General features: G+C 41.8%; 3 protein-coding genes and 1 pseudogene across 4 annotated transcripts; 1 reads left to right on the top strand and 3 right to left on the bottom strand.

Annotated features, from left to right (window-relative positions):
• Positions 1-3,847: 3,847 nt before the first annotated feature.
• On the top strand, positions 3,848-5,157 carry LOC145803111 (uncharacterized). The gene is made up of 2 exons (XM_082896467.1): positions 3,848-4,050; positions 4,126-5,157. The coding sequence occupies exons 1-2, from the start codon at positions 4,042-4,044 to the stop codon at positions 4,747-4,749; spliced, it is 633 nt and encodes a 210-aa protein (XP_082752593.1). The 5' UTR covers positions 3,848-4,041; the 3' UTR covers positions 4,750-5,157.
• A 23,796-nt stretch (positions 5,158-28,953) lies between these two features.
• Positions 28,954-34,002, bottom strand: LOC114292072 (G-type lectin S-receptor-like serine/threonine-protein kinase At1g34300; annotated as a pseudogene). Its single transcript, XR_014343816.1, has one exon. The product of XR_014343816.1 is annotated as a G-type lectin S-receptor-like serine/threonine-protein kinase At1g34300 (transcript).
• Positions 34,003-48,131: 14,129 nt separating this feature from the next.
• Positions 48,132-48,947, bottom strand: LOC145802295 (putative receptor protein kinase ZmPK1). Its single transcript, XM_082894985.1, has one exon. The coding sequence runs from the start codon at positions 48,945-48,947 to the stop codon at positions 48,132-48,134; it is 816 nt and encodes a 271-aa protein (XP_082751111.1).
• Positions 48,948-50,270: 1,323 nt separating this feature from the next.
• Positions 50,271-52,904, bottom strand: LOC114292067 (G-type lectin S-receptor-like serine/threonine-protein kinase At5g24080). The gene has a single exon (XM_028235975.2). It carries the CDS (start codon positions 52,879-52,881, stop codon positions 50,440-50,442), a length of 2,442 nt encoding a protein of 813 aa, XP_028091776.2. The 5' UTR covers positions 52,882-52,904; the 3' UTR covers positions 50,271-50,439.
• Between the last annotated feature and the right edge of the window lie 19,185 nt (positions 52,905-72,089).

The raw sequence follows: 72,089 nt of genomic DNA, 5'->3' as shown, positions 1-72,089 counted from the left end.
AGAAAACCTCTTTGTTGAATTATAGAACATTCTAAGAAATTTCAAAAACACTCTACAATTATCCCAATTCTCGGCTGTAGGCATCTCTCCTCTCATCCCCTTCATTATCCAAAAAGCAGTGTTTATAATTGTAATCTTCCTCACCCATTCTTTGAAAAGCACTCTCAAAATTTTCAACCACCTTCAACATAAGATATGTAGAATTCCACCGTGTTGGCACATCTAAGCACTAGAGACTCTTACTCTCAATTTTCAAACTTTCCACATACTTTTTAAAAGTTTCAAGGCAGTTTGGAGAAGACCTTACATACCTCACTACATGCCTCACATTTGCAATACAAGACTCAAGATCCTTCAATTCATCAATTACTATCATCTCGGTAAGATACCTCCTAACAACTTCTATAGAAAATGACGTAGATATAACATCAACAACACCCTCCCCACTAACTTCTCTAGGTTGAAATCCCAATGTTTGTTACCCATGAGTATCCCTATATGGATACTTTGTATAATTTTTCAAATGACTTAACAAATTACTTGTTCCATGACTTTTAGAGCCTGTCATATACTCTTTCTTACAATTCTTGCACATAGCCTATCTTTGCCATCAATACCTTATTTTCAAAATGATCCCAAGCCTTTAATGTTGTTCTCCTACTACTTCTACTTTTGGCCAAGGGTGGTCTACGAGGGGGAGCATTAGGTTGGATAGAGGGGTCAACAAACGATGATTCAGGCTCAACATTAGGAGACACAAAAAATGTTTCTTCGCTTGAATGATTCATGACCAAAAGATTATCAAATAAACTACTTTTCTCTATAATTTCAAACAAGATAACAGATTTAATAGAATTTAGGGCTAACATAAACAGATTTCAAATCAAATGTGAACATCACAAAATTAGGGCTAATAGAATGTAAACATCCAATTTTCAATAGTTCAAACTCAATTCAAATCAAATGTGAACATCACAAAATTAGGACTAATAGAATGTAAACATCCTGTACGGGGAGCAAATATTCCGGCAAGCCCGTATTCCTTTCTTCCGAGCTCCGTCGATGTCCGATCACCTGCGAGCAAATAATGGTGAGCTACCCGGCGGTGTGTGGCCGGAAAAACCCTCCGACGGTCAAGTTAGCACACACCTTAGGATGGATAGAGAGAAGGGAGAGAGTGTTTGAGTGTAAGAAATCCTTACAGATGTGTTCGTCTCCTCCGTATGGGGGGCGCAGACATGCTTATATACCTTCTGAGCCCCATATCCACTCCCTGTCATCTCCTGACACGTGGCTCTGCTATCCCATCTGTCAGCATAAACCATGCCATTCATCACCTGCTCTCAACTGCCTGTCAGCACAGCCGGAGCTCGGCAGCCGAGCTGCCCTACCTTGGTCGTACCATGCTTCATACCTTAAGCGCCTAACCGGATAAAGAAATGAAGGACCGGGCTAGGCGGCATCTCGGCAAAGCCTAGCCCGAGCTCCTCCTTTGGTCGGCCTTCTCGCCGGTCAATCAACTACCTCGGCTGACCGCGCCTTTCCGAGCGCCGGTCTCTCAGTCTGTCTGGTTTCGACCATCCTCGGACCGAGCATCCTGGTCTGACCGGTCACTTCCTGGCCGAGCAGCTTCTGCACGGTCCGGGGCAGCACACACTCAGTCCAAACTCTGCCCGGCCCAAGTTCTGGTAGCCCATCTCCGGGTGAACAGTCGATCATCTCGGCCCAATGCTCTGCTGGGCCCTCAACTTGCTCGGTCTATACCTCGGCCCAACACCGGATCATAAATCACCCTCTCAATTGCCCCTTAATCCCGTCCGCAAAAGCGTGACTGGGATTATTCACTTCGACCGAGATAACATTTCTCCGGTCGTCAAGTTGCCAAGCCTTGGCCGAGCTAGTTGACGTCATTGTCTGCAGATTTGACCGGTTATATTCCTCGGCCGACCTGTTCTTGTCGAAAGTAGCTCGGTTGGCTCTTCGTCTTTTCAACCCGTCGCTTCAGCCCCGACGTAGCTCGGTTGGCTCTTCGTCTTTTCAACCCGTCGCTTCAGCCCCGACGTAGCCATAAATGGGGACACCTGGCGGCCTGCCATTGGGCATCGGGCAGCCAACCCGCCGTTTTTGTCAGAATTTGAATTTGGGCGGACTCCCCCTTGCTTATACATACGAGACCTCCCCCAAACTCCAATCCCTACTGCCATTTCGATATTCAACCTCAGAGCCCCAGCACCCTCGTATTCAAATCTTCTGCCATTCTGCCATCCTTCGCGTTTTGGAAGAACACCCTCAGCCATTCACAGGTAAGGTACTCGATCCCTCTTACGTTGCTATTTTCTTTTATTTTACACACATTAGGGCACAAAAACGTAGCTTTTAGGGCATTGATCGTCACAAACCTCCCACTGTTCTTGGCGTTCTTCGTCTCCCTGAAGAACGCTGAAGAACTGGGGTGAACCGGGCTCTGGGCCTACTTTTGATCCAAAAAACCAACCAAACAACATGTTTGTAATAACCACGGCACAAACCGGGATAACCCAATTACTCGATCGCTTAACCGGGCTAAAATTAGGTCTGCTTGGGCGACCGAGCTCCTTAATTAGTCAACCGAGGTGGTTTGGCACCCTTACCGACCGAGCTGAAGTCTAGCTCCTAATGCGAAACCGCGCTCACTTACACTTGCCATCCTTTTCCTGCAGAGTCCAAGGGGACCACTGCCATTCCTGAACCTCTCAGGACCGAGCTGCAGCCAATTACCACCGTGCCCAACCCATCAACCGGGCTATAGTAAGTCGGCCTCGAATGGGGAAATTCCGCTTCCTAGTGGACACTCCGGCCGCGCTAGCCGCTTTCAGAGAGGATTACGGTGTCCCGGCCGACGTCCATCTCGAGCTGGCCGAAGAAGAAACCACGCCTTGGGGTAGGGAGGAATGCCCCTTCACCGTGCTGTCCATTGTCGAAGGGGGCCTTCGTTTCCCTCTTAACCCGCTGATCACCGAGTTCTTACGCCGAACCGGGCTAGCGCCAACCCAAGTGTCCACCAACACATACAGGATAATAAATGGCGTGCATGAGTTAAATAACCGGTTAGGCATAAGCCTAGGTTTAGCCGAGATCCTACGCCAATACACACTTGGCCACACCGGCGACGGTCTCGCCTATTACTTGAAGATTCGACCGGGCCGAGAAAAAATCGTAACCGGCACACCAGACAAGGATCTTCATGACGATGATTTCTTCTGGGTGTCTGGTAACTATGAAACAGCCGAGACACCGGGCTGGATGATTAGCAAAAGTTTTGGGAGCACATGTAAGCTGCGCAAATAATCTCGGTTTACATACTTATGTTTTTCGCAGTTTAATCATTCTCTTGTTTCTTTTGCAGCCATCCAAGCCTTGCAAGCCAACTACAACTTCCCCAACGTAGAGGCGATCAGGACCGCGCTTCGCTACCGGGATCGTGACTGTAACCAACTACTCGGCTACAGTCCTACATATAGATATTCCGCTCCCCGCCGGAGTAAAGTAACCGACTTCCTCAGAGCTCCTTCGCCACCGCCAGATCCAACCCTTCCCGACGTCCCGTTAATCCGGTTAACAGACGAGCAAGAAATGGCCAAGAGAAGTCGAATCAAGAACCTGCTCACCGCCACATCTGCCGAGGTGCCGAGTGTGGTAACCCGGTCGCCAACCGCCGGTCAATCCAGTGGCGCCGTGGTCGCCCTAGCCACTCCATCCGCCGGGCAATCCAGCCGAGAACCTTCCGCGCGGCGGGCCGGGAAAAGAGCTCGGGCAGATCCGTCCGCCGAGCTAGTCATCGAGCTCGCCACCGAGCATCCCACGGACGCCCCCGCCCCAGTGCCAGCCTGGCGCCCACATCTGAAGCACCGGGGTCAGGACATCCCGGCGACGGCTTCGATCAAGGCTGACAAAGAGCATCTGCTCGCCTTTGATCTGTCCAAAGCATTCCTACTACCGAGCGACGTGGTTGGCAGCGACCACGTCCCTGACACTCGGTTAGTCAAGTCATCAGTAAAGTCCATGGCCAGGGTAAGCCAATGCAGCTCTGAAAATTTTCCTAAGTGTTTGCCCGGTTCCGTTTCTCATCAACTTTGTTTTTTGCAGGCCATTCAAAAACAGCATCTGGTTTTGGAGCGCATCCACCGGCTTAGGCAAAAGGCAAATGACACAGCCAGCCAGGTTGAGAGCCTTCAAGCCGAGCTGGGCCGGGCTAAGGCTTCCCTCCAGATAGCCAATGCTGACAACAACAGACTGCTCGGTCAGCTGGAGGCGGCCGAGAAAAAACAAAGTGAGCTCCAGATTGAGGTGGACGCTTTTAAGAAGACAAAGAGGAGAGCTTGCCGGGCTGCCAACAATGCCGGGTTTAACGAAGCTGAGAAGAACTACAAGAAGCAAGTCTTTGCAACACAAGACATCTTTTTCAAGGCTGGCTGGAAGTCCGCCTGCGAGCACCTCGGCCAGGGCTCCGACACCGATGTATTTACTAATCCTCCTCCCGCCAAGCTACCGGTCTACCTCGTGCCTTACGCAAATGATGTATTCAGTGCGCTTCAAGCGGAGGCCGAGGAGGGGCTTGAAGAAGGAAGTGATGAGACAGATTCGGAGGCTGAGGACGCCGAAGTGGAAGTGCAGCCCGGTCAAGTTGAGCCCGGTGCCCAAGAAGCGAGCCCAACCGTCAACCTTGAGGCTGCCGAGGATGAATTCACCAATCTATCCCCCTTGGTTTAGTTTTCTTTTCTTTGCATTTTTGCTTTCAATACTTTTGATGTAACCGGGCTCTGTCCCCACCTCTTGTAATGAATTTCTTTATCAATGAAAAATTTTGAATTTTCGCCAAGTGTTTGTCCGGTAGTAATCCATTCCATCTTCAGCAAACTATCTCGGTATAACTTATCATTGGAACACTTTGTCGACCGGAGTCCATAACACGGTCGAAGCAATTTGAGCATAACAAAACAAATTCATGCACCGAAATACCCACCTCGGTTGTAGCTAAGTTTGGACAAGATACCATGTTGGACAAGACGCCAACTCTTCCAACCGGAGTACTTCATCACGGTTGGGAATCCCAAGTTGGACAGAACACCAACTCTTCCAACCGGAGTACTTCATCTCGGTTGGGAATCCAAAGTTGGACAAAACACCAACTCTTCCAACCGGAGTACACCATCTCGGTTGGGAATCCTAAGTTGGACAAAACACCAACTCTTCCAACCGGAGTACACCATCTCGGTTGGGAATCCTAAGTTGGACAAAACACCAACTCTTCCAACCGGAGTACACCATCTCGGTTGGGAATCCTAAGTTGGACAAAACACCAACTCTTCCAACCGGAGTACACCATCTCGGTTGGGAATCCTAAGTTGGACAAAATACCAACTCTTCCAACCGGAGTACACCATCTCGGTTGGGAATCCTAAGTTGGACAAAACACCAACTCTTCCAACCGGAGTACACCATCTCGGTTGGGAATCCTAAGTTGGACAAAACACCAACTCTTCCAACCGGAGTACACCATCTCGGTTCTAAACATTAAAACAAGAATCCATGTGCTAAAGCAAAATTACTTCTATAATTTTGACAAAAAGAATTACACTCTGCTTTGCAAGCCAAAAAATTTCCTTACAAAAAGAGGAAAGTAAAGCTTAAAAATAATACAATTTCAAGTTGGCCGCATTCCATGGCCGGGGTATAGCTCTTCCCTCTAGATCCTCCAAATGGTAAGCCCCCTTGCCAGCCAGACCAGTGATCTTGTAGGGTCCTTCCCAATTTGCCCCTAGTTTGCCTTCTCCTGGCACCAGGGTGTTGCCCATAATCTTCCTCAAAACCCAATCCCCAACTTTGAACGGTCTGGGGTGCACTGTCTTGTTATACTTCTTGGAGAGCTCTTGTTGGTAGGCGGCCACATGGATGAGGGCTTTCTCCCGGCGCTCTTCCGCTAGGTCCAACTCCAAGGCAATAGCCTCGGCATTTAGTTCGGGCTCAAAACTCTCAGTTCTGAGGGTGGGCATTTCAACTTCCAAAGGTATGACCGCCTCCATGCCATAAGCCAAAGCAAATGGAGTTTCCCCGGTCGAACGTCGCGGGGTTGTTCGGTATGCCCAAAGGACGCTCGGTAATTCTTCAGCCCACTTGCCCTTAGCCTTCTCCAACCGTTTCTTCAACCCATCCAGTATAGTCTTGTTTGATGCTTCGGCTTGACCATTGGACTGCGGGTAGGCCGGGGTGGAGTTGTAGAATTCTATCTTCAGATCTTCACAAAATCCTCTGAATAGGCGACCGTCAAACTGGGTGCCGTTGTCAGAGATCAAAATCTTGGGGACACCAAACCGTGTGACAACATTCTGCCAGACAAATCGCTTCACGTCTTTCTCTTTGATGGTTGCCAAGGGCTCAGCTTCAACCCACTTTGTGAAGTAATCTGTGGCCGCGATGAAGAATTTCCGGTTGCCCGGTGCTGTTGGCAATGGTCCCACTATATCTAGCCCCCACATGGCGAAAGGCCAAGGACTGGTGAGGGGAAGAAGTTCCCTGGCAGGCTGATGGATCTGATGGGCGAATTTCTGGCATTTCTCGCACCTGCGGACATATTTTTGTGCGTCGGCCTGCATGCACGGCCACCAGTACCCCTGCGAAATAGCTCGGTAGGCCAAGGACCTGCCCCCGATGTGGCTGCCACAAATGTCTTCATGAATTTCGAACAAGAAGGCCTCCACACTGTTCGGGTGCACGCACTTGAGATACGGACCGGTGAAGGACTTCTTATACAACGCGCCTGATGGAGAGAGCCAAAACCGCTCTGACTTCACCCGGATTTTGTGTGCTTCTTTCTTGTCCGCTGGAAGAGTCCGGTCTCTGAGGAACGAGATCAAGGGGTCCATCCATGAAGGACCTAGCTCGGCGCAGAGTACATCCGTCTGCCCGGCGTTTTCAATGCTTGGCCGCGGAAGAAAGTCAATCAACAGGGGGTTTGGAGATGTGCTATCTACCATGGAAGCGAGGCCGGCGAGTTCATCAGCCCGGCTGTTTTCTTCCCGGCCAATCTGCTGGACTCTGATTGCCTCAAACTGCTTGATATGGTCCCTGACCAGAGCTTGGTACTTCGCCATTCTGTCGTCCTTCGCTTCATAAATCCCTGAAACTTGGTTAACCACAAGCTGGGAATCACTATATACCAGAAGCTCGGCAGCCTTCATTTGGATTGCGCTCTTGAGCCCAGCAAGAAGCGCCTCGTACTCAGCCTCGTTGTTAGACGCCGGGAAGCCGAGTGTGATAGAATGCTCAATGGTTAGGCCGTCCGGGGATATAAGAACGATACCAAGGCCGGCACCATGACGGTTGGACGCTCCATCAACAAAAAGCTTCCACATGTCCCCCACGAAAAGCTTCCAGCAGTCAGATGGGTCCTGAGAGTTGCGAAGGGCAATGGGATCACAACTGCTCGGCTGTGCGGTGTCAAGTTTGGTGTTGACCGGTTCAAAGTCAGTGCCCCTTGGTGATTCGACACCGGACTCAGCAAGTTGGTCCGTAATGCCCAAGTCTGTAGGCGAAACACCAGGTTGCGGTGTGAAGCCGGCCGCAGGTTCTGAGCTGCCTGGAACCATTCCTTCCCCCCTTGAGGATTCGGCACCGGACTCAGCAAGTTGGTTCAGAATGCCCAAGTCCGTAGGCGAATCATCAAGTTCTGAGCTGGGTGGAACCATTCCTTCCCCCCTTGGTGATGCGGTACCGGACAGAGTGGATGGGTTGGTGATACACAACTCCGTCATCGCAGCACCGGGAGGTATTACCGTGCAAACTGAGGGAATTTCGATGGTGCGCGCTAACTCCGCGGCGCGACCTTCTGCAGCTGGTAGTTCCTCGGTTGGCATTGTGGGCGTCTCATCATCTGCCCCGGCAATGTCGACCGGGCATACCGGATGAGTGCCAGGTGAGAACTCGGCAACAAAATCGGCCAAGGTTTGGGCTTTGATTGCGGTGCGCGGCTGGAACTTCACATCGAACTGTCCCAACTCGACCGCCCATTTTAATATTCGGCCTGAAAAGTCTGCGCGCTCAAACAAGGCCTTGAGGGGAAACTCGGTCAGTACGACGATGGGATGGGCGTGAAAATAATGTGCCAATTTCCTCGAAGCCATCATTAGTGCCAACGCAAGCCTTTCTAGCGGCAAATACCTCGTCTCAGCCGGCAGCAAGGTCTTACTTACGTAAAAAATTGGGAGGTGCTTGATTCCTTCAGCCCGGACTAACACCGCACTTACTGCGTGCTGGGAGACGGCGAGGTAAAGGTAGAGTCCCTCACCGGGCTCTGGTGTAACCAACAGCGGCGGAGAAGACAAATAATTCTTGAGCTCGGCCAAAGCTCGGTCACACTCGTCATCCCATGAGAACTTTGACTTCAATGCTTGAAAGAAAGGGCGGCAGCGATCTGATGACCGGCTTATAAATCGATTAAGCGCGGCGGCCATCCCGGCCAGATGCTGCACGTCCTTAGCCGAGCTAGGCTGCTTCAACTCTTGCACGGCTCTAATCTGAGTAGGGTCTGCTTCGATGCCTCGGTTCGTGACTAAGAATCCCAAAAATTTCCCGGACCCCACGCCAAAGGCACACTTCGAGGCGTTCAAGCGCAGCTTGTGCTTCTTTAGAATGGCGAACATCTCGGTTAGGTCGGTCAAATGGTTTGCCTCATGCCGGCTCTTTACCACCATATCATCGATGTAAGCCTCCATCGTCTGGCCGAGCAAAGGAGCAAACATTTTGGTCACCATCCTCTGAAAGGTTGCCCCGGCGTTTTTCAAACCAAAGGGCATAACTCGATAGCAGAAGAGTCCCCTTGGAGTCGTGAAAGAGGTGATCTCTTGGTCAGGCCCATGCATGGCAATCTGGTGATAGCCGCGGTACGCATCCAAGAAACTGAGCCGATTGTGTCCAGCCGTCAAATCCACTAGCTGGTCAATGCGCGGCAAAGGGAAGCTGTCTTTCGGACAAGCTCGGTTGACTGTCTTGTAGTCAACACAAACTCGCCACTTTCCATTCTTCTTAGGCACCACTACCGTGTTGGAAATCCACCGAGGGTAGTGCACTTCCTGTATTGCTCGTGCTTCAAGCAAGTTTTTTACCTCCTCTGCTACTACCTCGGCGTGATGCAGCGCCGACCTCCTTGCTCGCTGGATGACTGGCTTTGCGCCAGGGAAGACATTGAGGTGATGGCAGATAAAACTTGGGTCAAGGCCGGGCATGTCGTAGGGCGACCATGCAAAGACTTCGATATTTGCCATCAAAAACTCAATCATCTCGGTTCTCTCCATGGCCGAGAGACTTGAACCGAGCAAGAATAATCTGTCCGGCTGCTCGGCATCAATCCGCACCTCAACCAATTCTTCAACTGCCTTGTCTTCTGCTTTGGTGCCAACATCATCCAAGACACTCTGGTCCTCCGGTCCCTCGATCATTTGAACGAATCCTTTGGCAGCCCGGCTCCCGTTGACCGCCACGAAGCACTGCTTGGACATGACCTGATCACCCCAAATCTCCTCGATTGCCCCCATAGCCGAGGGGAATCTCATCACCTGGTGGTAGGTCGATGCTACGGCTTGCATGGCGTGAAGCCATCCGCTTCCAAGGATAAGGTTGTATGTTGAAGGTACTTGTAGCACCCAAAACTCCACTTGCTTGACCACGGATCCCGCTTTGACCGACAGGATAATCTTTCCCAATGGCCACTCCGGCTGCGAGTTAAATCCAACCAGTGGCGAAGTGGCCGGTGCCAAGTCTGTCTCACGGAGTTTGAGCTGTTTGAACGCATCATAATACATGATCTCGACCGAGCTTCCCTGATCGATCAAGATCCGTCTAACATCAAATTCTTTGACGCGTAGTGTTACGACAAGAGCATCGTTGTGCGGCGTCTGGATACGCTCTAAATCCCTTGAGGTGAAACTGATCTCGTCTTTCTCTTCTGTCTTCCCCCTTTTGATGGCTGGCTGTACTGACAAAACTTCCCTCATATGCTCTGCCTTCTTGATCATGCCCCGGAGTTCGCAAACACGCTCCGGTTCCACGATTCCGTGGATGACATTAATTACTCCCTGTGGTGGTGCATCTCGGTCGTCCTGTCCCCTGGGGTCGACCGGAGCCTGATTCGGTTTCACTCTGCCATCAATGTAAAGGTCCAGATGCCCGGCCGCAACCAGTTCTTCTAAGTGTTGTCGCAGAGGCAAACAATCCTCAGTCCGGTGGCCCCTCTCCCGGTGAAACGTACAACGATACCGCGGATTGTAGCCCTTTTGTCCATCGCCCAATTTAGCAGGAAACCGGACATACTCCTCGTCTCGGATTTCACTAAGTATGCGATAGATTGGAATCTTGAAGACCGTGGTTATGCCAGTCCTTGCCTTCATTCTTCTGTTTGCGTCCTCAACGTCATCTCGGGGATAATCATCCCGGTCAGTCCGACGTCCTCTACCCCGGTTTTTTCGATTTGAACCTCGGTCTGATTCCTCTGCTCGGTCATTTGAGCGGTTGGACTCTTGCCCAACTGCGTGCACCTTGCCTGCTGTCTTCTTGTCTGTTCCGACCGGAGTGGCCTTCACGGTGGAAGCCGACGCATCATCCTCTACTCGGATGTGCTCATTGATGCGCTGCATGAGCTGGCCCATGGAGGTCAGTTGGTGCATGGTAAGCGAGTCCCGCAGTCTATGTCCGACCGGGAGACCGCGCTTATATTGCATGATAGCAAGGTTGACCGGGCAGTCTAAGATCTCGTTGAAGGTTTCCCAATACCTTAAATTGTACGCCTTCAGTGTGTCGCACGGTTCCATCTTGACACTTAGCAAGTGATCGACTTCCTTTGGTGTTTTTGTGTTGGTTTTGAAGCGCGTAACAAACGCCTCGGCCAACTGATGCCACCTTTGTATGCTCCCTTCCGGCAACCTCTCGAACCACTTTAGGCCCAGCTCGCCTAAACTTGACGGGAAGATTAGGCACATAAGTCCGTCATTGCGCCGATGTCCGGCCATAACCTGTCGGAAGTGGCTCACATGCATGTACGGATCGGTTTTTCCGTCGTAAAGTGTGAACTTAGGCTGGTGGAAGCCTGCCGGAAGCGGCGTTGTTTCTATTTCCAGGGAAAAAGGAGTGGCACTCAGCCTTGCCAAGTCTGTATCTTTGAATATTGGCATTGCTGGGCGGGGTGGAGGCATTCCGACCTCCTCGCTGCCGTGAACCCTGTAGGAGAGCCGCTGGAAAGCAGGTATTCTCTGAGCTTCGCGCCGGCGAGCCCGCTCCCTTAACACTGCCCGTAGATCCTCTGACTGAGCAGAATAAGAGTACCTCGACGTCGTCGCCGGACGTGAGGGTTTGTAAGTGCTGTCTTGCGCGCTAGACTTTTCTGCACGCATGTCGGAATCACCAACCTAGTAACTCCTGGTGATGGAAATGGACTGAGTACGTCGCTGACTCTGATCGCCTGACCGGCGGGATGGGGTGCGCTCACTGTGGTCTCCCACCCCAGCTACACCTTTCCCTTTGACATGCCGCTTAAGATCCTCCATCTCCGCCGCCATCCGCCTGATGACAGCGTCTTGGTCCCTTAACTTGCTTTCCAATCGCCTGGCGTGTGAGTCTCTCCGCCGGTGACCGTCGGGACTCCGTGAATGCCCATGACTCCTTCCGCGCTTATCCCGCGCGTCACCTGACTGTCCTCCAGTGGGCGTCCCCAAGTCAGCCATTGGATGGACGGCAGGTGGTCCCTCTCTCCTTCGGGTATACTCCGGGGTGGCTCCATCGATGGCGGGCAACGGGAACTCGTCGTTGTTCGCCATGGATGGCGATCAGATGAACCTGGAAGACAAGGTTTTGTCTGTCAAGATTTCCCACAGACGGCGCCAATTGTACGGGGAGCAAATATTCCGGCAAGCCCGTATTCCTTTCTTCCGAGCTCCGTCGATGTCCGATCACCTGCGAGCAAATAATGGTGAGCTACCCGGCGGTGTGTGGCCGGAAAAACCCTCCGACGGTCAAGTTAGCACACACCTTAGGATGGATAGAGAGAAGGGAGAGAGTGTTTGAGTGTAAGAAATCCTTACAGATGTGTTCGTCTCCTCCGTATGGGGGGCGCAGACATGCTTATATACCTTCTGAGCCCCATATCCACTCCCTGTCATCTCCTGACACGTGGCTCTGCTATCCCATCTGTCAGCATAAACCATGCCATTCATCACCTGCTCTCAACTGCCTGTCAGCACAGCCGGAGCTCGGCAGCCGAGCTGCCCTACCTCGGTCGTACCATGCTTCATACCTTAAGCGCCTAACCGGATAAAGAAATGAAGGACCGGGCTAGGCGGCATCTCGGCAAAGCCTAGCCCGGGCTCCTCCTTTGGTCGGCCTTCTCGCCGGTCAATCAACTACCTCGGCTGACCGCGCCTTTCCGAGCGCCGGTCTCTCAGTCTGTCTGGTTTCGACCATCCTCGGACCGAGCATCCTGGTCTGACCGGTCACTTCCTGGCCGAGCAGCTTCTGCACGGTCCAGGGCAGCACACACTCAGTCCAAACTCTGCCCGGCCCAAGTTCTGGTAGCCCATCTCCGGGTGAACAGTCGATCATCTCGGCCCAATGCTCTGCTGGGCCCTCAACTTGCTCGGTCTATACCTCGGCCCAACACCGGATCATAAATCACCCTCTCACATCCCATTTTCAATAGTTCAAACTCAAAATTACAGTCACAGATACAAAAAACTATAAATCACATGCACAGAGCTAAAATCACAGACTAAAAGAGAGCTACAATTCTCAAACTGGTTCAAACTCAAAATCATAAAATTTAGGCCTAACAGAATTAAGGGTTCAAAATCACAGAATTTAAGGATAACAGATTTAACATAATTTAGGGCTAACAGAATATAAACATACCATTTTTAATGGTTTTCAAAATCAAAGACTAAAATCACAAACACATATATAAAATCAAAGACTAAAATCACAGACAGTGTTAGCCTTAAAATCATAGATTTGGAAGAAATTAGATATGGATAGATACATATATAAATCACACAGACACTGATATAAATCATAGACTAAAATCACAGACAGACACAGATTTAAATCACACAGACACAGATATAAATCACAAACAAGCACAGATGGAAATCACACAGACACAGATATAAAATCACAGACACGGATATAAAATCAAAATCACAGACCTCTGGTTTTCGAGCTCTTTGTAAGTTTTTTCTCTTTGTAAGTTTCTCTCTCTCTCTCTCTCTCCCTCTCCATGTACATAGAAATAAAACCCTCATATTCTAATCTCACCACCTCTTTGCTTTGAGAACTGCAACAAAACAAAAACAAATAAAAAAATAAAAATAGATTAGAGATTGAGGAGAAGAAGAGAAAAAGAGGAAAGAAGAAGACAAAACAGAACTCACCACCATCATGATCGGCGATCCTCTTTCAGACGAAGGAAGGGTTAGGCCCTAACCATTAGGGTTTGAAGTTGAGATTCTCAGAAAAGGGCTTAAAAAAAAAAAAAAGGTTGTTGATCGCCGATGGTGAAGATCGTCGTCGTTGCCGTCGATAGATGTGTAGGGTTTTGGGGAGAGAGAGAAGAGAGTACTGTGTGTCTGTTGAAGAAGAAGAAAATGAGTTAGGTGTTGATGATGAGATCAGAAAAAATGGGGGCATACAAAAAAAAATAAATCTGGAGACAAATGGGCGGGTCGGGTTTCATGGGTGTAATGACGCGTCACCCACACCCGATCCGCACCTGCCAAAATGCAGAATCTAGGCCCGCACCCATCTACCAGGTATCACGCATCCACAGATTTAGTATCGGGTCAGGTCACGTCAGGCGGATTTGGTGGGTCAGTGGATCTGCTGATCAGCCCTAATCTCAATAGGTCCATACACCTTAAGATTCACATACATTAAACCAAAGTATAAATATACAAAGGTAAAGGTATTCCTACCTCAAGGATTGCAAGAAGGGAAGTGAAAGTCCACATGATAAACTTCTAAAATACCACGATCTAATCGGTTCAAAACGTAGCTCTTGATGAGGATAATAACTTTAATGAAGGCCCAAAGATTGATTCTTGCCCTTACTAAATGAAATCTAAGGTTTTCTAGTTAGGGTTTTGGAAAGAGGGCTGTTAGAGAGAGAAAGAGTGTGAGAAAAATGAATTAGAAAAATGTTTGGGTAGCAATATAACTCTACTGCCCCAACTAAACCGCTCGAATGAACTTTTCATCGCTCGAGCAAAGTGCCAAAATACAAAGGGATCGCTCGAGCAAACTTTTCACCACTTGAGCGGTAAATGCAAGATCTTAGAAGTTTTGCATAGCTACAGTGAAAATACTTGGAGCTCGCATTTTACGCTTAAGTGACCTTTCCTTCGCCCGAGCGGTCTCACCTGCAAACCCACGAGATAATGGGAGCTACAAATCTCCACTCGAGTGACCAAATGACTGCTCATGCGGTCACCCAAAATCAGCTATTATAGCCTACCCCCCTTAACGAATTTTGTTTCTGGAATTTCATAGTCCCTGCCAAAATGACTCTAAAAATTCCCAAGAAAGATGAATGTCACAATAACAATAGCCTCAATCATCATGACTTCTCAAACCAAAACAAAATCAAAGATAATTTCAAACCTCCCTAGAAAATACTAACTCCTAACTTGTTTCAAACGTAACCAACAATCCAAATTTCAACTCCCAATCAACAACATAAGACTCGAATAAATATTAACAACATCAATATAAACAAAACTCTGAACTGAAGAGTATAAGAGGATCTGGTCCTAACCCAGGCCACTATAATTTGTGAGTAAGAATATAAAGGAGAGAATTTGATTTACTATGGATATATTCAATTTTGAAATCAAATACACATAACATAGCTTGCCATCAAGCAAAAGCTTGTCAAGAAACAATGTTTTTTGACATTTTTTCAAGAACTTTTTTTTGTTTCTTTGCGGTCGATGTGTAATAAAAAATTGATTCACTCTGCCCAACTTTTTGATTTTTCACTGAGGACCTCAAGCTAACTTAATCACATTTTCAAAATTTTACACTGCCCAGATTCACCAACAATCGTCCCAACAATTTTAAACCAAATTTCTAACATTTCTTAATGATTTTTCAAATTCAACAATTTATTCTAAAATGTACAACATCCATGATGAGATATGAATGCTCAATGCATATCATTTTTCCTTAGCTATAAACAAAAGTCATACAATAGCAATGCAATCCTCCAATGATTGCTACAAATAATAATTTCTAAATTGTATTCAACACAATATACTCGTATGAGTACTCCCAAATTCATAATAGGTAGTACCATTTAAACATTTCACAAACTTCTCAAATTCTAGGAATTTTTAGAAAATTTAAGATTTTTACCTTTTTGAAATAAATTTGATAAATTTATGCATAACTCTTGTCTATTGAAAGAGAATTTTGAAAGAATTGTACACTAAAGCTATAATTTTTTATACAATAATTATATAACAAAAATCTCTACATATCTTCCACAAAATCTATAACTATGAATACCACATATACAACTCAAAATCATATTTATGAAGGTAAGACAAACTCAACCTCAAGCTAGAAGAGAAGATAGAAAAAGTCTCAAATTCAAAATTGCTTCAAACAACGATCGCAATCGGTAAGATTGAAGCCCTCAACATGCTTTACAACTTTAGTATACAAGTTTTTAACAAACTCCAACTTGAGGTAGGAGAGATTGGTTGTTTTGTGATAAATGTAAGGTTTAAAGAGAGAAAATGAAGAAATTTTAAAATAGAAGAGAGAGAAAGAGAAAAGAAAAGTGAGAAAGAAGAGAGAAAAAGCGAATTGGGTGATCAATCACACTTAAGGAGGCAATTGATCGCTCCCAAAACGGATTGATCCCTTTTCGATCTCTACACACTATTGAAAAATGTAACCAACAATACAAACAGAGTGATTGATAGAACCATCATGAGTGATTGATCACCCTCAAAGAGATCAATCCCCTTTTGATCTCTACATACTGCTCGAATTTAACCAAAAAATCATGTGAAGAGCGATCGATCGCAAGTCCATAATCTCTTTCAAAAGTTCTCCAATTCACTCTCCAAATGCCAAAAATTCAAAGGACTAAGTATAGGAAGTAAAATAGGAACTAACAACAATAATTAGATCAACATACGATGATAATGTTCGCATGCAAGCGTAGTAGGACATCAAATGGATCGGATGAAGACCTAGACCGTCACAGTAAGTGTAGACTACCATCACCCATTACCCACCACCAATTTTTTCTATAAGCCATTAATTTCAAACACCACTTCCTCATAACTCTTAGCTAACACTCAGTCACCATCTTTGTCAACACTTAAGATTTGAAATGCAATTCCAATAGTTATCATCAATTGCATATTAAATGTGAAGAAGTTTGTACATAGCTTGAAAAGATTGTATACTATGATTTTTTTTGTATTGTGACCATAGGTTGTACTTTATTTCCCGTGTACATATAATCTAATGTATCTCTTTATATATATATATACACACACACATTAAATATGATAATAAAAAATAAAAACAAAAAACACTTTGTTCGTATGTCAAGTTAGTGGTTTTAATTAGTTAGTTGAGTTGGAGTCTTTGGTTTTTTATTTGGAGAATAGTTGAAAATCAAGGTTTAGGTAAGGCTATAGTCTCTGGGAATGAAAAAAACTAAATTTTATTTGTTTATTTATTTTGGATAATGTATGAATGTTGATATCTTGGTGTAGTGGTTGTAAGTTTGCTGGTGGTGCTAAGGTGAGGTAAGGATGAGTTGTTGATAGATGAGGGACAAGGAGGAGGAAAGAAAAGAAGATGAAGGTTTTTTTTTTTTTAATAAAAAATTTCAAAAGCGACCCATGTCATTAGTAGAAAAAAAATGAAATAAGAATTGAAAACATGTCTCACATTGTCTCTTTAAGTGATTCAGACTTGATTTTTATAGTCTAAAAGCCTCTTCACTCTATGTCAATTGGTATTGGGTGGTTTTTGGGCCAAATCTCCTTGTCGAGTTTGTTTTTCTCATTTCTTCATCTTTTTATCACTTTTACATGCAATTGGATTGCATATGGAAAATGTGTTAAAGTATTATCTCTTATTGTATCTCTAAGCCATCAAAGGTTGATTTATTTTAGTCTAGCGGGAAATTTGGCCAAAAGTATTTTAGAAAACTCTTTTATTATTATAAGGATAGTTGTGGCTTTTTTTTTTTCTTTTAAATTTAAAAATTTTTATTGGAAAACAACTTTTTCATTCCAAAAAGACATGAAATCTATTCGCTATGTGTTTTTTGGACAATTTTGCCAATTTTGTTTGCTAAAATCTTGTAGTCTTGTAGCATCTTCTTCTTCCTTGTTCTCCATGTTCTTTTCTAGCATCATTTTCCCTTTTTTGTTAGGTCCTATAAGATCTTATTATAATGGTTGGGAGTACGCAACAAAAATACACCATGTGGGTGTGGGTATGGCCATGGAGGAGTTAACTAGGTGCTTGGGTGTGCATGTCGGTGATTGTGAAAGGGTCCATTGTGAAAATAGCACCACCACGGAATTATTTTTTCAATTTTCTTATTATGGAACATTGTTGGGAGCCTATGTGGATGTTCTCCATAAGGCCATTATATATGGATGTTGATTTTGTCAAACTAGTATTGGTAAATAAAATAAAAAAAGTTTTGTCTAACTTTTTATTATTAAAACTTTGCTATAGTTCATTTTTTGTTTGAAAAAGTCTAGAGTAAAATTTCACTACCACTAGACAGTAAAATTCTATTGTTAAAAAATAATGAATACAGTCAAATAATTTTATCATTGCATACACCTCAATTTGAGATTTTTATCATCAAAGTTAAACTTATTGTCCCTCAATTTAGCAATTCTTAATCCTCAAATTGAAAGTTCTTTGTTTGAAAATACAATAAAATTTCACTATCCGAAAGATGGTAAAATTTCACTGTCCAAAATAGCAAACACTATAAAATGTCAATGTTTTTCTGCTAAATTTCATAATCAACATGTGTCTTGTTTTATAGATCACACCAGGAAGATTCCAGAAATATTCATTTTTTTTTTTAAAAAACAAACATCTAACTAAAAAGTTATTATGTTTTACAATTTAGAATCATATTTAACCACTACAGGCATTTTAGTAATCCAGCTATGTGCAATGGGCACTGAAGACAGTAAATCATATTTTACTGTTCATATTTGAATGAAACTTTTAGTTCGAGGGTCTATCACCAAATTCACCTCGTCTAGAGGTCTCTCCACTATTTATTAATTAGTTTTTAGTTGAATACTTTCAAAATTCTCACATAGGAAATCAATTAAAATAGAAAAACATATGATAAGTCTTGTGCCAATTGTTGTTTTAGGTTAGCCAAATGAATAAAATCAATTTTGTTTTAACAACAAATGTCCTTCGCTTTTCATTATCATTTTCATTTGCTATTCACAAACAAATGAAACAACACATGAATTTCATTCTTCTTTACTTTTTTACTTTCTTTTAATTTCCATTTGCTCACTGTTTGAAAAGTGAATTTGTAAAACACAAAGAAAAATGATAGTCAAATTAAATTATTACTTGTACATGTTATTTTTCATATGTTACCAACCAAAAATATAATGTTCTCATGACAAATATCGATTTGCTTTATTATCATTTTTCTGAACCAACCAAATAAATAAATAAATAAAAATTTGCATTTCTGCTTTCACTTTAATTAATCATAACTAATTATGTAAATATTTAAATAAGTATTGATCCAAAAAAGAGTGTAATAAATCATAAAGCATAATAGTTTGTAAATTTTCTTCTTTATGTTTTCCTTCTAAAATAGAAAAATGATTTATAAACATAATTTTTATATATTAAACACATCAAGAAGAATGATGTGGTCATAGCATTTTTACAATTATAAGCCACAATGATGATTATTTTGACTTAAAATCAAATAATCACTAAAGGTCAAATTATTTTGTATGAAACTTGTGTGCATAAATTCTAAATCTATAGCATTACCCTTTAAAAGGAGAAAACCAGAGAGGATATGGTGTGGTCGAATGATACATTCTATTAGATTTTTATCATTTCCCTTTTTTGGGTTAGAAGGAAATAAAAGAAATAGAAATTAAAAAATACCCTCTCTAAATGGGGAGTCCTTCAGTGATGAGTTCCCATTCTACCAAGGTCAGTTAAAAAATCTACCAGGGTTTGGAAATGTTGTTGAAGATCAAAAAATTTCTAGCCTCCCAAAGGTGCCATAATGTCTTTTTTTTTTTTTTTTTTCTATTCATGTCACAAATATATAAATATTTATGATCATTTATTTGAGTGAAAGCAATTTTTAATTTTATTTTTGCATTTTTTGGCTTTTAGTACAACGGAAAATGAAAATGAATGAAAAATATTTTTCATGATCAATAGAAAGGGTCATGCTAAAAGGTGTGCATCATATGCATATTCTTTCATATTTTTGTGCTAAATATTACATATTTTTATGGTAAATGTTATGTATTTTTTGGCTAGGAGTTACGACAATTTGTAATTCAGAAATGAATTACACATTTTGTAATAAATATGTAACATACCACAACATCTGTAATGTTATCACAAAATGCGTAATATCTGAATCACAAATTGTCGTAATTCTTACCAGAAAGATATGTAACATTTATCTCAAAAATACATAACATACACAACTATAAAATATAAGAGTTTTAGAGACCAAATCTTTTGGTCCCTAAAAATGAAAATTTTGTTACCAAAAATATTATGAATTAATTTCTATTGTCATGACTATAATTGTTAAAAGGTTGTTTGAAAAGTAAAAAACACAAGTTTTTAGTGACAAAATTTTAAAAATGTCACTAATAAATACACTTTTAAGAATAAAATAATTTAGTCTCAAAACGGTTTATTTTGGTCGACAAAATTTGGTCCAAAAGGATAATAATTCATCACCAATGTTCAATTTTCGTTACTAAAAATTTAATGACACTTTTAGTAACAAAAATATTTAGTCCCTAAAAAATAATTTTGTCCCTAAATTTTTGTCTTTAAAACTTTAAGTTTTTATAGTGACACTACAAAAATACGTAATAAGATGCATATGGTATAAATCCTTGGATGAGTGTGCACCATAGAATTTTTTCAATGGAAAACAAATTTATTTAGGTAGAAAATATTTTTTATTTTTAAAAAGCGAAAATATTTTTTAGATTAAAATCTTATTAATGACATCAAACTACCACCGCTATGGCCAAGATCACCATTACCGCCGCTGCCGCTGCTGCCACCACCTCCATCACTACCACCACCACACTACTATCGCTGCCCCCACCACCTCCACCCCACTCTACCACAACCACTAATTCAACTCTTAGTATACTAATCTTAATAATGCAACTAAACATAAAAATATATTTTTTACGAAAAATATTTTATGATATATATATATATATATATAAAAAAATTTAAGAAACTATTTACTCAAAACAAACAAATCGTTAATGAAAGTGAGCTGTGGTTTTGGCAAACCATGAATAACATTGCACAATATTTTACTTCCTTAGAGAAGTGACTACCATTTTTTGGGAGAAGAAATAGCATAACAAAGTCTTTCGTCAATGTCATACATTTGGGTTGCATGGAAGAGGAGATTGTATCATTCCTATGGGCGTGTTTGGTTCATAATAGACAGCACAAGTTCCTACTTGAGAGATGTAAAAGGCATTCTTTCAGCAGCTTGCTTGGGTTAATAGTTAGTTGTCTGGAAAAGTGCGTGTACCCAACGAACTTCACATAAGTAATTGGCTTTGATTTTGAAATAGATGGAGAGAATTAAAATAGTATATAACAGTTGTAAGATAAATTGATAGAGAGAGAGAAAATAAATTGTTTATATATTGATTGATGAATGTTGTATTGATTGATGTATATTACAAGGATTTATATAGGAGAGGATTTGGGAGTAGGTGAAGGTGGTAGTGGAGGTGGTAGGTGGAGTGAGTGGTAGTGGAGGTGATAGGTGGGTGGTAGTTTATATTTTACAATTTACATTTTACATTAACAGCCCCTCTCAAACTCAAGGAGGATAGGTACTAGCCAACTTGAGTTTGGAGAGAGCAACAAAACAGAAAAATAAGCTGACAAATAAAATTAAAAATGGGATAGGAGACACTGTATGGTTGTGTCAGACCGTTGTAGAAGACACGGTATGGTCGTGTTGGACCGTTGTAGCAGACAGTTTACGGGGTCATGCCGGACCGTTGTAGCAGACATTGTGTGGTCGTGTCAGACCGATGTAGAAGACAGTTTACGGGGTCATATCGGACCGTTGTAGCAGGACAGTTTACGGGGTCATGTCGGACCGTTGTAGAAGACAGTTTACGGGGTCATGTCGGACCGATGTAGAAGACAGTTTACGGGGTCATGTCGGACCGATGTAGCAGACACTGTGTGGTCGTGTCAGACCGTTGTAGAAGACAGTTTATGGGGTCATGTCGGACCGTTGTAGAAGACAGTTTACGGGGTCATGTCGGACCGGTGTAGCAGAGGTTGTGGTGGTGCACAGTGCGCCATGAGCGACTTATACATGATACTGTGTATAACCCCCCCTCAAACTCAAATAGGTGTGAAGATAGAAACCTATTTGAGGTTGAAAAGGGATTGATAAAGCTGACCGGTGTAGAAGACACTGTATGAGTGTGTAGATAGGCTGCCCAAAAAATATACATGGAGATATATAGCGAGCCCTCAAAAGTCGTGCTCTCAAAAGGCGTGCCCACTTTATCAAAAGATGTGCCATGAAAAGGCGTGCCAGTTTGTCGGGCGTCAAGAGGCGCGCGATGCACGTGGCTGCCTCGGCTATTTAACCAAGACGGAGCCTGAGGCCGAGGCAGAGGCAGAGGCAAAAAACCTGCGAAATCCTCTGAAAAAATTCTGCCATTTCTGAGAGAGAGACGCTGTAACACTCTGTTGCCCAGAAAATGGCTTCGTCGTCCCGTGGTCTGCTCACTCTCTTTCCCGACCTCAACGAGTCAACAAGAGAGATAACGGGTGCGGTGGCCCGTGAACCTCAACCAAACACCACTGGGTTTGCTCCGTTGAACTTTCCGATGCAGTCGGTGGAGCAAAAAATGGCGGTGCAGTCGGATGTGGAGGCCAATCAGTATACTTTGAAGTCATGTGTGGAGAGTATGACGGCGGTCACAAACTTGTCGCACCGGCTGCAGAGTTGGACAAATGAGGTGCAGCAGTTAAACGCTCAGCTGGCTCTGCTCCAACGCATGTATAAGGATGCGCGAGCAGAGATAAGCGTGCTAAGGGCAGAAAACAAGGAGCTGAAGCGGAAGGCCACCGTGATGTTCCGTTTTGGAGGGCCGCCATATGCTGCAGTGGAGGAGCAGGGAGGGGTGATCGTGCCCAGTGGAGTGGGAAACACGGAGGCAACACCGGCAAGGACCGCCCAGGACGGAGGTAAAAAGAAGAGACCGGCGATAGAGTAGAGAATGGAAAAAGGATGAGGTTGTTGTGTGTGGGTTGTTGTTTTTTTTTTTTTTTGTCTTGTTTTTTTTGTTTTGTTTTTTGTTTTTTTTTTTTTGTGTAAAATGGTGCTCGGGGTGAGCCCCGACATGAATAAAATGAGTTTGGTGTGCAGTTCGTCTTCTGCGTTTGTTTTTGTTTTTTTTTTTTTTTTTTTTTTTTTTTTTTTTTTTTTTTAAAGGAGAGTGTTTGGTTTGGAAGGGTAATCAAAATATATTTGTGGGTGTGTTGATTATGAAAAACTAATGTGCTGGTGCTGTGTTGGAAAGTTCAAAAAGAGAGATAAGAAAAGAAAATAAAATAAGCACCCGGAGGAGACATGCCCAGATGGGTGGAGGAATAAAAAAAAGAAAAAAATAAAACAAAATAAAATAAAAACAAAATGAAAAGGTTAAAAAGGGGCTCACCAACGAAGTGTTTAAAAGGGGCTCACCAACGAAGTGTTTAATAATAAAAGAAAAAGAAGCACCACACCACTACATCCCAATTAAGCAACTAGAGAGAGAGAGAGAGAGAGAGAGAGAGAGAAAAAAAAAAAGATAACCCGTGTATGTGTGCATGCATGTATCTGGGTGTGTGTTGGAAAAAAAAAAAAAAGATAACCCGTGTATGTGTGTATGCATGTATCTGGGTGTGTGTTGGGTCGCTCTTCCCACTTTCTCTCACCTTTCTCTCCCTAAGCCGAGAGAGAGAGATAGATGGGTTTGCATGTGTGGGGTCTCTGCCGTTGTGATCAGGGTGGAGAATGTGATCTCCAAGATCAGTCTATGGCTTTTGGTTCTGATCGGGGCCGGTTTACAGAAATGAAAAGATCTGTGGTTGATAAGAATCTGGGTCCATTGGTTAAGACTGTTATGACTCGGGCTGTTAATGTCTGTCGTGTACGACGAGGTTGGTCAAGAGAAATTGCTCGGCGGGGACGGAGTGGTAGAGGGAGAGACCAGGGAACTCAAGGTTGACGCCGACGAAGATCCGACCGTCGGATCCTAATCCGACGGCGCCGACGTGTGTCTCAGTCTCATCCATCATGAATAGAAGATGCCTTTGGCTCCCTAACCTCTCTCCCCCCCAAACCGAGAGAGAGAGATCGAGAGTGGTCTGATTGCCTCAGATCAGTTGAGTGCGACTTCGGCGGCGGCGTGTTCGGCCTGGCGAAGGTGGAGAAGGCGGCGTGGCGCAACGCCGAGCTATCTGCGAGGGCGGCGCAGCTGAGGCCACGGCTGAGATCATCATCTTTGAGAGTAAGGTGGATGAGATCCAAGGGCAATTTGAGAGTAAACTTTTGCATAATCATCTTTTCGGCTGCTGAGGAGCTCGCGCCATGGGCGGCGCATGGGTGCGTGTTGGCTCTGACTTGGCTAACTCGGGCAATGGCACAGGAGGCCACTGGTTTTGATTGATGAGAGGAAAAGTGGGATCCAACGGTTGTGATCGGATCTGGTGTTGCGGTGGTGAAAGTGTTGTTGAAGAATCTGTCATTGAACAAGAAATTAGGGAAATTTGGGTTTGTCCGGCGGGCGGCCAAGGCGAGGTTGCCGCCTGCCGGTGAAACAAAATTATTAGGTTCTTAACCTAGCTCTGATACCATGTAAGATAAATTGATAGAGAGAGAGAAAATAAATTGTGTATATATTGATTGATGAATGTTGTATTGATTGATGTATATTACAAGGATTTATATAGGAGAGGATTTGGGAGTAGGTGAAGGTGGTAGTGGAGGTGGTAGGTGGAGTGAGTGGTAGTGGAGGTGGTAGGTGGGTGGTAGTTTATATTTTACAATTTACATTTTACATTAACAACAGTTATTATATTTTAGGGAAACACTATACGCACCATGTATTTTTGTGATAAATATTATACATTTTTATAATAAATGTTATGTATTTTTTTTAGTAAAATTACGACAATTTATGATTCAAAAATCAAGTTACCTATTTTGTAGTAGTGTTACGCATTTTTATAGTAATATTACATATTTTTATATTCAAATATTTTCTAATCACAAAACATGTAACATTATTACAAAAATACTTAATTTTATTTTTCAATTATAAATTGTCGTAACTCTTACTATAAAAATAAGTTACACACACTACAAAAATACCTAAAAAAGTACATATGGCACGCACTCTTGGAGGGGGAATGTACCATAGAATTTTCTCAAGAGTCATCAAGTGGCTCACAGGCAAAAAACCCAACATTACCCAGTCTGGTTCATTCATCCCATGACATGATTTGGCCTGTTTCAATTCCCAACATGTCTCCACTCATAAAAAATGATTTAAGACGCTTTGGTCAGGGGCTTGTAACTCGAGCGCACTCATACGCCCAACCCATAAAGGCTCACACAAGCAAGCCCAACCCTACCATTCTATTGGCCTGTAATTCAAAGTTCATTAAAAGCAATTTTTGTGCACAAATTCAATACTGTTCATTCTAATGGTCTGAGCCTAGTCTAGCCCGATTGGACTTGAATTTTGCCTTTAGACTAGAGCCTATGGGCGAGAATGTAATTTCAATTTTTCTGAACAGGTCTAGTCTAGTTTGGCCCATCAATTGGTCAGAGCCTAAAAAACCTAATCTATATATGGGACTTGGGCACATTAATTTTGAGTTGCGTAAATCTAACCCGAGATGATCCCTAGTATGGGCAAAGGGAATTTGATATATGACAACTTTGTGTATTACAAAACCGTGTGAGTTTGAAAGCAACACTAGTGAGGAATTGTGTAAAAATATCAAAATGTGTACTTGTCTTAGCACTGTAATTTGTTTGTTTGTTTATTTTTTTGTTTTGTTTTGTTTTTTTTTGTTTTTTTTTTTTTGTCTTCTTGATTTGGGATAGTAAATTGATGTAATTTGTATTGTTAGTGGATCATTCTATATCGCTCATAAATTTAGATATTTTTGTCAAATCATGCGAATTTTTGTGTTTTTTATTTTGTTAGTTTTTGACATGGATAAGTCCATAAAGGATATGGCCCACCACCTAAGGACCAATTCATGATTCAAATACTAAAGCCTAACACTCGTGAAACCCAGCGTTGCACCAAACACCAATCACATCTAAACACTTGACAAGTAGAGAATCACCCACATCAGCTGACAAAGATCCTGTAAAGTTATTGCACCACACATCAACCATTAATGAGCTTTCCTACAACATTTATTGCGATAACCCTTCCCCGTCGAGACAGAACGGCCTCACCATGAACAAGGTAAGTTAAAGCATAGACTTTCGGTCAAGGTGACATGTCGGAAGGGATAATGAAATGATTAGCAGATGATATAAGCAGGCATCGAAGACAAAGAAATGGTTAAGCTTTCCTATCACTAATCCATTTCTATATTTCATCTCTCTTTCTAACTTGCTCGTCGGAGGGTTCGCTGGTAGACTTCCCGTCCCCCCGTTGAACTTTTGTGCAAGTCTCTCGGTGGGCTTGGTACCTCGGGCACCAGTTTGGAAAGCGTGAATCAATCCGACCTGTTCCATCTGGAACACGTTGTATCATCAGTTTTACTTCCATTATTTAAGTTGATTTATTTCCAACACATTCCTAACACTGTCACTAGTTAAGACCTTTCATAATATATGTCATAACAACAAGGGGTTTTTTTTTTAAGGTCCTTGATATTATGATTTTATAGCATAAAGGACATCAAATATTTTTATGATGTCTAAGGTCCATCAACAATATTTTCATAATGTCTAAGGTCCTTCAACCTTGATCCAGAGAAATTTCAGTCCAGAGAAAATTGGTCCAGAGAAATTTCAATCCAGAGAAAATTGGTGCAGAGAAATTTCAGTCCAGAGAAAATTGGTCCAGAGAAATTTCAATCCAAAGAAAATTGGTGCAGAGAAATTTCAGTCCAGAGAAAATTGGTCCAAAGAAATTTCAGTCCAAATTTCTCTGGAAAATCTAATTATTCTCAGAAAATTTTCAGATCTGCTGCTACTTTTAGCATGCAAAATGCCCATGATTTTGTTTGGTATTGATTAGTACTCTTTCTCTCTTGCAGTTTTTCCCCCTTGTCTTAAGTTTATGTCCAGAGAAAATTGGTTCAGAAAAAATTAGTCCATAAAAAATTCATATCACAGAGAAATTTGGTTCAGAGAAATTCTTAGAATTTCTCTGGACTTTCCAGAGAAATTTTAAAAATTTTTCTGGTGAGAGGGAAATAGATTTTAAACTGTTTGCTGTAGAATGTGATCTGATCTCGATACTACAAAAACACAATAATACAGATTATGCCCAGTAGTACCAATCCATTTTGTACATACACAAATCCTATACAAATTCAAGACCCAAACACAGCCTTAGTGCTTACATTTTCTAGCTTGGTGCTTTCCCAGTGACATGCTGCGCAATCCACCCCAAACCATCATACAGCCCATCTCCTGTGAGGGCACAGCAGGCTTGAATGTGCCAATCATGGTTCTTGATACTGTGAAGGGAAAGGGCATCGGTTATCTCGGCCGGAGTCATGGCATCCTTGAGGTCTTGTTTGTTTGCAAAGACGAGTACGACAGAATTTTGAAGATTGTCGTGTGGGAGTAGGCGGAAGAGTTCATCCTTCATAATACCAATCCTGGCTCTATCTGTGCTGTCTATCACTACAATCACCGCATGAGTTCCCCCGGTAATATGTTGCCCACGATGTCCTAAGTCTGTCTTGTCCGCCAAGATCCCAAACCTGATAAAACAACAGTAACAAACAGATTAAATCAATTACAGAACATCAAGAAGATAGTAAAGAGGGGCAGGAATTCAGCAACCAAACCAAGATGCATAACTCCCAAGGTCTATTGGATTTGATGATAGCAAACAATAATTTTTGCAAAACCTTGTTATCCGGAAGCTTAATTCTATCACCTGTGTCTAATTTGTTGGGTATGGAGAGTGAGGGACCTTAGACTACAAAAGAATATATTGTGGACCTAATCCATTACTAAAAGATGGATAGGGACCTTAGACCGATTTTCCCTAACAACAAATGAAGATTTTAGAGATACAAATTTAAAACTAAAAATTACTTTTTAAGACCAAATATCTTAATTTAAAAAAGTTTCACTGTTAAAATTATATCACTAATCTTGTTTGACAATATAAGAAATGTGAAGAAGAAAAGAAAAGAAAAAACTTCAAATATGTTAGGTACGAATAAATTTTTTTTAAAAAATAATGGAAATATTAGATGTTGGGAATGGAACAAGTGTAGAAGTAAAAGTCTAATGTCTCAGCCTAGTGTAGCCCGACTCGACTTGATTTTTGCCTTAAGACTAGAGCCTATGAGTGAACTGGTCCAGTTCAGTTTGGCCAGTCAACTGGCCAAAGCCCAAGAAGCCCAATATGTACATATATATGGGACTTGGGTACATTAGTTTTGAGTTGGGTAAACCTGACCCGAGATGGCCCCTGGTATGGGCAAAGGGAAGAAACTATGGATTATTTTGATATATGTGACAACTTTGTGTATTACAGTGGGGTGTGAGCTTGAAAGCAACAATAGTGAGGAATTGTGAAAAAATTTCAAAATGTGTATTTGTCTTAGCACTGTAATTTGTTTTTTTTGTTTTTGTTTTATTTTTATTTTTATTTTTGATAGTAAATTGATGTAATTTGTATTGTTAGTGGATCATTCTATAGCTCATAAGTGTAGATATTTTTGTCAAATCATGCATTTTTATTTTTATTTTTTGGTTAAGCTTACTTCCATTGTTTAAGTTGATTATTTCCAACACATTCCTAATACTGCCATTAAGACCTTTCATAATATGTAATATCTTAATTTAAAAAAGTTTCACTTTTATTTTTTTTAGCAACCACTATGGACATTTATTTAGCCATGAATTACTATTTTTTTTTTTTTTTTAGATTACAATTTTTATCTTAAAAAATTAACTTTTTGATACGAAATTGTTTTGTCCTAAAAGTGTTTTATTACTAATATTTTTAAAATTTTATTGCCAAAAATCATTTCCTTTTATACTTTGCAGACAATCTTTTCATGATGACTTATTTAATAATTGAAATTAATCTTCTAATCTTTTTTTTTTTAATAAAATTTTTATTTTTGAAAACAAAAAAATAAGTCCATAAAATCCTTATTATTGTGTTTTCCAACACGTTCCTCACACTGCCTCAATTACGCTGTATTTGGTTGGGGATATGGAAAGGGATTTGAAAAGGAAAAGGGAAAAGACGTGTGAAACTAGATAAAATATAGACATGTTTTATTCAAATTTCACATACCTTTTTCATTTTCCTTTCTAAATCTCTTCTCAAATCCTTCAACTAAACACAATATTAAGGTCTGTATAAAGTATTTGACAGAAAGAAGTGGAATTGTTTTGCTTGATAAAAAACTCCAGTGTTTATCCGAAGTAAATTACAAAACATTATGATACAGCAGCGCCACCATACTGGGAGTAAATGAGAAAGAAAGTTGGAGAACTCCCAAACAAACAACTATCACATATCTAATGAGAAAAATAAAACAAACAAAAAGAAAATTACATTGGGCATGCTATCCCACTTGCCATCCACATGCCCCATATTATTCTCTAGTTCTATTTTATAAAAATACAGTACAGAACATTTTTGGACACTTCACTCTTCACCTAAGTAGAAAATTGTAGGTTTTTTAGGTTCAGTGATCTCAACAGTCCCTTCCAGCATCTTAGCCACCTTCCCCATCGACGGCCTTGTATCTGGCCGATCCTGAAGGCACCTCATCGCTGTTTTCACCATCCGATTCACTATATCGAAATGAGCCCTGCTATCATAAGAGTGCTTAATCTGACGGTCCAAAATGTCCTCCGTCTTTATTTCTTTGAACACCTTCCCAAATGCCCACCTAGGAAAATATCAATCTTTACTTTCCATTTTTGATCCTTGCGTCTCATAATTCCTAACCCTGCTCACAATTTCCAACAACACCATTCCAAACTGTACACATCAGCTTTTGGTGTGATCGGATCCATCTTGACCCATTCGGGTGCCATGTTCCCACGGGTGCCCCGGATCGTTGACAGGCTAACCATGTCTTCCTTTTTCCTTAATTTGGCCAATCCAAAATCCGATATCTTTGGGCAAAAATCAGCTCCCAAAAGTATATTCTCTGGCTTGATGTCGCAATGCAAGACCCACGCTAGGCAGTCTTCGTGCAAGTAGGCAATTGCTCTCGCCACTCCTAGCTTAATTTGGTACCGAATGTTCCAATCAAGTATTGGCTTGTCCTCGAACTCTGCAACCGCAACCGCAACCGCAATCGCAACCGCAACCGCATCCATTTCATATTCAGATCTCGGTATTGGCTTGTCCTCGGACTCTGCAACCGCAACCGCAACCGCAACCACAACCATTTCATATTCAGAGCTCGGTATTGGCTTGTCCTCGAACTCTGCAACCGCAACCGCATCCATTTCATATTCAGAGCTCGTTGGTCTTACTTGCCTAGAAGAAAATAGAAACTTGCCTAGTGAACCATTGGGCACATACTCGTAGACAAGTATCCTCTGACCCTTCTCGGCACAAAAACCCCATAATCGGACCAAATTGAGGTGGTGCATTCGGGCAATAATAGTGACCTCAGCCCAAAATTCAGCATCACCACCCGTAACATTTTTCAAGCACTTCACGGCGACAACCCGGTGATCACCCAACTCTCCTTTATAAACATCCCCAAATCCACCTCTACCAACAATATTAGAGAAATTATTAGTGGCATCTTTGAGCTCGGCATAGCTAAATCGCTTGGGTCCACCTGCGGGTAAAAATTCAAGCTCGAGGGTCTGAGCCATATCCCTATACTTGATGTACTTCTTGAGAAAAGCCCAAAAGAAAAGAAATCCACTAATAAGCTCAGCAGCAAAGAGAGTACATACAATCGCAATATTCCGGGTGGTGGTATTGGATTCCTTGGGCGGATAAGGGAGGCTAATATTGATCGGGCACGTTGTCTCCATCAAATTCGTCATACCCGTGAAATTCGATTCGTCAGTTTCGGATTCATCAACCCGAAGAAACATAGCGGTTTCGGTACCCGGAGACCAATACCCATTTAGCAACCTTCCAAGGTGGGGCACACAATAACCAGTCTCATCATACTTGAACAAAAACCCTTGACAAGCCGAGTTGGATAAACATCGAGCTCGACAAGTTAAAAAATTCTGGGCATTAGGATTTGTTTGGTTCAACCCATTTGAATAGCTCATGTAGTCCAAACGGAGAAACCGCGTTTTTTTTGGGTTAGTCATTGGAATTTTGATTTCGCATGTTTGATTTCCAGGAAAATCGTAGAAACCCGGTGGACACACACATTTAGGATCGTTCACACCATCACTCATACATATATAGTGTACGAGTAAGAAATAATCTTCTCATATAATCCTGTTGATCAAGTCTGCGCTCCTCCAAATGTCGTCGCTTTACTCCCTGAAAACACAAACGTGAGCTAGCCGGCGGATGTGTGCCGGATACCTCTCCGATGCCTAAGTTAGCAAGATAGACAAATAGACAAAAGCTCTGTGTATTCGAGAGTCAAAGTTGTGTTACCTCTCCATAGGTGATGTTATGAGCTTTTATAGGTTCCGCATGGCACAATCCTTGTAGGACTCGTATTCTTTCATGTAGAGTCCTCCTAGGAATCACATTCCTAAAAGATAATACTAATCTTTTAACACCCCTCTCACTGCTTAAACCAAGTGAGATGGTTTTACCTCGGTAGTATGACAAAACGACCGAGCTAACATGGCCATGCTAAATTGGAAAATATGACCTAGCTCTAACTAGCTCGGTTGTCCCCTTCATAGATTGTATCTCGGCTTCACCTATTGAGACCGAGCTAACCATAGCAAGCTTGGGCCAAGCTAATCTAGAGCATGGTCTTGAGGAAAGCTCAAAACATCTTGACTCAGAATGGTATGACCGAGCTAACCATTGCCACTCTGACTGTGGTGACCGAGCTAACTTCAAGGCTCTTCTTGGACCGAGCTAACTACAAGGCCCTTTTACTCAGGCCTTTCTTACTGCGGCCCACAGAATGGCCCATTACCCAGCTCGGCCCAATTTACTTATAAATTACCCTCTCAATTGCCCCTTAATTCTATCTGCGCAGCATGATCGGGATTACCCGTTATCAGCCGAGCTAAAAAACTTTAGCCTTTCAGCCAAAATTCCGCCGGGCTACCGATTGGTTCGGTCAAGACGTCTTTTCAGTCACTGTAACTGAATCGCTTTCTATTCTCTTGGACACGTGGCCAGCTTCTATTGGTCAGATACAACTGCCACGCTGTCTTCGTACTTCGCAAAATTTGAACAGTCCTGTGCAATTTCACATTCTTCACTCAAAACCCTACTCTTCGAACCAGCCATACCACTATTCATCATCTTCTCTCCCTACTTTCTGAGCTTCCATTTTTCCTTATCACTGCATCTGCAAAGCTCTTTCTTGCGATCTTGATCTTCAAACTGTAAGTAACTTAATCTATTTCCTCTTTGTTTCGTCTAGTTTTTGTAATACGTAGCATAATACTCGTATGTTTTTCAAAGCACATATACCTTTTTTTACTTTCATTTTGCTGGGAAAGAACCATGTAAAAGAGCTATTATATTCACGAACACTCTGAAAAACGACACCTTTAATCCAAAATCACACTCCAACCGAACTAGGATATTGTTTGTATTTAGTTGCAAGCCTAGTCTGACTGGATAACCCTTCTGTAACCGGGATAAAACTTCACACCGTACGTGTAGTTTCAATAGGTCTAAGCACCTTCTGTCTCACTTTAGACGAGCTAGCGAACTGTATCAGGTTTGCGCAATGCCGCACTAGAAAGCCCCAACCACCGACCGAGCTATAACTTGGGGCTAAACCAGCCCCCTGACTTAGTCAAAGCCAAACTAAGAATGTTGCACCATAAGCTACAACCTGGCTACGAACTTCTCATTCCTTAACCGGGCTAAAGTCCCTTGCTCAAAACCGGGTTAAGAATGGATAGTATTCCATGTAGCCGAGCTAAGACAACATTTATTTTTCTTTTTTTTGCTTTTATCATGGTCCATCGATCTGTGCTTAACACTTTTTCCTTTGCACTTTGCAGACTGACTAAGTTGCCCAGGCACTCCTTTGAACGTCCAACCAAGATAACCAACGTCATCTCAGCACCAAGCTAGCACTCAACTAATTTATACATTATTTAAGACCTCATGGGTAAATATAGGTTTCTAGTAAGCTCACCAGGGCTATGACCGAGTTCCGAAGGGACTACCATATCCCTGATGATGTCCATCTTACCTTAGTCGAACTAGACACCACACCTTGGGGAAACCCGAGCTTCGTTCCCTTCACCCTTCTTTCTATTGTAAAAACTGGACTCCGATTCCCTGTACAGCCTCTTCTTTGTGAGTTCCTTAGACAAACAAACCTCTGCCCTACCCAGCTTTCAACAAACTCATACCAAATAATAAATGGTATTGCCGAGCTAAACCGCCGGCTTGGCATCAACCTCGATTTGGCCGAGCTATTTCACCAGTACTCTCTAGGCCAAAATGAGGACGGATGGGTTTACTATTTAAGAATAAGGCGCCATCGTGAAAAGATAATAAAGAATACCCCAGACAAAGATGTAAACGACGATAATTTTTTCTGGGTTTCTAGAAATTTTGAAGACCACGAGGCCCAGATCCCAGGCGACCGAATAAACTGGAACAAAGGAGTCGCCGGTATAATTACCTTGGCTTAGTCTCACATTTTTCTTTACTTCGTTGGCTTATGTTCAACTGTACTAACCGTTGTCTTTTTCCTTTATGCAGATTTAAACTTTCTAAAGTCATAGTATAGTTACCCAAACCTTAACGCCCTCCGCGCCGCACTAAGGTATCCCAATCGAAGTTGGGTCGAGTTACTCAACTTCGAGCTGACCTACCGATATAGCAGCAGGAGGAAGACCAGGGTGACCGACTTCCTCTTGGAGCCCTCTCCTAAACCTGATCCAACCTTCCCACAAATCAATCTTATCCTATTGACTGCAGAACAAGAGATGGCCAAAAAGAGAGCAGTAAGAGCTCTTATTACCGAGACAAACCAGGTCGAGGTACAACATGCCGGCCAGACAAATGAGGTCGTGGTAGCGCTCCCCACCTCTCAGCCGTCACCATCTCGGCCATGCAAGCGTGCTCAGACTTCCACAACTGAGCCACGCCTTGTTGACGAAGATGAAACCATCCTTCTAGAAACTACTCCACCGAGCCCTCAACTGGAGCGCTCTGATCAAGCTAGCTTTTCCAAGTGGGTGCCTAAGGTCACTGTAGACACCCCATTTTTTACCGACCTTAAGACTCAGACGTCACCGATTGAGCGCTTGGTGATGTTGCATAATGTGCTCGTTCAGAAGTTTTAGAGTCGCGGCCGTGAGCCCTGCCTCCGGACTTCCGAACCCTCTTCTGTGCCTTGTCTCGGTTTGCGAACCAGACTCGGTTTTCTCTGTTTCTTTTCCTGAGGGGAGGGAGAGGTCCCGTAGACCATCTCTCAATGTCCGTAGGCTACATTTGGTGGCCGTAGGCCATTTTTCCCATTTCGGAGTCCGGTTTCCAGTTTTCGGAGCCGTCAGGCCGTGTGCCTCGGTTCGGGACCACTTAACCATCTCCTATTGCTCTAATTTTTGGCATACTTCCTATTTGCTCCCTTTTGAGGGACACTGGGGGCTGAGAAGCCCACTTCGTGGCCGAATGCCACTTTCGGTGCTTAACAGCCCATTTTCGGGACCCCGAACTGCGCGTTTTGGCCCCCGAGCATTCGTTTTGTAACGGTTTTCGTTCATTTTTGGCAGGTACCTCTGTTTTATCACCGGGGAGGTCACTGAAGGGTGGGAGGCCAGCAATTGTTGCAGCAACCAGTTATACATCCTCCGACGCCCTCCGGCGCCCGTTTTTCGCACTTCCGGGCTAATGTTGAACATCTTGGGCCCATTTTCTCGAACTTTGAACCACATATTTGTGATGTACACACATGAGAGGACCCTAAAAGTTCATGGCCGGCCATTAATTCAACTTGACCCTTTTGACCCCCTCCTTCCAGGCTAATGTTGAACCCCTTGGACCCTTTTTCTTGAACTTTGAACCACATATTTGTGATGTACACACATGAGAGGACCCTAAAAGTTCATGACCGGCCATTAATTCAACTTGACCCTTTTGACCCCCTCCTTCCGGGCTAATGTTGAACCCCTTGGACCCACTTTCTTGGACTTTTAACCACAGGGTTGTGTTGTACACAGATAGGGGGACCCCACCAGTTGGTGGCCGGCCAGAAAATCTGATTGACCTTTTTGACCCCTAGCCGGCCGGCTAGGGGGTGTGGCCGGCCGGCCACCTGCAGCAAAAGTACCAGGCCGGCCGAGCTCCTTGCACTGTTCCCTTTACAGCTGTGGGGCTTTATCCCCCAGAAAAGATCTTTATCTGGGGGATATTTTGTGGGGGAAAGTTACTCTCCTTTTCCCCCACCTTTACACCCCCTTTTTGGCCTATATAGCAAGCAAGATATATCCTTTGTTGAGATTAGAAAACTTCATCTTCAAGCTTCCATACACAACTCCATTTCTATACCTCTCATTTCCTTGAAAAACCTTAAGTCCTTAAGCACCATTTCTTCTACACCACCAAGCTCTACCACCACCACCTCATTTCCAGCAACAAGGAAGGTTTCTCAAAGGCCAAAGAAGCTGCAAATTGATCCAAGAAGCAACAAAAGTCTTAGTCTTCAAGGGTGAGTAACCTTTCTCTTCTTTGACCCCTTTTCTTGATCCATTTGTGAGCCTCACTTGCTTTTTGTTTCAAGCTCCGGCCCTAACTGAAAAGGGCCCTCTTTTGAGCTCATCTTCACTTTTCATTAAGGGCTCAACCCTGTTTGAGCCCTCCATGATACACTTGCTTCATTGATCCTCTTATATGTCATAATTTTGCATGCTATTTTTGGCCCATGAGCAATCTGTTTTTGAGCATGTTGTAAACTGATATTAGGCTTATTTTGAGCCCCTCTTCAACATTGAAGAAGGGCTCAACACCATTTGGGACTTCCATGTTATACCTACCTTTATACTCCTCTTTTCTTCCCCATTCTTGCATGCAATGGCAGCCTATCATACTTTTGTTTTTGGCCATTTTACAGTTCTGAAAAAGTGCTTATTTTGGTCCATTATTCATGTTTCATTTAGGTCCTTTCATGGTTTGGGACCTCCATAGGTCACTTCATGTTATATCTCTCTTTTATTCCCCATTCTTGCATGTTTAGTTAGCCTACCATGCTTTTGTTTTTGGCCATTTTACAGTTCTGTAAATAGTCCTATTTTGGCCCATTCTACATGTTTTATTAAGGGTCTTCGGCTGTTTGGTGAATATTTTGCATACTTCATGTTATAGCCACTTTTGAGCCTCATTTTGCATCACATTTCTATCATGTTTGTATACTGATTTTGAGGCTGCCATATACTGTAAATATTCATATTTTTGGTCCCTCTTCAATGTTGTAGAAGGAAATTTTTCAGTTTGGGTTTTTCTTATATCACTTGCTTCATTACCCCTCTTTTGGCCCCTATTCTTGCATGCCATTTTTGCCATACCTATGCTTGCTGTTTGGCCATGTTTATAACTGTGAAAGTGCCTTTTTTGGGACTGTCTAGCTTCTGTCTTTGCATTGCATGTCCATGTTGTGCATGTTTGGCATAGCTATAGGCCATTTCGGGTGCCTAAATTCGCATTTCGGGGCAATTCCTTGCATTTCATGTCATTTCGCCTCATTTCGGGACTGTTTTCCCCCATATTTTAGTGCTGAAATTCCATTAGAATGATTGCTATCCATTCCATGTCATTGCATCGCATTTTGCCATTGCCTCGGTTTGCGTGCCCGTGTGCACGCATTTCGAGGCACCCCATTTTTATCCGCCGGCATTCTATGTGAGTGTGACTGAGGCTCACTCATGTTGGTATAAGCCCATATCATGTTTCCATGACATTGCATCGCATTTTGCCATTGCCTCGGTTTGCGTGCCCGTGTGCACGCATTTCGAGCCACCCCATTTTTATCCGCCGGCATCCTATGTGAGTGTGGCTGAGGCTCACTCATGTTGGTATAAGTCCATATCATGTTTCCATGACATTACATCGCATTGTGCCACCGCCTCGGTTTGCGTGCCCGTGTGCACGCATTTCGAGGCACCCCATTTTTATCCGCCGGCATCCTATGTGAGTGTGGCTGAGGCTCACTCATGTTGGTATAAGCCCATATCATGTTTCCATGACATTACATCGCATTTTGCCACCGCCTCGGTTTGCGTGCCCGTGTGCACGCATTTCGAGGCACCCTATTTTTATCCGCCGGCATCCTATGTGAGTGTGGCTGAGGCTCACTCATGTTGGTATAAGCCCATATCATGTTTCCATGACATTACATCGCATTTTGCCACCGCCTCGGTTTGCGTGCCCGTGTGCACGTATTTCGAGGCACCCCATTTTTATCCGCCGGCATTCTATGTGAGTGTGGCTGAGGCTCACTCATGTTGGTATAAGCCCATATCATGTTTCCATGACATTGCATCGCATTTTGCCATTGCCTCGGTTTGCGTGCCCGTGTGCACGCATTTCGAGCCACCCCATTTTTATCCGCCGGCATCCTATGTGAGTGTGGCTGAGGCTCACTCATGTTGGTATAAGCCCATATCATGTTTCCATGACATTGCATCGCATTTTGCCACCGCCTCGGTTTGCGTGCCCGTGTGCACGCATTTCGAGGCACCCCATTTTTATCCGCCGGCATCCTATGTGAGTGTGGCTGAGGCTCATTCATGTTGGTATAAGCCCATATCATGTTTTCACCTCATTTTCATTGCATTCTGTCATTGCCTCGGTTTGCGTGCCCGTGTGCACACATTTCGAGGCATCTCATTTTCATTGCATTCTGTCATCGCCTCGGTTTGCGTGCCCGTGCGCACGCATTTCAAGGCGTCTCATTTTCATTGCATTCCGCCATCGCCTTGGTTTGCGTGCCCGTGCGCACGCATTTCAAGGCGTCTCATTTTCAGTGCATTCTGTCATTTTCTCGATTTGCGTGCTCGTGTGCACGCATTTCGAGGCGTCTCATTTTCACAGCATAGTGCATATTAGGATTGTATCTTAGTTGCATTTCATGCATATCATGCATATTGCATCATGTCCGGAATAAGAGTTAGCCCGGGCACGGGAAACGAGGTACATTTCGTATTCCGAGTGACGGAATGTGTCTCAAATCCCCAGTCACCGACACTCCGGATTATCCATGATGGAGTTAGGTTTTAGCTGTAGTTTCATGTGCATTCATCCTATATTGAGTTGTGCATTTCGACTCCTCGGCCATCATGCCTCGGTATGCATGATTGGTGGCACGAGGTTCGAGACATGCATATATCTGTGCAAATACATTGCTATGCCCCTTTCCTGCTCTCTGTTGCAGCAAAATCAGGAATCAGCAACTTTTTGGGGCTTTGCACGCATTTCAAGAACAGGTGTAAACAGAGGCTAATTGGGGCATTCCGGTGGATTTCCGCGCAAGACAACCCGGACATGCATCATCCATCAGAAGCAAGGCAGTCCCTGGCTTGCACGCCAGTTTTTTATTTGCTTTCTTAGTTAATTCAGTAATTAATTAAGATTCTGTAATATTTTGGACTGTAATATTCTTTTATTCGGGACTGTAATATTTGGACTGTATTATTTATTCGGACCCTCTCTGCGAGGGCATAATTGTAATAAGTGTGCGTGAGTGTGATGTATGTCTTCCAACCCCACGTCTTTCTTCCCTTTTATTTACCAGCTTATGATGGTTAGATTAGGGCATATTTAAATTAGCATACAGTATGACAGCATGTTTGCATTCATTCATCTGTATTGCATGCACCGGGCTCGGCGCATCATACTAACTGCATTGTACTTTCAATTCCAAATTGAATACATGATAGCTGTAGCATTTCATATACCATCTTAGAATAGCCGAGCCTACTATAGTTGCATTTTTGCATGCGTTGCATTAGGCATTTCTGTATACTTAGGACTCATGCATGATTTCTAATGTAGTTTCTGTTTTTGGCTTGGAGTACTCGGTAAGTTTTATGCTTTAACATCCTTGCATGCGTGTGAGTGAATGCCATGATAGCATGCTTACCATGAGGCTATGTGCTTATCTGATATATCTGCCTGAATGCCTGTGGGTGAAGGTTGGGTTATCTGAATTGGAATAAATCATCAAATGTTTCAAGCCTACCTGCGGGTAGCAAACCATTTTCAAAAACAAACATGAAATGTTTCGTTCCAATTCAGGCGACCCGGTCTATATTTGTATGCTGTGCGCATCACATAGTAACCTAGGCTAATAAACCGGAATAAGAACATACAATGTTTTCAAAAATTGATATCATGGTTAGTAGAGGCCGGTCTATGATCGGGCGAGCGGGGGTGCTCACGAAGTGACCTTCCCCAATCGTACCCAAGTTCCCGAGCCGAGGCAACTTTGGTGATGACGGACACGTGGCCTCTTGGCACCGAGTCAGGGTTTCCTAAATTTCCCAAAATAAAATATTTAGGTGGCGACTCTGTATCTGGCAAAGCAGTCCATATTTGGCACTACTTTTTCAAAAAATCAGTTTCTCAAAACGATTTGTCGGATTTGGACTCTTTGGTTCAGATTAGGAACCGTGACATTTAAGAGTCCGAGCTGTAGTGACCCCAAAATGAACGGAACGGGACTAACCCTTCCGGGGCGTTCGGGGACGTCTACAGTCACCTACAAGAATCGCGCTATCACTGACTCTGACTCAGTGGTCGCGAAAAAAGGCCATTTGCTGGCCTTCAATCTGGCCAAGACCATCTGCTTTCCAGCCGATATGGATCACCACGATCATCTTACCGAGCTGAAGGCCATTTGCTCGGCTACAAAATCAATGGTGTTGGTAAGTTCTCCTTTTCCTTCTCCAAATTTCAACATCTTTTCGCTCAGTTCATCTTAAAATTTCTGTCTCTCCTTTTGCAGGCCATACAGAAGAACCACATCGCCCACAAACGCGTACTGGAACTTCGAAAGACCACAAGGCAGGCCATGGCAAAGGCCAATGCTAAAACGGCTGAGCTAAAAAAATCCCAGCAGAAGATGGCCGAGCTACAGGCCGAAGTAGCTCGGCTCACCGGTCTGGTCGATTCAGCAGAGACAGATAAGCAAAAGGTTGCGGCCTTGCTGAAAGACAAATACCTGCGCGAGCTAGCCAAGCTCGAGGGAAAAAAGAACGTCGAGATCGCTCGGTTGGAGAAGAGCGTGGAAGAGGCCGAAAACCGGGGTTACAAGGAGGGGAAGGACACCTATATCCAGTAATGCGAGGCTGCCAAAGACATATTCTTCAAATGTGGATGGAAGGCGACGGTAACGCAGCTCGGTCTTAGCTAAGAGACCAAGATCTTCCTCAACCCTCCTCCACACTTTACACCGAGCTATATGGCAGAGTATGCCCACGCCATTCAACAAAAATTTCTTCAAGATGATGATGAAGAAGAGGCCCCTGCCGCTACTACTGATCCTGGTCTTCAAGCTGTCCAGTCAGCTCGGGTGGAGCCATTGGTGCCTAATGTGGTTGATGACGTAGTGGAGGCCGACCTACCTGTCAATACCGAGCTGCCAATTGGTGAGGTCTGGGTTGACTTGGATGCTGATTTGGATGATCTCTTTGCTTGACCATGTACTTTCTTCTTTTTGCTTTTGAAAAGAAACTGTAGCCGGGCTAAGGCCCTATCTTTGTATTTCTGATTTGAATTTTGAATGAAAGCTTCATTTGTGTCAACTGTTGTTTCGGCTTACTGCCATGCTTGTATTTATTTTCTAACTGTAATCTGAATGAAGTATAACATTTTCTGGCCGAGATACCTACCTCGGTCTTAACCTTGTAATCTACCTGGTCATACTTGCCAACCTCTTTAGCCTAGGTTTTTACCTCGGCTGAAGATCACTAAAAGTTGTTATTCCAGCCAACCACTCTTCAGCCTTGATCCTTATCTCGGCTGAAGAGTACTAAAAGTTGGTTATTCCAGCCAACCACTATTCAGCCTTGATCCTTATCTCGGCTGAAGAGTACAAAAAGTTGGTTATTTCAGCTAACTACTCTTCAGCCTTGATCATTATCTCAGCTGAAGAGTACTAAAAGTTGGTTTTTCCAGCCAACCACTCTTCAGCCTAGATCCTTATCTCGGCTGAAGAGTACTAAGTGTTGGTTTTTCCAGCCAACCACTCTTCATCCTTGATTCTTATCTCGGCTGAAGAGTACTAAATGTTGGTTATTCCAGCCAACCTCTTCAGCCCAGATCCTGATCTTAGCTGAAGAGAGCTCAAAGTTGGTTATTCCTGCCAACCTAGAGCGAAGTGTTTGGTTATTCCTGCCAAACGTCCTGCAGCCTAGATCCTTATCCTTGGCTTAGGAGAGGTGTTGGTTTTTCCAGCCAACCTCTTCAGCCCAGATCCTAATCTTAGCTGAAGAGAGCTCAAAGTTGGTTATTCCTGCCAACCTAGAGCGAAGTGTTTGGTTATTCCTGCCAAACATCCTGCAGTTTAGATCCTTATCCTCGGCTTAGGAGAGGTGTTGGTTTTTCCAGCCAACCTCTACAGCCCAGATCCTAATCTTAGTTGAAGAGAGCTCAAAGTTGATTATTTTGGCCAACTCTGATTTCATTGCCCCTACTACGCTAAAACTATTTTTACGGAATAAAACAATTTATGCTGAAAAAAGAAACTACTTGTCTTATTGAAAAAAAAAACTACAAGTACGTTTAAAGAAAAGCTAAAAATAAAATAGTTTGAGATTAGCAGTGTTCCACGGCCTGGGAATGGCCATGCTGTCCTCATCTTCCAAGTGGTATGCCCATTTTCCCGCTAATCCAACCACTTTGTAAGGTCCTTCCCAATTGGGCCCTAACTTGCCATCTCCGGGTACCAGGTGTTTCCCATTACTTTGCGCAGCACCCAATCTCCAATCTTGAATTGCCTTGGATGTACTGTCTTGTTATATTTTCTGGATAACTCCTGCTGGTATGAGGCGATGTGAACCAGTGTTCTTTCTCTTCTTTCTTCTGCAAGGTCGAGCTCCAATGCTATGGCTTCTTCATTTAAGTCTGGGTCAAAATTTTCACATCTAATTGTGGGGAGGCCAACTTCCAGTGGGATTACTGCTTCCATGCCATAGGCCAAGGAAAATGGTGTTTCTCTAGTAGACCGCCGAGGTGTGGTACGGTGAGCCATAGAACATGAGGGAGCTCCTCAGCCCACTTTCCTTTTGCTTTCTCTAACATTTTCTTCAATCCATCCAAGACAACTTTGTTTGATACTTCCGCTTGGCCATTTGCTTGGAGGTATGCCGGTGTAGAATTTTAGAATTCTATTTTGTATTCTTCACAAAAGCCTCTAAAAATTTTGTCATCGAACTGAGTGTCGTTGTTAGATATTAGAGCTTTTGGTATACCGAACCGAGTGACGATATTCTGCCAGACGAACTTCTTCACATCTTTCTCCTTTATTGATGCTAGTGCTTCTGCCTCCACCCACTTTGTGAAGTAGTCTGTTACTGCTAGAAAGAACTTTCTGTTGCCGGGTACCGTTGGAAGTGGTCCTATATGTCCAAGCCCCACATTGCGAAGGGCCATGGGCTAGTAAAAGGTAGGAGCTCCCTGGCTGGTTGATGTATTTGGTGTGCGAACTTCTGACATTTCTCGCACCTCTTGACGTACTTCTCTGAATCTGCTTGCATGTAAGGCCACCAATATCCTTGGGAAATTGCTTTATAGGCCAATGATCTTCCCCCTTGGTGGCTTCCGCATACGCCTTCGTGTATCTCGAACAAGAATGCTTCGACTTTGCTGGGATGAACGCACTTTAGATATGGTCCTGTGAAGGATTTCTTGTACAAGGCCATTGATGGGGAGAGCCAAAATCATTGCGACTTTGCTCTAATCTTGTTGGCTTCTTTCTTTTCTTCAGGTAAGGCGCCGTCTTTTAAGAACAGTATAATGGGATCCATCCACGAGGGGCCTAATTCGGCGCAACATACCTCTTCTACTTTGGGTTCTTCAATGCTTGGTCTTGGTAAGTAATCAATTAGTAACGGATATGGGATGGATGTATCTGCCATCGAAGCAAAGCTTGCTAGCTCGTCTGCTCTACTGTTTTCTTCTCTGCCGATCTGCTCTATCCGTACTACTTCAAATTTCATGATCTCTTTTCTGACTAACTCTTGGTATTTAGCCATCCTTTCATCCTTTGCCTCGTAGTCGCCTAAAATTTGGTTTACCACCAGTTGTGAGTCACTGTAGATCATTAGCTCGGTGGCCTTCATGTAGTGTGCTAATTTTAGTCCTGCCAGAAGCGCTTCATACTCCGCTTTGTTGTTCGATGCTGGGAAGCCAAGGTTGACTTCTTGTTCCACTATTAGGCCATCTGGTGAGATAAAGACTATGCCAAGTCCTGCACCGTGCCTGTTAGACGCTCCATCCACGAAGAGCTTCCACATCTCTCCGACGAACAGCTTCCAGCAAGTAGAGGGATCAGATGATGCCTTGGGGTCATGAGTGTTGCTGGTGTTTTCTACAAAGTCCACACTTACTGTTTGCCCCTCACTATTTGATTGTACCAAGTTTTTGCTTGATATAGCATGGTTTGCTTCGTCCTCCCTTACTTCACTCTGGTCTGTTTTGGGATGTGGCTGGGCATCCTGTATCAGGGGTTGTGCATTTTCTGCGGCGCTTTCCATCCCTATTTCGGTTGCACCAGTCAAGTCGACTGGGTAGATGTGATGACTTCCTGGTGTGAATTCTGCCACGAAGTCTGCCAAAGCTTGGGCTTTTATTGCGGTTTTGGGTTGAAACTTGATCTCAAACTGTCCCAGCTCTACTGCCCATTTCAAGATTCGTCCAGAAAAGTTCGCCCAGAAAAGTTCACCCTCCCAAACAAAACTTTTAATGGAAAAGCTGTGAGGACGATTATGGTAATGCAATAGTTTCCTAGAGGCCATCATCAGGGCTAAGGCCATTTTTTCCAATGGTAAGTACCTGGTTTCTGCGTCCAGCAAGGTTTTGCTGACATAAAAGATGGGCAGGTGTTGGATTCCTTCCGCTCTGACCAACACCACGCTCATTGCGTGCTGTGAAACTGCCAGGTAAAAAAAAAGCTCTTCACCAGGTATTGGGGTTACTAGCAACGGCGGAGAAGACATGTATTCTTTCAGGCTTTCTAGGGCGCGGTCGCATTCTTCATCCCACTCAAACTTGGCCCTTAGTGCTTGGAAGAATGGTCGACATCTGTCTGACGACCGACTTATGAACCGATTGAGCGCAGTTGCCATACCGGTGAGATGCTACGCTTCTTTTACTGAGTTGGGCCTCTTTAGATCCTGAATTGCTTTGATCTGAGAGGGGTCTACTTCTATACCCCGGTTGGTCACCAGGAAGCCTAGGAATTTGCCCGATCTTACGCTGAACGCACGCTTGGATGCATTTAGGTGCAACTTGTTCTTCTTTAGTATCTTGAACATTTCATCTAGGTCCCTGAGATTGTCCTTCTCATCCTTACTCTTGACTACCATGTCGTCGATGTAAGCCTCCATTGTTCTGCCTAACAATGGTTCAAACATCTTGGTGACCATCCGCTGGAATGTTGCCCCTGCGTTTTTTAGGCCAAAGGGCATGACCTTGTAGCAATACAGTCCTCTTAGCGTTGTAAAGGATGTGACCTCCTGGCCTGGTTCATACATAGCGATCTGATGGTAACCTCTGTACGCATCAAGAAAGCTAAGTCGATTGTGTCCTACTGTTAGGTCTACCAGTTGGTCTATCCGTGGTAAGGGAAAAATATCCTTTGGGCATGCCTTGTTGACTGTTTTGTAGTCTACGCAGACACGCCATTTTCCATTCTTCTTTGGCACTACCACAGTATTGGATATCTACTTGGGATAGTGCACTTTTCTGATAGCTCCTGCCTCTAGAAGGTTTCCCAGTTCTTCCACCACTGTCTCGGCATGGTGGAGTGTTGATCTACGAGTGCGCTGTACGATTGGTCTTGCAGTTGGGTGGACATTTAATTGGTGACAGATGAAGTTTGGGTCAATGCTAGGCATGTCATACAGTGTCCAGGCGAACACTTTGATGTTAGAGGTTAAGAATTTCATGACCTTTATTCTCTCAGTGTTGGACAATGACGAGCCAAGCAAAAAGAACTTTTCTGGGTCTTTTTCATCTATCCTTACCTGTACCAAGTCTTCCACCGCCTTCTGCTCAGCTACTTTGCCAACATCTGCGAACAGCTCATTGCTCTCAGGTTCTTCCACCATCTGTACATATCCCTTGGCAGCTAGGCTGCCATTTACTGTGACGAAGCATTGTTTGGACATAATTTGGTCTCCAAAGACCTCTTCAATTACTTTGGCTTTGTTGGGGAACCGCAATACTTGATGGTAGGTTGACGCTACCGATCGCATGGCATGCAGCCATGTCCTTCCCAAGATTATGTTGTAAGTGGAAGGGACTTTCAATACTCAGAATTCCACTTGTTTCGTCATGCTTCCTGCTCTAACTGGGAGGATTATCTTGCCCACTGGCCACTCTGGCATTGAGTTGAATCCGATTAGGGGAGATATTGTAGGCGCCAAGTCTTTGTCTTCCAGTTTCAATTGTTTGAAGGTTTCGTAATACATTATCTCACACGAGCTACCTTGGTCGATCAAAATCTGTTTAATGTCGTAATCCTTGACGCGGAGTGTGACGACCAGTGCGTCATTGTGAGGGCAATATATCCTTGCCAAGTCTCTATCTGAAAAAGATATAATATTTGTGGCTTCTGTTTTCCCCTTTTTTATGGCTGGTTGTGCACTTAATACCTTCCTTAAGTGCTCAGCTTTCTTGATCGTTCCCCTGAGCTCACATACTCGCTCAAGCTCGAATACCCCATGTATTACGTTAATCACGCCTTGAGGTGGGGCGTCGATCGGCATTCCGTCTGGGTTGTCGTGGTTCTGGAGGGCTGGCTGTGTCCCTCCTTCTATGTATTTGTCCAAGTGCCCAACTGCCACTAACTCCTCCAGGTGCTGTCTTAACGGCGTGCAATTCTCTGTGCGGTGCCCCTTTTCATTATGAAAGGTACACCGAGATCCTTCGTCATAGTCTTTTTGTGCTTCTCCCAACTTAGCTGGCCATCGGAAGAAAGGTTCATCGCGTATCTCACTGAGAATTCGGTAGATTAGTTTTTTAAACACCGTGGTAATGGCAGTGCGAACTCTTAGCCACCTTTTGTCTGGATCCTCTTTGTTGGCCCGTCTACTTCGCCCATTCCTGCTTGGTCGTTCTACCGTATTGACTTTTGCCGAAGTTTTTTTATCTGGCATTACTGTTGTGCCAGATTTTGTCTTAGCACGAGCGCCATCCTTTTCCACACAAATATGTTCGTGCACTCTCTCTATTAAGGCCTCCATCGTGATGAGGGGCGTCATAGTAATTGAATCCCTCAATTTGTTGCCGACTAGCAAGCCCCGTTTGTATTGTGCGATAGCGAGGTTGGTAGGACAATCTCCTATCTGGTTGAAAGTTTCCCAATAGTGACTGTTGTAGGACCTCAATGTTTCTTTGTCGCCCATGTCAATGGAGAGTAGCTGATCAATCTTCACTGGTGTCTTAGTGTTCGTTCTAAACCTTGTCATGAACGCCTCTGCCAATTGTGCCCAGGAGGCGATGCTGCCTTCTGGTAGCCTTTCGAACCAAGTTAGACCCAGGTCGCCTAGGCTGGACGGAAACATGATGCACATTAAAGTCTCGTTTCGCCGGTACATTGCCATAACCTGGCGAAAGTGGCGAAAGTGCATGTAGGGGTCCGTTTTCCCCTCATAAGTGGTGAATTTGGGCTGGTGAAAGCCCGAAGGTAGTGGTGCGTTCTCAATTGCTGGGACGAACGGCGAGGTCTGCAGCCTTGCTAATGCTTTGTCTGTTGGTTCGTAAGCAAGGCACGGTATTGGCATTCCTACCTCGACGCTTCCATGCATCCGAGGAGCCAACCGCTGGAGGGCTGAAACTCTGCGCAGGTCGCACGCCCTGGTATCTTCCTTCCATCGTGCCCTTTCTTCTAGCACAGTTCGCAAATCGGATGATCTAGGCAACTTCGTCTACCTGGATGACATCTGGTGTGTGCGCGATGGTCGATAGGTGCTTCCCTCAGTATGTGACCTCTCAATTCTCGTTCTCTCAGACCTGGAGTAACGAGTCCTGGTAGTTCTTGACTGAGTGTCGCCTGTTCTCAAGCTCCTACTCTCTGCTTGCGATGGCGTGGTATGCCTACCACAATCTTCTGAGTGGTGAGGGAGCATGTTGCTTTTGCACCCCTCTCTTGTTACGACCCCTTTTCCTTTGATCTGGCGTTTCATAGACTCCATGTCCGCTGCCATCTACCTTATTAACTCGTCTTGTTCCTTTACGCGATCCTCCAGAACTTGAGGATCGATCCTCCGCCTCTGTCTTTCTGGACTTTTAGAGGAACGGGGACTGTTAGTCCGTCTCTCCCTTGCATTCTTCCAGGGGTTCTGTCGCTGGGGCTCTAAATCCGCTATAGGAGGGATAGAAGGCAAACCTTCGCGCCTCCCATCCCCGTCTGGGGTTTGTCCGTCGATGGCGGACTGCGGCAAATCTTCATTGTGCGCCATTACTTCCAACTAGAGAGGAAAAACTTGATCAAGAGGTTTTGTTCTTTCTGATCTTCCCACAGACAGCGCCAATTGTACGAGCAAGAAATAATCTTCTCGTATAATCTTTTTGATCAAGTCTACGCTCCTCCAAACGTGAGCTAGCCGGTGAATGTGTGCCGGATACCTCTCCGATGCCTAAGTCAGCAAGATAGACAAATAAACAAAAGCTCTGTGTATTCGAGAGTCAAAGTTATGTTATCTCTCCATAGGTGATGTTATGAGCTTTTATAGGTTCCGCGTGGCACAATCTTTGTAGGACTCTTATTCTTTCATGTAGAGTCCTCCTAGGAATCACATTCCTGAAAGATAATGCTAATCTTTTAACACCCCCCTCACTGCTTAAACCAAGTGAGATGGTTTTACCTCAGTAGTATGACAAAACGACCAAGCTAACATGGCCATGCTAAACTGGCAAATATGACCTAGCTCTAACTAGCTCGATTCTTCCCTTCATAGATTGTACCTCGGTTTCACCTGTTGAGACCGAGCTAACCATAGCAAGCTTGGGCTGAGCTAATCTAGAGCATGGTCCTGTGGAAAGCTCAAAACATCTCGACTCAGAATGGTATGACTGAGCTAACCGTTGCCACTCTGACCGTGGTGACCGAGCTAACTTCAAGGCTTTTCTTGGACCGAGCTAACTACAACGCCTTTTTACTCAGCCCTTTCTTACTGCGGCCCACAGAATGACCCATTACCCAGCTCGGCCCAATTTACTTATAAATTACCCTCTCATATAGTTAGGACCACAAGTACCATGAATTGTACAAGGCTCTTGAACTGCTTGCCAAACTACGATCCACTGATTCAAACTCGGATCGAGACTGTAAATTTTGAGATTCCCATCATCCTCAAGAGTCAATCTTCGAAGTGGGGTATCACCAAAATCGGAACAAATAAATGAAGCACCGGCGCTCTGAACTACTTTCCCATCAGGTTGAAGTTTATCGAATAAATTTCCAGTATTCCAGTAACTGTCAGTCTCGTTAAAAACAAGATTCGTTGAATCCACGAACTTGAATTTTCCATTGTTTGATGACAAGGTTGTTCCATTAATGGTCTGGTTTGGAAGAATTGTATTGGTTGGAGAAGAAAAACTCAACCAGTTACCAAAAGCAAGGCTACCGTCGTTTTGGAGAGTGAGTTGGGTTGAGTTTGGGTTTCTAACTAGCTTTGTTATGTTTTGGCTAGAAGAAGAGTCGTTGAGGAGGAGCTCGCTGAAGCGCATGATGGTGAGGGCGGCGAAGGGGCTGACCGCGTGGCCTTTATTGGCAGACCAAACTACGGTGGTGTTGGTGGTGGAGATGTTGTTGTACCAAATTGAGAAAGTGAAGTTTGGGGAGTTGGGCAATTGTTGAAACTCGACGGTGAAGACTTTGTTGGGAGAGAGGAGGATTTGGTTTTGGTTTGGGCGCCATGGGGAGTTGGAGAAGGAGAAGGATGAGACGATGTTGCTTGGCTGCTGAGAAAATGAGGGTGAAGGGTTTGAGAGGAGGAAGAGGAGAAAGAGAGGGAAGAAGGAGAGAGAAGGGAGAGCCATTATTGGATTTGGTAGGGGTGATGTGTGTGGACATGGTGGTTGGTTAAAATATTATGAGGGGCGGTGGGCAACTTTGAATTTTTTTGAGTTTACTTTGACCATTGACCAAGGAATGGGGGCATTGGGTTGGAAAATTATTAATTTACTGGAAGTTTTTAAAAATAATTTTGAATTGGTGATAGTAAATTGTTTTGTTTTGTTTTGTTTTTTTTTTTTGGATTTGGAATAGTAAATTGAATGTAATTTGTATGGTTAGTGGATCATTCTATATCACTCATAAATGTTGATATTTTTGTCAAATCATGTTAATTTTTATGTTTTTTTCATTTTTTTATTTTTTATTTTTTTAGTTTTACTTCCATTGTTTAAGTTGATTAATTTCCAATACATTCCTAACACTGTCACTGGTTAAGACCTTTCATAATATATGTCATAACAATAAATGAAGATTTTAGAGAAAAAAATCTAAGAATAAAATTACTTTTTAAGACGAAATATCTTAATCTAAAAAAATTTCACTGTTATTTTTTTTCGCAACCATTTTGGACATTTATTTAGCAATGAATTACTATTTTTTTTTTCAGATCAAAAATTTTATCTAAAAAGTTAACATTTTGATACAAAATTGTCTTGTCCTAAAAGTGTTTTATTACTAATATTTTTAAAATTTTATCGCTAAAAATCATTTCTTTTTATAATTTTCGGACAATCTTTTCATGATGACTTACATAATAATTGAAATTAATCTTCTAATCTTTTTTATAATAAAATTTTTATTTTTGAAAACAAAAATATTATGTCCATAAAATCCTTAGTGTTTTCCAACACATTCCTCACACTGCATCAGTTAAGGTCTGTATAAAGTATTTGACAGAAAGAAGTGGAATTGTTTTGCTTGATAAAAAACTCCAGTGTTTATCCGAAGTAAATTACAAAACATTATGATACAGCAGTGTCACCATACTGGGAGTAGGAATTTTCTTAAGTGGGCAAGTGTACACCATGTGCCACTTACACAAAAAGTGTAAGTGTAAGGTGTAAGTATAAGTATAAGGTGTAAGTGTAAGGTGTAAGTGTAAGGTGTAAGGTGTAAGTGGGTTGCACATGGTGTGCAACCTCAAAAAAGGTGTAAGTGTAAGGTTTAATTTTTTATAAAAGGTGTAAGTGTAAGGTGTAAGGTGTAAGATATAAGGTGTAAGGTGTAAGTGTAAGGTTTAATTTTTTATAAAAGGTGTAAGTGTAAGGTGTAAGGTGTAAGATATAAGGTGTAAGGTGTAAGTTGCACACCATAACCAAACCCCTGGGAGTAAATGAGAAAGAAAGTTGGAGAACTCCCAAACAATTTATATATACTATCACATATCTAATGAGAAAAATACAACAAAGAAAAAGAAAATTACATTAGGCATGCTATCCCACTTGCCATCCACATGCCCCATATTATTCTTAGTTCTGTTTTATGAAAATACAGTACAGAACATTTTTGGACACTTCACTCTTCACCTAAGTAGAAAATTGTAGGTTTTTTAGGTTCAGTGATCTCAACAGTCCCTTCCAGCATCTTAGCCACCTTCCCCATCGACGGCCTTGCCTCTGGCCGATCCTGAAGGCACCACATCGCTGTTTTCACCATCCGATTCACCATATCGAAATGAGCCCTGCTATCATAAGAGTGCTTGATCTGACGGTCCAAAATGTCCTCCACCTTTATTTCTTTGAACACCTTCTCAAATGCCCACCTAGGAAAATACCAATCTTCACTTTCCATTTTTGATCCTTGCATCTCATAATTCCTAACCCCACTCACAATTTCCAACAATACCATTCCAAAACTGTACACATCAGCTTTTGGTGTGATCGGGTCCATCTTGACCCATTCGGGTGCCATGTACCCACGTGTGCCCCGGATTCGTGACATGCTAACCATGTCTTCCTTTTTCCTTAATTTGGCCAATCCAAAATCCGATATCTTCGGGCAAAAATCATCTCCCAAAAGTATATTCTCTGGCTTGATGTCGCAATGCAAGACCCACTCTAGACACTCTTCGTGCAAGTAGGCAATTGCTCTCGCCACTCCTAGCGCAATTCGGTACCGAATGTTCCAATCAAGGATTGGCTTGTCCTCGGACTCTGCAACCGCAACCGCAACTGCATCCATTTCATATTCAGTGCTCGTTGGTCTTACTCGCCTAGAAGAAAATAGAAACTTGTCTAGTGAACCATTGGGCACATACTCATAGACAAGTATCCTCTGACCCTTCTCGGCACAAAAACCCCATAATCGGACCAAATTGAGGTGGTGCATTCGGGCAATAATAGTGACCTCAGCCCAAAATTCAGCATCACCACCCGTAACATTTTTCAAGCACTTCACGGCGACAACCCGGTGATCACCCAACTCTCCTTTATAAACATCCCCAAATCCACCTCTACCAACAATATTAGAGAAATTATTGGTGGCATCTTTGAGCTCGGCATAGCTAAATCGCTTGGGTCCGCCCGCGGGCAAAAATTCAAGCCCGAGGGTCTGAGCCATATCCCTGTACTTGATGTACTTCTTGAGAAAAGCCCAAAAGAAAAGAAATCCACTAATAAGCTCAGCAGCAAAGAGAGTACATACTATCGCAATATTCCGGGTGGTGGTATTGGATTCCTTGGGCGGATAAGGGAGGCTAATATTGATCGGGCACGTTGTCTCCATCAAATTCGTCATACCCGTGAAATTCGATTCGTCAGTTTCGGATTCATCAACCCGAAGAAACATAGCGGTTTCGGTACCCGGAGACCAATACCCATTTACCAACCTTCCAAGCTGGGGCACACAATAACCAGTCCCGTCATACTTGAACAAAAACCCTTGACAAGCCGAGTTGGATAAACACCGAGCTTGACAAGTTAAAAAATTCTGGGCATTATTGGTTGGGGTCAACCCGCTTGAATAGTTCACGTAGTCCAATCGGAGAAACTTGGTTGCTGTTCGGTTATTCCATGGAATTTTCCTTTCGCATGTTTGGCTTTTAGGAAAATCCTGGAAACCCGGTGGACACACACATTTAGGATCGCTCACACCATCACTCATACATATATAGTTAGGACCACAAGTACCATGAATTGTACAAGGTTCTTGAACTGCTTGCCAGACTACGATCCACTGACTCAAATTTGAACTCCGATCGAGGCTGTAAATTTTGAGATTCCCATCATCCTCAAGAGTCAATCTTCGAGGTGGGGTATCGCCAAAATCGGAACAAATAAACGAAGCACCGGCGCTCTGAACAACTCTCCCATCAGGTTGAAGTTCATCGAATGAATTGTCAGTATGCCAGTAACTGTCAGTCTCGTTAAAAACAAGTTTCGTTGAATCCACGAACTTGAATTTTCCATTGTTTGATGACAAGGTTGTTCCATTAATGGTCTGGTTTGGAAGAATTGTATTGGTTGGAGAAGAAAAACTCAACCAGTTACCAAAAACAAGGCTACCGTTGTTTTGGAGAGTGAGTTGGGTTGAGTTTGGGTTTCTATCTAGCTTTGTTATGTTTTGGCTAGAAGAAGAGTCGTTGAGGAGAAGCTCGCCGGAGCGCGTGATGGTGAGGGCGGCGGAGGGGCTGACCGCGTGGCCTTTATTGGCAGACCAAACTACGGTGGTGTTGGTGGTGGAGATGTTGTTGTACCAAACTGAGAAAGTGAAGTTTGGGGAGTTGGGCAGTCGTTGAAACCCGGCGGCGAAGACTTTGTTGGGAGAGAGGAGGATTTGGTTTTGGTTTGGGCGCCATGGGGAGTTGGAGAAGGAGAAGGATGAGATGATGTTGCTTGGCTGCTGAGAAAATGAGGGTGAAGGGTTTGAGAGGAGGAAGAGGAGAAAGAGAGGGAAGAAGGAGAGAGAAGGGAGAGCCATTATTGGATTGGATTTGGTAGGGGTGATGTGTGTGGACATGGTGATTGGTTTGTTTGGTTTTTGTATTATGAGGGGTAGTGGGCGGCTTTGAATGTTGTTGAGTTTACTTTGACCATTGACCAATGAATGGGGCATTTGGTTGGAAAATTGTTAATTTACTGGAAGTTTTTAAAAATAATTTTAAATAAGTGATAAATTTTAAGAAAATTTATTCATAAATTTTACATAGGAGAATGTTAATCTATTTAATTTTAAAAGTTTTTTTATGAATTAATTAGTATTTTTTTTTTGTTTTAAAAAGTTGTATTTATTTAATTTGGTGCTACTTGAGCTTAAATGAATGTCCTTTTGTAATTCATTTTTCTAATTTTACTTACTTATTTTTTAATATGCGAATGGAAAATGTGAGGTGTGAAATATTTTTTTGGGAGGATTAGTGGCTGAAGTGTTGGTTGTCAAGCATGAAAATCTACATTTGTATTAGTGTGATTTTCTTATATTACATTGGAGTGTTATATTAGAATGTTACGTTTGGAAAAAGTACATTAAAGAATTTTTGTGTGTTACGTTGATTGAATTATTACGTTTGAGAAAAATATATTAAAGAGTTTTTTAGTGAGTTATTATATTAGACTGTTACATTTGTGAAAAGTACATTAAATAACTTTTTAGTATGTTATATTATAGTATTACATTTTTAGAGTGTAATGTTTGGAAAAAAGTACACTAAAGAGTTTTTTTGAAATGTTACGTTTAGTAATTTTAACATTATGAAAAAACTTACATTGTCTTTCAACACATAACACATGCACGTTTATATTTGGCCTTTAATGTAATTCATACTAGAATAAGACATTTGGACCTAAAAAAAAGACTAAACAGTTCATAAAATTACTATTTGAGATTTATTGGTATTCCATTTTAAATTTTATGCATATTAATAATTAAGATTACAATTTTTTTATGAATAATTATTTTTGTTGAAGAATCATTGAATTATGAGTTCTTTTTACTTTAAATATGTCAAACTTGTTTTCATTAATTAAGCAATGAAATTCACAAAAAAATATATTTTAAAATAAATGGTGTGAACCAATAGTTTAAGACTATCACACAGACTCCTTATTATAGCTAGAGCACTTGCAAATAAAATTTTGATGAAAAACAATAATAGAATATAAATGGCTTCACGTGATAAAGGGGTCGAGAGTTGTTGGGCTTACTAGGTCCACTCTAAGGTTTATTTGTAATTTTAACCGTTGATTTTGTAGAATTTTTTTAAAAAATAATTCAAGTAAAAAATTAAAGAAATAATTATTAAAAAGTGTAAAGTTAAGAAAAGTATAAAGTATTAAGTTTAGTGGATATATATATATATATATATATATATTTGTTAGTGAGAGTCCACTTTTTGTAAAATAATTTGGTGAAAAATTTATTTGTTTGTTTTGAAGGACATTTGTTTTCAATTTTATCTCTTAATTCAACTGTTGAATATCTGTTAAAATTTTTTCCTATCTGTTAAATTTTTTTCTTTATATGTTTAAAATTTTCCTATCTGTTCAATTTTTTTACCCTGTCTGTTTAATTTTTTTAATTCAAATTTTCCTTATCTGTTTAAATATTTATCAAAATAAAATTCTATCTGTCCAAATTTATTATCTATTCAAATTTTTTGATTATCTATTTATTTTTTCCTCTTATCTATTCAAATATCTGACCAAATTTGATAGCCAAACTAACCCTTTATCTATTCATATAAGACCATCTCCAACGGTTCACCAAACCTGGCATCAAATTTGAAATTGGGTGAAAAAGTCACTTTTTGAAGCTCCAACGGTTTCACCAAATTGGTATCAAATTGAGAATTGAACAAAAAAATCATCAAACTGGGAACATGATACAGATTTCAGCAAATTACTGTTTATGACCGTTGGAGGAGAGGAACCAGTCAACCTGTCAATTGCCCCGCCGGTTGACCAACCGGTCGACCACAAAAAGGTTCAAACAGTTCAAATAGGTAGGTTCAAACAATTCAAAAAAAAATATATTTTTGCCTTACCAGTCGACCAACTGGTCGACCACTAAAAGGTTCAAACAGTTCAAATAGGTAGGTTCAAACAATTCAAATTTTTTTTTTTTTTTGCCTTACCGGTCGACCAGCCGGTTGTCCCTGGAGCAGATTTGATGAAAATCAACCATTGGAGCATTCTCTATCAAATTGAAAAAATGGTCATTTTTTTACTCAAATTTGGTGAAAAATTAAGTAAACTGCTGGAGATGCTCTAACTCACCAAATTTGATAGCCAAACTAACCCTTTATTTATCAAATTTGAGAGAATTTGATAGCCAAACCAAATTTGAGAGAATTTGAAGGGCCTGTGAAACTTTTCACGAGTCTCATTTTAGGGCTTGTTTGGGATGATCTAAATAAATGTATTTTTTATCTTTTTAAGAAAAAATATCTAGAAAAATAGAGAGGTGATGTGATGAAAAAAAGATAAAAAGATAAAAAGATGGATTATTTTCAACTTTCAAAACTTGGCCTTAATAATTCGAACAGTTCATTTTGTAATGAAGTTTGTGTATATCAACCGTGAAAAATTAGATCGATCTGATAATTGTAACATTTTCATTTTAGCGCATTTATCTTTGAAAAAAATGATTTATTTTAAAAAATATACTTATCATTTAATTTTTCCGAAACAAACGTGCTAAAATAAAAAGGTTACGACTCTGAAAATGACTTAATTTTTTTTATAAATAATATATACTAAGCATTCTTTAAAATGAACCATTTAAATTATTAAATGAGGATTCGTAATGGACACCACAAACTTTTGTCAATTTAAAAGTTTGTATTTGCATTCGAGATAAATCCAACCTTTTTGATAAAAAAAATATCTAGAGAAAATTTGAATGCGTCAATGTTGTAGCAGTCCCATAAGTAAAAAATTGGGACCACATTGTCTCATGACTCTCGACTTGTATTTTTCAATATTAAAGCCTCGTTTAAGGATAGGTTAATTTAGTAATTTTTTAATTATTTAATTAAAATATGAGTTAAAAAAAATTAGTATGTTTAGGATAATTTTTTGATTTTTTACGAAAAAATATACAAAAAGTAAAAAGAAAAGAGAATATTTGACTTTTAAGCATGAGTTGTTGACTTTTTTTATTAATTTTAACTTTTTAACTAAAAATAAGAGTTCCCAAACGAGGCCTAACAAGTGGGCCTTATGAAACTGCATCAACATTAAATAAATGCAGTACAATGAGTTAGATATTGAATGTTTTTTTATTAAAAAAATTGAATAAAATTTCTATGACATGTGACAGCCCCATTCAACAAGTAATTGGGATCACATTGGCCCTGTTTGATAAAACTGTGGAAAAATACTTATACCTTATATTATAACAGTTTATGGTTTATAACTATGAATATAAGTTGATTTTTGACTTATAAATTAAGCATCTCCTGCTTCATTCAAAAAATAAGTTGATTTCTGATTTACAAAAAATTATAAGTTACATTGTTAAACTAAACCATATACATCAAATAGCTTAAATTAAACTGAAAGGTGAAATAAACAACTTTTAAACTGCACCAAACAGACACATTGTATCATTACTCTCACCTAATATTTCAACATAATATAAATAGCGAAGTACGTGTTATGGGTTAGAAATTAAAGAATACAAAGTAATTTGATTCTCAAAGAATAAATATCTTATTTGCTAAATTCGTTTGGCATTTTTAAATTGTATTTGGATGAACCGTAAAAATTAGTTTTACGCACATTCAATGTCAACTGATTAGTCAATTTTAAGGAATTGATGGAAAGGTAGCAACTTAATAATAAATTTTAATCGCTTGAGTCTCGAGTTTCATAATAGATCACTGAAGGTTTGATCATTAGCTTTAAGACCTTTACAGAATAATTGTCGATTCTCCAGATACAAGCTAACTCCGACCCGAGTTGAATTGGGTAAGAGATGCTTGAATTATCAAAAAATAATTATATATATATAAAAACAAAAAACTAAACAGGACTTAAAAAATGTAAATTCTTTATTGTATGCACTTTCAGGTAGAAAGTACAAATTTTTAAAATTTCTTAAGATGTGCAAAATCTAATATAAAAATCAAATAAACAGGACTCAAAATTGATTAAAAAAATTCAATGTACTCCAAAAATTATGAAATTAATTGTCTACGTTTTGAAATACATATATTTAATGGTTTGGATTCTTTTAAGTCGGTCATCTCAACTTGAGAGAATATTTAGGGTTAAACAGCCTATTTAGGGGTTGACCTTGGTGATTCGAACCGTTCATGTTTTATGTCTCATTAAATTAAATATTACAATAAATCAAAATGATTGGATATTTGTAGTTATACGTTTAAATCACATTTGTATTATAAAAAATAGATGATTATTCTTGAAATTATAATTGTTGATCATTTTTTTTAAATATGATTAAAATATATAGTTACCAATATCCGATTATCTTATTTTTTGAATGAATATTATATTCAACGAGTCTTAAAATGAACAGTTCAAATCACTGAGGTCAACCTCAAAATAGGCCTGCCAAGTTTAAATGATCTCAATTTGGATGATCAAGTTAAGAGAATCTAAATCCTATAATTAATATGCATATGAAATAGTTTTAAAAAATTCAATTCTATTAGTTAGATAAACAAAAGGGGTTTTTATTTTAAGATCCTCAATATTAAGATTTTATAAGATAAATGACATGCAATATTTTCATAATAGTTGGGATCCCTTAACATTTTTACAAAAAAAATTCGATACAGAGAAATTTCAGCATATAGAAATTTCAACACAAAGAAATTTAAGCACTAAGAGAAATTTCAGACAAATTTCTTTGTAAAGAGAAATTCAAAGAAATTTCATGGAGAAATTTCAGCTCTTGATAGAGAAAATTTAGAGTGAATGAGGAAATTGCTCTGTGATGGCTAGATAAATTTGTAAAATTGAAATGTTTTTGTCATTTTAGAGAAATTTGTGAAAGTATCAACACTATTTCAGTTGATTTTCTTTGACTAAAAGCCCGTACTAAATTTTTTTGTCAAAATACAGATAATATATCACATGGAACGCACTCAAATTTCAAACAAAAAATCTGCATCCAAATTAATCACATTCATTTGAAAAACGCTATCTCTCTCTCTCACTCTCTATCTCTTTCTCTCTCAATCAACATTTTGAGAGCTTCTCTCTCTACTTCTATTCTTCTAGGGTGTCTTGGCTTTGGACGTCGCTTAGGGTAGGAAATGGAGGCTTTGGCTGCCGACTTCTTCTCTCCTTGTAACAACCCTCACTTCTGATTAATGTTAAACTGCGATTGAGAATGATAGGTAATTGATTAGAATGAAATCCTAATCTGTTTGCATGAGTGTATTGTTTTAATGCATTTCCATTTGTTTGATTACTGAATGATCTGTTCATATTCTGACTTCGAACTGCGAATTGAAGGTCTTATCGGCGACCGAATCAGAAATTGATTATTGTTATGTGCTAATTAGGATTTATAGGGTTTTATGGTAGGTTTAATTAAAATTTGATTTGGAATGATTAAATTAGCATTGTTAATGTTAAATTATTTGAGCCTAGATTATTTACATTTTTGCCCTTGAGTGGGCCACCTTTACAAACCCTATTTGGGGTTAATTCATACACTTAGGCATACCACTCTTCTCCATCCACAAGACCAAATCGAGAGAGAGAGAGAGGGAGAGGTAGGAGAAAAATTGTGTTCATCAAGAATTTTGGTTTGAACTTAGAGGAATTGAAGAGAATTTACAAAGTTGAGCTAGCACACTTGGAATTAGAGAATTCATCTTCTTAATTGTGAATTTAAGTTGTTTCTTGCATGGTTCATGAGAAATTAATGAGTTGAGTCAAGAATTAGCTTAATGTGCTAAATTAAGAGTCCATTCATGCATGCATGTTCATATCATAGTATTTTGAAGTTGTTTTCCATGAAATCCTTACATGCCTGTCCATGTTTTGGTTGTGGTCCATGAATTCATTATGATTTTGAGTTCAATCTTGCATTTAATCATATTTTAGAGCATTGGAGTTCATAGGAACTCATGCATGTGATGTTCTTGCATTGCCCCTCAAGTTTCATTCAAAATTGTGTTCAATTGCCTCACCTTTGGGCTTGATTTCATAAAATGATCTTTGAAACATGTTATAGTATGGGTTTTTAAGTGTTTTCCAGAAAATTAGCCCAAAAGAATCGAGTTTGAAGCTTTAATGCTTGAGTTTTGTGCTTGGGAATCAATTTGGAAATTCCAGGTTTTTGACCCACGCTCGAGCGAAGAACTCCACGCTCGAGCGTACACTCTAAGTACATGCACTTCCGCTCGAGCGTATAAAGTCACGCTCGAGCGTGTAAAGTCATGCTCGAGCGTGAAATGCACATGCCCAGAAGTTCTTGTGTTTTGCAGTCTGCTCGACCGAGAGAATTCACGCTCGAGCGAGGATCTAAGTCTCACGCTTGAGCGGGGGTCGAGCGTCCGTCGAGCGTGAATTTCATGCAACCAGTACTTTTCATGAGTTTGCAGTCCGCTCGAGCGGGGAAAGTCACGCTCGAGTGGAGCTTCATTGTCTGCATGTCCGCTCGAGCGGGAAAGCCATGCTCGAGCGTGGACACCTGTTTCAGCAAATTTTGAAAAGTGTTTTAAAGTATATTTTTGCATCCTCATTTCATCCTAGGCATTCCTAGGCCAAGTTTAAGACATCGTAATGAGGATAATGTTATAGAATCACACCAAGTCAAGTTTAGGGGCAAAGCTATTAATCCCAAGTGTGTAACTTAGTGTGTGTTTGTTCTGCAGAAGTGTAGGGTTGGCACCCGACGACGCTGACTAGCCTGTTTTTAGCCTAGTGCTCTGTGAGTAACAATGTTGTAAATATACGTTCAATTACAATTATTTCTGAACAATTGATTGTACATCTTTCTGAAATGATATTACTTACTGAATGAATGTTTGTCCTATTTGTAAACTGGATTCGTGGCATCCATAGCGACTTACTGTTACTGCTACTGTTATAGAGATCTCTGTCGGTTCCAATGCTTGGAACTACTACTGTCTACTGTTTTGATGGCCATCAACTAACTGTTCAGTCTATTAAGGCCTATTGTTCTATTTTGCTATGGGATGTACCACATATGACTACTATGGTTTCTGAATGACTGTTTTAAATACTGAAAAAGGGCATTCATTCTTAACCCCTTTACGCATATGTTATTCACTGGGCTTCAGCTCACTGTCTATATTTATATGTAGGTGTCCAGGCACTGAACCGATGCTAGGAGCGTCAAGTTAAGCTCCTGTTTTGTCGAGCCAACCATTGTGCCTCACTTCGAGGTTCCGAGTGCGTTCAAGCTAAGGCTGTAATTGGGGTGCCTCAGTTTCACCCTTTTGTCCCTGATCTGTAATGCATGTTAAAGACTTGACTGTACAGTTATGGTGAAGGGATTTGGTCCCTAACTTAGATGTTGTGTATGATGTATATATATATATGTTTTGGTTATGAATGTGGCTTGTTCATAAAAGTCTTTTCGCATTTAGATTGTCACAGCTCATTGGACATCTCTTTTACTACTGTTTGGCTTCCGTCAGCCCCTTACTCTGTATTACTGTCCTTACTGTCAAGCAGGCCTTTGGTAATCACGGATTACTGGCCGGTTGCGATGCTAAACCCATATGGGCGGGTTTGGGTCGTGACATAGTGGTATTAGAGCGATATCATAGCACGAGTTGTACCGCACACATGTGTCCAAATGAGCTATAGGATGTCCTAGAAAATAATTAGGGCATTGGCATGAGCGTGTGAAAGTGTGTGTGGCCATGATATGAATATATGTGCTAATGTGCTAATATGCTTAAGTCAGTAACTTCTTATGTTTATTATTACCATATTGCCTATAGTGAAATGGAGAATGCAAGAAATGCCGATGAATCTGAATCATCCGAGGCAAGAATGACAAGGTTAGAAAGAACAGTTGAACTGTTGACTGAGGCCCTAGGGCAACAACAGAACCAACAGCCCCCACCTCATCCAGTACAATGGGAACCGAATGTTCGTGATGATGTAATTACTTTGACACAGAAGTTCAACAAAATGAAACCACCATCATTCCAAGGAGGCCTTGAACCACTAAAGGTCGAAGCATGGGTTCTGGAAACTAAAAAATTGTTCGAAGTGTTTCCGTGTTCTGAAGCACACAAGGTGTTACTGGCTACCTTTACTTTACAAGAAGAGGCTAGACGGTGGTGGATGTTTGTCCGTGACACCAACAATGCTATGACTTGGGCTCAGTTTAAGGAAGCTTTCTTTGAGAAATACTTTCCTCAGTGTATCCGAGACCGCAAGGTAACCAAATTTGAACAGTTAAAATAGGGCACCATGTCAGTAGCTGAACACGAATCAAAATTCACTGAACTCGCCAGATATGCACCGCACATGGTGGACACTGATTATAAAAAGGCGAGGAAGTTTGAAGGCGAACTCAATGTAGAAATACTTGATCGAATCAATGTCTTGAAACTACTTAAATATGTGGATGTTCTTGACCGAGCGATAATAGCTGAGTCGAATATCAAGGCATTAAAGCAGGCTGAAACACCAGCGACTGAGTGGCGCAGTAAGAGACGGGGCTTTAAGTTTAAGAAAGGTCGGAACAGTTCATTGAACAAGAAGCAAAATCAGGGTCAACGAACAGTTCTAGTCAGGGAAATGGTTCCATACCACTCTGCTCTGAATGCGGCAAAAGGCACAAAGGGGTTTGCTACAAAATTTCTGGTGCATGTTACAGGTGTGGCAAGGTGGGCCACATGGTCAAAGATTTCCCTTCTACGTCCCAAGGCAATAGTAAAGCTGTAGCTAGTGCCGCAGCATCAACTATTACACCGAAACCCAACCCCAAAGCTACTGGAAAGGGGCCTTTAAGGCAAGGCTGGGTGTTTGCACTCGTACCGGGGGATGTGCAGAATACCGAGACAGTTGTGTCAGGTATACTCTCAATTTGTGCCCAAAATGCTTATATTTTGATTGATTCGGGATCTACACATTCATTTGTTTCGCATGCTTTTTCACGAAAATTAAATAGACCACTGGAACCCATGAACTATTTGTTAGTTGTATCTTCACCTGTTGGGGGATCCATGACTTGTGCTTATGTGTATCCTGCATGTGAGATCGTTGTTGGGGATGTACATTTGTATATTGATTTACTGCCTTTGAACATTGATCATTTCGATGTAATTTTGAGAACGGACTGGTTAACAAAATATCATGCTTCTATTGACTGTGTAACGAAAGAAGTTATTTTTCGTCCAACTGGTCTACCTGAATTTGTGTTTAACGGAGTTGGTGTAGTACCTCCCCCATACTTGATTTCGTCCATGAAATCTTTTAGATTGATTAAAAAGGGGTGTAAAGGGTATTTATGTTGCATTTTGACTGTTCTTGCTGATACTAAAGCTAATGTGGATATTATTCCTATAGTCAGGGAATTCCCAGATGTTTTTCCATATGATCTGCCAGGGGATTTGATTAATAGGGAGATAGAATTCAGTGTTGAAGTGTTACCGGGTATGCAGCCAGTTTCTAAAGCTTCGTACAGAATGACACCTACCAAACTGAAAGGACTAAAAATTCAGCTGCAAGAGTTGTTGTATAAGAAGTTCATCAGGCCCAGTACTTCACCGTGGGGCGCACCAATTTTATTTGTGAAAAAGAAAGACAGCTCACTAAGACTCTGCATTGACTATCGTGAACTGAACAAGGTAACAATGAAAAACAAATATCCACTGCCTCGTATTGATGATTTATTTGACCAGTTACAGGGTGCTCAAGTTTTCTCTAGAATTGACCTTAAATCCGGATATCACCAATTGAAAGTTAAACTAGAGGACATTGAAAAGACTGTCTTCCGAACGAGGTACGGACATTATGAATTTCTTGTTATGCCTTTCGGAGTTACTCATACACCTGCTGCATTTATGGACCTTATGAACAGAATTTTCAAACCATTCCTCGATAAATTTGTGTTCGTCTTTATAGATGACATTTTGATTTATTCCAAGAGTAGGGAAGAACATGAACGTCATTTAAGAATTGCTTTACAGACTTTAAGAGAATAGAAACTGTATGCAAAACTAACCAAGTGTGAATTCTGGCTTGATAATGTTATGTTTTTGGGACATGTGATTAGGAAGGATGGCATCTCAGTTGACCCACAGAAGATTGAAGCAGTAGTAAATTGGCCCAGACCGACTAACGTTACTGAAATTTGGAATTTCTTAGGCTTAGCCGGGTATTATAGAAGGTTTGTGAAAGACTTCTCCAAAATTGCTCTACCATTGACCCAATTGACTCAAAAGGGGATATCATTTGACTGGACCGATCAGAGAGAGTAAGTTTTTCAAGAATTAAAGACTCGACTCGTGACTGCACTGATTCTCACCCTACCCTCAGGTACGGATGGATTTACTATTTTTAGTGATGTTTCTTATAAGGGTTTGGGATGTGTATTAATCCAGAATGGTAAATTTATCGCGTATGCTTCCCGACAACTGAGACCACATGAAAAGAACTACCCTCCTCATGATCCAGAACTTGCCGCAGTGGTATTCGCATTGAAAATTTGGCGTCACTACCTATATGGGGCAACATGTAAAGTGTACACCGATTACAAGAGTCTGAAGTATTTCTTCACACAGAAAGAGTTGAACATGAGGCAGCGGAGATGGTTAGAACTGATAAAAGACTATGACTTGCAAATTTTGTACCATCCGAAGAAAGCTAATATTGTTGCCGATGCACTTAGTCGGAAATCAATTGGGAATTTTGCCTATTTACTCACCGGACAGAAAGAACTACTATGTGACCTTGAAAAATTGGAGGTTGAGATTGTTTTGTGAGAACAAGGTGGAACATTAGCTGCTATTTCTGCTCAACCAGCATTGTAGACGAGCCCGAACGTCCTAGCTACGCGTGCGCGAATGACGCGAAATCCGTTTTGTTCATTGGGCTTACTACAGTTCGGACTCAAATGTCACAGTTATGAATCTAATCCTGCAAAGTGCAATGCAAGACCGATAAATCACCAAAGAGTCCAAATCCGAAAAATCGTTTTGGAAAACTGATTTTTGTAAAGAAGTGCCAAACATGGACTGCTTTGTCAGATACAGAGTCACCACCTAAATATTTTTGTTATGGGAAATCTAGGAAACCCTGACTCGTGCCTAAGGCCATGTGTCCGTCATCACCAAAGTTGCCTCGGCTTAGGAACTTGGATACGAGAGGGGAAGGTCATGCAATGAGCACCCACACTCGCCTGATCAAAGATCGGCCTTTACTACCATGATAACTTGTTTTTGAAAACACATGCGTTCTTATTCCGATTATTAGCTAATCTTACTACGTGATGCCCACAACACACAAGTCTAGACTAGATCGCCTAAGTTGGAACAAAACATCTTATGTTTGTTTGTTTGAAAACGGTTTGAAATTGCTACCCGCAAGTAGGCTAAGACGTGGATTTGCCACCCTCAAGTGGGCTTAGAAAACATGATTTTGCCACCCTCAAGTGGGCTTAAAACTCGCATTTCGATGAATTGTTCCAATTCAAGTAATCTAACCTTCACCCATAGGCATTCAGGCAGTTATACCATATAAGCAGTTAGCCTCATGGCAAGCATGCTATCATGGCAACACTCACACTCATGCAAGATGCTAAAGCATAAAAGCTTACCTAGTACTCCGAGCCAAAACAATAGCTAGTTAGTAATCAATGCATGATCCTAGCTATGTTAAGATGGCTAATGCAACACATGAAAAATGCAACTAGAAATAGGCTCGGCTATTCTAAAATGGCATATAAGATGCAACTTGATAATCATGTATTCAAATTGGAATTGAAATACAATGCGATTAGTATGATGCGCCGAGCCCGGTGCATGCAATACAGATGAATGGATGCAAACATGAAAACATAAGAATGCTAACTGAAACATGCCCTAAAACTAACCATCGTAAGCGGTTAAGTAAAAGGGAGAAAGACGTGGGGTTGAAAGACATTCGCACACTCACGTACACTTATTACAAAATTTGTCCTCTCGACGGAGGGTCCGAATGAATAATACAAACCAACTAATTAACTATCTAATCAAGCTACTTAATTATTACAAAACTCTTAACTAATTAAGCAAATTAATTAAGTTACAAAATAGATTAAGTATGAAACCAAAGAGGCTGCCATAGCTCCGCCTCAGAATGATTGAATGATGCATGCCCGTTCACCTCGCTCGGAAACCCGCTGCCATGCCTCAAGTTGCCTCTGTTTGCACTGCTTTGCACTTTTGAAAACTGTACAAATCTCTGTGATGCTTCTGAACCACCTCATGGACACTCTGAGAGGTCATCGGCTAAATGGCATAGCCATCGGCCAAGGGAAAGGGTTCATTGACCATTTTTTAGTCCATCGGCCAAAGATTGTTAGCCGATCGGCACTGAAGATAGCCGATCGACCATATCTTCTTGCAGACTGCTCCTCTTGCTGCAACAGAGGACAAACAAGGGCATGGCAATACATTTGCAAGATAATGTTTGCAACTACACCCCTTATCATGTTTAAGACTCAAAGAAATGTAGTGCTCGACCCTCGGGCCACCAATCACGCATTTCGATGCATGATAGCCAAAGGAGCCAAGTGTGCAATTCAATATGGAATGAATGCACAAAAATACATGAATGCCTCACACTCCATCATGTTGGATCAAGAGTGTCGGCGACCGAGGATTGAGGCACGTTTTGTCACTTCAAGTACGAAATGTCCCTCAGTCCTCGTGTTTGGTTTGACATCCCAAACCAAGCACAATGTAATGCATGCAACACGGAAAAACTATGCAATGCAACATAAGCATGCCAAGTGCAATGACTCAAACATGCACACAAGGCTAAGGTAACAAGCATGCCAAATGCAATGCGACCTAAACAAGCATGTGACAAAATGCAAGCTAGCAAGCATGCAAAATGCAACCTAAACATACAAACATGCATGGCATGCAAAGATGAACAAGCATGCAACAACATGCTAGCTGTCAAGCATGCAACATGCAAAGATCATGCAAGATGGACTTAAACTAAAATGGATAGACCTCAGTCTAGCCCAAATCAGTGGCCAAACATGCCAAGAAATGATGGAATGAAATGCAAAATGAGCATGCATGCCAATTGGCCTAAGAACTAGGCAACAATGTACAATCCTCAAACATTAGCAAGAAGTGACAAACATGATAATGTGGCAATAAGGTAAGCTCTAAAATCATGCAAGGAGTGGTGCCAAACCACTCAAACAAGTCAAGCATAGCATGCAAGGAAACTCAAGGCTTAAGGCTAGCTAAGGTGCTTGTACTAAGGCCATATCAACCAAGCCCCAAAGGGCCAAGGTGACCCAAAACAGTCCCAAGGTAGGCCAAAACAAGGCTAGAACATGCATGGAATGATGCTAAAGCATGCTAGAAAGGTGAACACAAAACATGAAGCATGCAAAGCTAACTGTAGACACCCCATTTTTGACCGTCCTCAAGACTCAGTTGTGCTTGCACGTACATCCAGCCACTAGCTTGATTGCTCGTCGGGTATTCGACTTTCGCGGCGGAATGTCACAGGTTTGAGCTTTCCAAACCCTGTATCCTTTCTGTCCCATTCTTGGACCATGACTTGGTCTATTTAGAATGCTTTTCTTGGTGCACTGCTGGCCATGCCTTTGTTGCTGCCAGCCATTGATGATGCCTGCCAGCCATCAATAAGCCACTGCTGGCCACCACTGATGGCCGGCAGACCCCCTGTCTCAGCTGGTTTCACTCCAGATCTTTTGAGCTAGCTGGAATCCTTTCATCTCCCCTCCATACACGTGTATAGAGGGATGATGCTCTTGCCAAGCTTCTTGAAGAAGCTTTGCATTGTTTTCCATCTAGATAAGGAAAGGCCCTCTCTCCTTAAGCGGAGGTTCAACCATTTTAGAAGAGATATAGCTTTCTCTCTCTATATTTCTTACTCTCTCTCTATATTTTTGTTAGTTTTGTGCCTTTTTCTTGCACTTTTGCATTACAACACATAGACGCACACCACCATCATTGGGCTGAAGTTCTTAAGAGTGCTACTTGAGCTCTGAAAGTTGGTTTTTGGGCCCTGAGGTTGCTGGTTTCGAAGTTGGACTTCAAGGGTGAGCTTTTTTCCTATTTTTGCACTTTTTCGTATCTCAATTTGGCCATTCTTGTATATTGTTTTAGGCCTTGCTTTCAACTGAAAAGTCTTGTATTTAAGTACTTTTGGTAGTTGTTTAAGGTCTTTGTGCTGTTGAGGGTCTTCAACCCTCTTGTTTCCCTTGTTTGGCCTTGTTTTGAGCCATGCCTTAAGGCCTTTGAGCTAGCCTTGGTTTGGCCTTTCAACCACTGAAATCTAGTAGGTTTTCAGGGGTAGGCATACGGTTTTGAGGTCTCAAATCAGAGGGGGTGGCCTACTCTCTTCTTGTTTTTGTTTGCTTGAGTTTTTGGCCTTCCAAAGGACCATGCCTATCCGTATTTTTGAGGCTTGATTCAGGACCTTTTTTGTGACTTTTAGGACCTGCCTTAAGTTTGTCCATGGTTGGTTTGGTCATATTTTGCATGCTTCTTACATGTGTAGTGTAATCCCATTTGTGGCTCATCAAAGTAGCATGTCTTTCTTGCATGTGTTGGCTTCATTTCAGTAGGGTTTTGGTGATTTTTTACCATGCCTTAGATCTGTTTTAGATTGCTTTTGTCACTCCATGCATGTATGATACACTTGTAGTGTAAATCTCATAAACTAGCTTTATATGCTTCTTGCTTTAGCATGTCCTCCTAGCTTATGTTGAGTCCATTCCAGCATGTTTTTGGTGATGTTTTTCCATGACATAACTCTGTCCATAGTTGGTTTGGTCATCCTTTGCATGCTCCATATACTTGTAGAACAAATCTTGCTTACTAGCTTTATGTGCATGATATTTTGACTCATCATCCTAGCATATTTTGGCTTTGCTCCAGCATGATTTTATTCTTATTTTGGGCTTTCCTAGGACGTTTTTGGGCTGCCATGGCCATATCACTCATGTTTTGTATAGCTATAGTGTAAATGCTTTGACTAGCCTTGGGTTTTGAGGCCCCTACCATGCCGTACATGTGATGTTTGCATGCTTTGCCATCATTTCAAATGTTATTTCAGTCCATGAAATGTGTTCATACACTTGTATTTGACATGTTTTGAATGCCTTGAAGAGTTTGTGCTTTATGCCTCAAGAATGAACTTTTGTGCATACCACTAAGCCTAAGCCTTTGGCTCATCATATCAGTGCATTTTTGGTCTTGTTATACCATGATGTAACTCTATTTCATGTTGTCCATGTCATGCCATGTTTGGTTTTAATAGGTGTAGTGTATTACCCCTTTTGTAGCCTTGCATGCTTCATTCCTTTCGGACTTGTGTTCTAGCTTGTGTTGGCTAGCTTCAAGCTTGTTTTTGGTCTTGTTTGGACCTGGCTTGGGACTGTTTTAGGTCCTCTTGGCCCTCCGGGGCTTGCTTTGTATGGCTATGGCTTAAGCCCCTTTGCTAGTTTTTAGCTTATGAGCTTCGTGCATGCCATGCTTGTGTTATGTGTGTGATTTGGCATCATTCCTAACATCATTTCAAAGCATGTAGTATTGTCATACTTCCATGCTTGTCACTCTTTAAGTGTGCTTGAGAGTTGTCCTCTTTATGCCTTAATTCTTGGGCCAATTGGCATGCATGCTTGTCTTGCATTTTGTGTCATCAATTCATCATTATGGCTACTTATTTGGGCCTATTTGAGAGCTGTCCATTTTGGTTTAAGTCCATCATTTGCATATTGTTGCATGCTTGTCTTGCATATTGTGTTATGCTTGCCCCATATTTGCATGTTGTCGCATGCTAGTTCCATTACATGTTGTTGCATGTTTATTATGCTGCATTTTGAATGCTTAAGTCATATTGCATGATTGCATGTTCAAGTTAGCATGGTGTATGCCATCCTTTCATTGCATTGTTGTTTAGATTAAGTGTTAATCCGAGCACGAGAAATGAGGGACGTTTCACACTTCAAGTGATGAAACGTGTCTCAATTCTCAGTCACCGACACTCTTGATTATCTATGATAGAGTTCTAGGCACTTATGTGTTTTTATGTGCATTCATTTCTCATTAATTTGCACAAGTTGGATCTTTGACCATCATGCATCGGGATGCGTGGTTAATGGTCTTGGATCCGACTATGCCTCTCCCTTGATGTTTTGAGGTGATATGGAGTGGCATAATGCATACATATCCTTGGGAGACCATCCATTTTCTCTATTTTGTGCTCTGTTGTAGCTTGGTGTCCCAGCACATTAGTGGTCGGCAATGCTTTACAGATGGCCGACAGTCCTTAATTCTTGGCCGGCAGTGCCCACCCTTGGCCGGCAGGTGGTCGCAGTAGTTCCCTACGGCCGGTAGGCCACTGATGTATTCCCCATATTGCTTTTTGGTAAGGTTCAGCAGGAATTCCTTGAGGACACCCTGCAGACAGAGCCTCTAAAAAGCATCTGGAGAGCTTACCGGGACGGGAACCGAGCTTACCGGGACGAGGGACGTTTCACACTTCAAGTGATGAAACGTGTCTCAATTCTCAGTCGCTGACGCTCTTGATTATCCATGATAGAGTTCTAGGCACTTATGTGTTTTTATGTGCATTCATTTCTCATTAATTTACACAAGTTGGATCTTTGACCATCATGCATCGGGATGCATGATTGATGGTCGTGGATTTGACTATGTCTCTCCCTTAATGTTTTGAGGTGATATGGAGTGGCATAGTGCATACATACCCTTGGGAGACCCTTCATTTTCTCTATTTTGTGTCCCAGCACATCAGTGGCCGGCAGTGCCTTACAGATGGCTGGCAGTCCCTTATTCTTGGCCGGCAGTGCCCACCCTTGGCCGGCAGGTGGTCAGCAGCAGTTCCCCATGGCCGGCAGGCCACTGATGTATTCCCCAGAGTGCTTTTGGTAAGGTTCAGCAGGAATTCCTTGAGGACACCCTGCAGACAGAGCCTCTAAAGAGCATCCAGAGAGCTTACCGGGACGGGAACCGAGCATGCATGTTCACCTTCTTCAACTTGCCGAGGCAACATTGTTAAATGCTTACTTGTTAGTTATCATTTGGTTTTGTAATTTAATTAGTTAATTTGTTAATTAATTAAGTTTTGTAATAATTAGTTGTAGCTAGTTATTCAATTCGGTTTTGTAATAATTAATTAGCCTGTTAGTTAGTTAATTAGTTGGCATGTATTATTTATTCAGACCCTCCTTCGAGAGGGCAAATTTTGTAATAAGTGTGCGTGCGTGTGTGCATGTCTTCCAACCCCACGTCTTTCTCCCTTTTACTTACCTATTTTTGTTGGTTAGTTTTAGGTCATTCTTCAATTAGCATCCTTATGCTTTGCTTGTTTGCATCCAGTCATCTATCTAGCATACTTATGCTTCGCATGTTTGCATCGTTTATCTACATTGCATGCACCGGGCTCGGCGTATCATACTAACAGCATTGTATTTCAATTCCAAGTTGAATACATGTATCAAATGTAGCACCTCATATGTCATATTAGAATAGCCGAGCCTATTTCTAGTTGCATTTTGCATGTGTTGCATTAGCCATCTTAACATGAACTAGGATCATGCATTGATTACTAACTAGCTATTGTTTTGGCTTGGAGTACTAGGTAAGCTTTTATGCTTTAGCATACTGCATGTGTGTTATTGTTGCCATAAAAGCATGCTTGCCATGAGGCTATTTGCTTATGTGATATAGACTGCCTGAATGCCTGCGGGTGAAGGTTGGATTACTTGAATTGGAACGATTCATTGAAATCCGTGTTTTAGCCTACTTATGAGTAGCAAACTTCAAACCACTTCCAAACAAACGGATATGTAATGCTTTGTTCCAAATTAGGAGATCTAGTATATACTTGTTTGCTGTGCGCATCACATAGTAAGATTAGCTAATTAATCGGGATAAGAACACATGTGTTTTCAAAAGCAAAATATCATGTTTAGTAGTGGCCGATCTTTGATCGGGCGAGCGGAGGTGCTCATAGATGACCTTCCCTAATCGTACCCAAGTTCTTGAGCTGAGGTGACTTTGGTAATGACGGACACGTGGCCTTAGGCAACAAGTCAGGGTTTCCTAAATTTCCCAAAATAAAATATTTAAGTGGCGACTCTGTATCTGGCAAAGCAGTCCATGTTTGGCACTTCTTTCTTAAAAATCAGTTTTCCAAAACGATTTGCCGGATTTGGACTCTTTGGTGATTTATCAATCTCACATTGCACATTATGAGATCAGATTAAGAACCGTGACAATTTGAGTCCGAACTGTAGCATGAGGCCCTCGGGACACGTCTATAGTTTCTGGCAACTCTGCTGGGGATTTAGAGAACTTGACTTGAACTCATGATATCTTGTTTTGATTACACTTATGTGTCTCTTTGCATTGCATTTGCATTGGTGCGCCTAGGACACCGTGTTTGCCGTATGCTATTCCTGAACAGTTTGCCAGAGGCTTGCTTTGAGAAGCGTGCCATAAGGCTGATCAGTTGCGGGCTCTGCCACGACGGGAACACAAACCTCGATTTTTACCAGGGCACCCTTTTTGACCATTCGACCTAGTGCATATTCGGAATCCATAGTGACTATTCCAAACTAGGACAGGTTGCTTACCCGATTATAGGTTGTTTGAAACCGCTCTGTGCGTAGTGAAACCCTAGCTTTTGACAAAATAGGACAGGAAAATCTTACCCCAACATAGGGGTGTTTTCGGCTCTCACTTATTTGCTATGTGCTTCAAGGAGTGTGCCTCTACAGGAATGCGCATATCAGTTTGCAAGTCAGGGTATCAGGCCTACGGGCATCTGTATTTTGAGAATCAGTTATATCTGCGGGTATCAGATTCAGTTTTGGGGCAGTAATTTGGAGAACAGCGATCAGTGGTCGAATACAGTTATTCAGCTATGCTTATGTCTGTTTTGGTGAAATTGGGCTGAGATGCTACCTGTTTTCTCTTTCAGTTCAAAGATTCGGTTCAAGGCAACCAATGTTATCCTTCGCTAAGGCAAGACAGAAAAGGG

This window comes from Camellia sinensis, chromosome 11 (assembly GCF_055761805.1).
Source record: "Camellia sinensis isolate YWXY chromosome 11, ASM5576180v1, whole genome shotgun sequence".
NCBI lineage: Eukaryota > Viridiplantae > Streptophyta > Magnoliopsida > Ericales > Theaceae > Camellia > Camellia sinensis.
The sequence above is the reverse complement of the archived record's forward strand: the minus strand, read 5'-3'. Positions and strand labels throughout refer to the sequence as shown.

Coding starts and splice junctions, on each gene's coding strand:
- LOC145802295 (XM_082894985.1), bottom strand. CDS start 48,947: ATGGCTCTCCCTTCTCTCTCCTTCTTCCCTCTCTTTCTCCTCTTCCTC.
- LOC114292067 (XM_028235975.2), bottom strand. CDS start 52,881: ATGTCCACACACATCACCCCTACCAAATCCAATCCAATAATGGCTCTC.